General features: G+C 40.7%; 1 protein-coding gene across 1 annotated transcript; it reads left to right on the forward strand.

Annotated features, from left to right (window-relative positions):
* The first annotated feature begins 44,235 nt into the window (after nt 1-44,235).
* Nucleotides 44,236-45,360, forward strand: LOC149253097 (uncharacterized). The gene is made up of 3 exons (XM_089454366.1): nt 44,236-44,353; nt 44,437-44,578; nt 44,683-45,360. Exons 1-3 carry the CDS (start codon nt 44,236-44,238, stop codon nt 45,164-45,166), a joined length of 744 nt encoding a protein of 247 aa, XP_089310492.1. The 3' UTR covers nt 45,167-45,360.
* The last annotated feature ends 26,729 nt before the right edge of the window (nt 45,361-72,089 follow it).

Genomic DNA, 72,089 nt, shown 5'->3' on the forward strand with positions numbered 1-72,089 from the left:
AGCAATCCTTCCTTCAACGGAGGAAACTGGCTATCCTCTGGCAGATCCCATGCAACCAGCATGATGGAGAGCAGCAACCACGCATAGTGGAAGGGCTTGGTCTCATCCTAGACCTCGCAACAATTCGTAAGGAATTCACTGCATAAGTACCACGACTAGTTAAACTGCACGCCCTTCGCGCATTGTGCAGCTAATGATACCACAGGCGTCGGAACCTCGTCCGCGCGACACTTCCTCATAACCTTTCTAGCCAATATTTGGGTGGCAATCTTCACCACGGGATCGTTGATAGATGTGATGGAATAGCCGCACGGCTTTTTCACAAGCTCAAACTCCTTTTTCATTTTATCCACCAAGTCTTTTTCTCCTGCCTTTCTGCCAAAATCCTTGGCCGGATTCAAACCCTCGTGTGGTAGGTGTGTGATTCTATGGATTATCATGTCAGTGATGGGTATAGGCCCTCCAAGCCATATGCACCCATCATGCACCAGAGAGCAATTGTCGCACGCAGGGCGTGTTGATAGTTGTGCAGTGATAGTGGGGCACCCATAATAGGTTCAACAACCCGAAATTCTCCACTTTGCCTATCCATTCCACTGTCTCCAACTCGATGACACCTGAATCTGGGTAGTAAACAAGCTTCATGTAATTTGTTGTTGCAAGGTGAGGAAGCTGTTCATGGTCCAGCAAGTACCAGTCTTCTATCTTCAGCAGAGGGATCCGCGCGAGGCGCGAACCTTCAAAGGGGACCTGCTCTGGCAGCAAGGGCATAGAGATGACGAATTTGTTAGAATTCAGGTCCTTAGTGACCTTTGTCTTCCCTTTCCGCGGAGGAATATATTCAAACAACTTGGTGAGGGGCTCCATGCCCTCAACGTCTATGTCCTCTGTGCCTTTCTCGGCCTGCAAATCCACAACCTTCTCTGGTTGCTTGTCTTTCTTCTGCTTTTGATTCGCAATGTGTTTCTTGGGCGACTCGCGCACTGGTACTATCCTCCTCTGCTTATCTTTCTTTAGTTTCTGGGTCTCTTTACAGGGGTCAGCTTTGGCCTAGGCGACCTCGGCGCCGTAGGCACAGGAGCCGAAGCTTCCATGCACCAACCTCTTGAGTAGCTCCTTCAGACGCGACAGTTACGTTAGTGCTCATAGTCTCAACAGGGCTTGGTCCTAACATGGTGTCACGGATGAATTTTCGGAGTTAACTCTAGTAAATTATCAAATGCAGGGCTCGCGACCAAATCCTCAAAGAACGAGCGATTCATAAGCAATAGACAACACAACTCAAAAACTCTAAGGTTGCAAAGTGGTCTCTGCTGGATCGAGACACGTAATTTATAGGGGACTTTGAATTCAAATCTGACCTTTCCCCCCAAAATTCGTTCATTAATGTTGTTTTGGCAACAAATCTTCTTAGATTTTGGCCTTAAATTCCATCAGCCCGCTCCTCTTAACTGTCTTCTAGCTGTCCAATCATGAACAGTGACTCAAACGATCACTTTCCTTCTGTGCTATGCAGTACCTCCCTTCATAGCGCAACTCCCCTCGCGCAACTTCGTATACTGTAACTTCACCATTTTCCGTGCAGCCCGTCTGCCGTGCCCTGCCATCATATAGTCATTGAGCCAAATCCCCCGAGTATGATTTCAATCGGCTTCCATTCACCCTTCCCGGAAAAGGTTCTCCATTTAGCTTCGCGAGCTTAATTGCGTCTCCATCTGTAATCTCTTTGATGACATATGGCCCAAGCCAGTGCATCTGAACCTTCCCCGAAAACTTAGCGAACTTACTATCATATAATAAAACCAAATCATTTACCTTGAACATGCACAGCTTGATCTGTCGATCGTGCCATGCTTTTTCACGCTCCTTTTGTATTTGCTGATGGAATCCATCCAAGAATTTGTCTTCTTCTAGCGTCATCAGCTGCGCGAGCCGTTCTTCCAAGGCTTCGTGATCTTCCATACCTGTGAAGACTGCTATGCGTAGACTAGGCACGATATATTCCATAGGCATCACAGCTTCTACACCATAGACCAGTCTAAAAGGTGTCTGTCCTGTTAGCTTTTTGCAAGTAGTCCTGTATGCCCATAGCACTGCAGGTACGCACACATCCCAATCATTCCGCTGTGCGTTACAAATCTTCATTAGTGCGTTCTCCAAGATCTTATTAAAGGCCTCAACCGTTCCATTAGCCTGAGGATGATATGGTGTGCTCTTCTGATGATAGACCTGAAATTCCTCAGTCAACGCGCTGATTGTCTCATTCAAAAAATGCGTACCTCAATCGCTCATCAACACCTTAGGGCAGCCAAACCTGGTTAACACATACTCAAACAAAAACTTCGCTGTTGTAAACCCTGTACAATCCTTGACCGGTTGTGCCTCTGCGCATGGTTAAATACTTTGTCACGGTGATGATATAGTGCACACTTGTCTTCTTTCCTAGGGGCTGAATTGGCCCCACAAAGTCAATTGTCCATTTTTTGGATAGCTGCAATGATACTTGAGGATTCAGTGGCAGCTCGTCCCTCTGCGATGGTCTGCCCATTCGTTGACATGCATCGCATGTCCTGCAATACGCTTTAGAGTCTTTATGCAGCGTAGGCCACCATAAACCCGCACGCAAAATCTTTTGCGCGTCGTTTTTCCTGCATAATGTCCTCCCACAGCCCCTCCATGGGCTTCTGCGAGGACGCTAGTTCTTTCAGAATCAGGCACATACCTCCGCAAGATCTCATCAGCACCCATCTTATACAAGTGTCCAACAATCACCGAAAAATCTGTCGCGCGCACCACTAGTTCCTTATTTTGCTGACTGGTATACCCCTCTGGAGTTGTTCCTGTGGTAAAAAAATGGATAATATCTGCAAAATGATTATCCGCTAAGCACACCGCGAAGAGCTGCGCGTCGGGCAATCCCTCTTCCAAATGAGTTGGCTCCTCTCCTGTTTCGATTCACGATAGATGGTCAGGTCCTGCATTCAACCTTCCTGGCTTCACAATCACCTCAAAGTCATACTCTTGAAATAGCAACAACCATATGCATATCTTCCCCCCCAACACAGGCTTATTAACTAGGTACTTCAAGGCAGAATGGTCTGTGTACATCTTGAAATGTCTGCCCAACAGATAGTGCCTGAACTTTTGGAGTGCGTATACCATAGCCAACCCTTCGCGCTCTGTCGTTGAGTAATTCTTCTTAGCCTTTGATAATTTCCTGCTCGCAAAGGCTATAGGGTGGTCCATCTCTCCTTCTCCGGCTTGTGTCAGTTCTGCCCCCAACGCAATACACGAGGCATCAACATGCACATGGAATTCCTTTTTCCAATCTGGGAAGACCAAGATTGGCGCGATGACCATCTTCTCTTTCAATACATCCAAATTGCGCTGACATTCTTCATCCCAACAGAATGTAGCTTCCTTCTTCAACAGTCTCTCCATGGGTGCGGTAATCTGAGCATAAGCTTTGATGAACTTTTTGTAATATCTTGTATGTGCAAGCGTTGCGCGCAACTATTTGACACTTCTCGGGGCCTCCAAATTTACTATCACTACGATCTTGGCAGGGTCCACCATCAACCCTTTCTTGCACACCATATGCCCCAGCAAGATCCCAAAGGGGACGCAGAATAGACACTCCTTCAGGTTCAGCGCGATTTGGTATCTGCAGCATGTATCTAGCATTAGGCGTAGACTCGCGACGTGGCGCTTTACTAAACCGAACACCGTCTAGTCATCAAAATACATCTCCAAAAACTTATGAATAAACTCCTTGAACGTCGCGATGACTACGCAGGAGAATATCGTCGGCGCATTCTTGAGTCCGAATGGCATTACAGTACACTGGAAACAACCCCATTCTGTTGTGAAGGTTGTTTTGCTCCTGTCTTCTAGTCCGATCTTAATCTGATGGTACCCCGAGAATCCGTCAGTGAATGAGTAGGCTTCCTGCCCTCCAACGTTGTCCAATACTTCATCTGTAAATGGTGTTGGAAATGGATCATGGATGTAGGCATCATTAAGCCTCCTTAGATCTACGCAGATTCTTATTTCATCCTTCTGTTTCTTCTCCTGAACCACCATGGGGCTCACCTAATCAGATTCCTCCACTGGTTCTATGATGCTTGCTGCCAGCGTCTTATCCAACTCCAAACGAACCTTTTCCTTATACTTAGGATTCAAGCGATATGGCCTCTGCTTAACAGGCTTCGCGTCCAGTTTCAAAGTGATTTTCATCATTCCCAAGTCTCCTATGATGCCCTTCAGGTCCGAAAACTTGGTGGGAAAAAGATCCTGGTACTCGTGGAGTAGCTCAACAACTTTATCCACTGTTGCATCATCCCAATAATCTCCAATCTTTGCGAATTTTTGCTCTGCTTCGGTACGAATGTTTACTTTCTTAGTTTTCAATGGCACAGTGATGTTCGGGTTCTCTATTTGCGGAATTTCCACTTCGCGATGGCCTTCTGCCTCTAGAATATTGATATTTCTTGGATCTTCATCCTCCCCCTTAGCGGTCACATTATAGCATTCCAGCGCATGGCGCAGCTGGGTGCTCCAATCTGGCTGAACCAACTCCAAAGGATCCTACGGTATTTTAAAGATCACTGCCTTAACCTCCTACGGAGCTTCATCAATGCTTTGGAACCCATCTTCAAAACTGAAGGTCATTAGGAATCCTTCCCTTAATATATCCCACTCCGTGGTGCCATGGCAAAGCTCTGTTTCCAGGTACCAATTCATAGGGATTGTATCCAAAGTATGACAGAATAAGTGCACCCACTCTCGCTGCTGCTCCGTTCCATACACTTTTGTCCACTTTTCTAAATGATCGCGCAGATCATTTCTCCCATCATATTTTTCAGTTAGTCGAATTTTTGCACGACCAAAGCGCAGACTCATCATCCTCCTGTAATCTCGCTATTCATCAAAACTGTCCTTGTGCGTACCCCACCATCGTGCAGGCGTAGCACGCAACGCAAATCCAGTGCTTGGAAGCGATGATCCTCAAGGACTTCTCATTCATAAGCATTCAAAAACTTATCTATGTTAGTTAAACCATCATAATAGGGTGATTTCTTACCTCCCATGACACACAACGCAACGATTTAGTCATCATGTTGCAGTGCAACGTAGATTCTCCATGCAGATGTTGACCACTACGTGTCAACTACCCATAGCAGTACACCCCCTTTTTCGCAAAAGGGATAGCGCTTGATCGATATGTCCGTGCCATTCGACTGTCATCATCAGCGCGATCATGTTATGTTGTAAACCCAGTCTGCATGTGTAAATTGTAAATAATCTTAGCAGATCTGTGTCATGTATGTATTTGCCTAGGTAAACCTAATCTTCTAGTGATGATCTACGTTCCGGAAGGTTTTTTGTCTCACCGATCCATGATCGGCAGAGTTTTCCTTCAGCCTAACCCCAAAGCCAAAATGGATTTTGTCATTAGAATCTTAGGGGAATCCTAGTGTGCTAGGTTGAGTCTATGTAAAAGTAATTTGGAAATAATCCTAACTATTTGGTTAGGTTATTACAAATTGCTTGATCTGCTAGATTATATGTGTCGCAGAGCTGGGTGGTCTATGAGGGTCGATGTCAAATTGGTTTCCCCCCTTGAGATGTAAAATTGTAAAAGTCATGATGTAAAGTGTCTTGAGGGTTAGAAAATGTTTTATCCCCTGATAAGTCGAGGGTTTAATAAAAATAATAAAAAATAAAAATAATAAAAAAATAAAATTAAAAAATAATTAAAAATTAAAAAATAGTTAAAAAATAAAAAATAAAATAAAATAAAATAAATAAATAAATAAAAAAATTTAAAAAATAAAATAAAATAATAAAATAATAAGTCAAAGTTTTGAGGAAATAAATGCAAAATTTTAATTTTTAATATATTAAAATGCATTTAAAATTTCGACGGATGAGATTAAAAGAGATTTTGATCCTCATCGACGATCGAGATCACTTTGACATGGATCACTCGAACTAGCCGTTGGGAAATTTTCCTTTAAATAGGGTGTCAGGGGTCATTTGAGATCATTCGATCTGTGAGTCTTGTGCTAAAGAAAGCTCTCTTGTAGTCATTTTTCATATGCAATAAAGAAAGACTTTGGGGTTGAAATCTTGTTGGTGTTACTCTTCTGGAAATGCTGTAAGATGTTTCATTTCTGTGCATGATTTTAATTTCAGCCATTGATAATAGCTTTATCAAGAGTGATTTTAAACACAGGTATCTTGTTTAGTCGCTAGGGTTTGAATGGTAGTTAAATTTCTAAATATGATGGCAAGTATCTCCATTAGATCTGGATTTTAGTATCATCTCTCCCTCTTTGTTAATGGTTGAAGTAAGCTGTGCAAGAAAATCTAGATTTCGAAGATCAACGGGCGTTTGGGGAAGTTCTCGGTTGAACCAGCCAACGCTCGAGAAGCACTTTCTGAAGAGCCCAGCTAGTTTTCATCCTGGGTTTATCATTTGAAATTTTCTGGTGAATGCATTGAGAGATTTCTGAAGCACCTCATACTAAATCTAGAATTTTAAAAATATATATCTATATATATATATATTGTGGATTATTGACAAATCTGGCTGCTTAGAGTCGTTAGTTTGTGAATACTGTAATTATTTAGTTAAATTTTGGTTTGTTTTCTTGCATATTTTGCCTCTGGGTTCCCTGTTTTTGCAGGTTGCTGATTTGAGGAAGAGATTCTTGTTGGACGCCAAATCTAGGCCCTGGGGAGTAAGATCTGGCCTCACAACTAGTTTTTACAGGGGCACCGTTTTGCTGTTCGAGGGTTTCAACTTCAGTCACTTTCAAATTTGGAAGTCTTTGAGAGGGTTTCATCAACAAAGTTGAAGTTGAGTGGCCCAAATAATTTTATTAGGGTCTCTGGAAAGTATTTTCTTTAATTACTCATTGTCTTGTGGGATTTCGCTGTGCATTTCAAAAGATTTTTTTTACTGTCTGCTCCAATTTTCATAGACCCCGCAGCGCTGCCATTTGTTGTTGCCATCTGCGTTTCCCCTGCAGCAAATCGTCATCCATGCTGCTGCATCAAGTTACTTTGCCATCCGTTGCTCCCTCCTACCCGGTGGCCATATCTACGCAGCCCTTTTTCTTCACACAACCTGCAAACGAAGAGCCATTCTTCACGTCCATCCTCAACAATCTCCTCCGTCTGCCATTCTCTCATCCCTTGTCCGCTCTCCTTCTTGTCACTGTAGCCCGCAGCCCTCACGCGATCCCATATCCTCAGATTCACTACCACACCATCGCTGCCTCACACTTTCTCTCTGATAATACGCGCGCTGCATCAAACCCCTGCTCCACGCATTCTGTCAGCTCCACGCAGTCACGTTGCCCTTTTGTGTTTTCTTGCACAAGTAAACTCAAAGACATTGAAACCCTCTTGCTGTCCCCCTGCCCTTTCGTGGTTCCCTCCTGGCTGGTTTGATTTACTATTCAAAACCTGCAAAACCTGTGTGAGACCCTTCCTATTTGTTGTCGGTTTCTCCACGTGAGCTGCGGATCTCCTCTGCTGCCGTATTTGTTCTCCAACCTGCACATATGCACAACAACAAACTCATGATCGATTTCATTTTTATTAGCTTGTTTGCCTATGGTGTTTAGTTTAGGTTTAGTTGTATTTTATTTTTCTTTTATTTTCTAGTTGATTTAGTTTAGGATTTAAATAGATTTCAATATTTTTTTTTTTTTTTTTTTTGTTTATGGTGTATATATGTTAGTTCTTTTAGAATTAGATTTTATTTTATTTTATTTATTTATTTTTTATTTTTTTTATAATTTAGATTTAAATTTTGTTTATTTTGACCTTTTAAAAATAATATTAAAAAATCTATAAAATATAAAAAACCCATAAACAATAAAAAATAAAAATAAAGGTGCTATTTTTGGTTTTATTCAATTGATTTGTTTTAACTTAGGACTTCATAAAAAATAAAATTTTAGATTTGATTTAGTTTTTTGTTGTTGTTGTTTAACTTAGGTTTTAGTTTTAAATTAGATATATTCAATTTTCATTTTGCTTTAAAAATCAAATATAAAATATATAAAATATAAAAAAAAAGAACTAAAAAAGCATAAGAGTTAATCTCAAGGTTTAAAAAAAAAACTTTTGAAAAAAGACTAATAAAAAATTGAAAATTCCTTTTGAATGTCTTTTTTCTGTTGTGGGATTAATGTTTGTCATTTTTATATAGTCATATGCATTTAAGTTTTAACTAAAAATTAGCTATCTGAAAGTGATGAATCATTTTATGAACTGGTTAGCATTTGAATTTCATGGTTGAGTAATGAATTTTGATCTTTTGAAGTTTAATTGCTAAGGCATTGCGCATCTATTGAATATTTTGCATCTGGTGAAATTAATCATTGCTTGGATTATATAATGCTCGTGACATGTTTGATATTTTGTAAATACTTTCACGCAATTGTTAAATTACTTCATAAGCAACAGCAACTAATTAATTACTTGGTTTTCATTGACTCCATAAGGCACTGGCCTTAAGCATTTAAAGATTTAATCAAATTCTAAAATCGATCAAGTGCTGGTTTTCCCCTGCTTTGTCTCCCAAGCCAGCTGATTCTCAGTTGGTCTTCCTTTATCCCATAGGGTCTACCCCCCTTAACCTGCTTCACGGAGACGGCTTAAACGGAGAGATCAGGGATCAAGGTGACAGCCCCCGGTCTAAGCGTTGTCACGCTGTCTAGACAATCTGTGCGACAACACAACCTATTCTGCCAATGCTCCAGTTCTTCATCTGAATTTGAGGTACAGGAACTCTCCCGATCCCATGCAATCCTTCCGTCGACTGTTGGATTAATCCAGTCTTGGTCTCGCGCGGTTATTTTGTAGATCTGATCCAAGTCATCATCACTCTCCTCATAGTCGCGGATCGGTTCAGTATAGCGCGGTCCCTCTGCAGGGTCCAATGGTACTACTACCTGAAGCGATTTCCTCTCAAACGACATCGTCCTCTTCTTCAAGTTGGTCACTCCATTCATATCGATGAACCAGTCAATTCCAAGGAGCGCGAGGTATGGATTGCTGCCATCCACAATTTCTATTACTTCAAACTCAGTCAATGCGCTCGCACTTTCTATATCTACTGTGACTCCATTTAGTCGTCCCATAGGGATGATCTTCTTCTGGTTGCCATTCTCAGCTGGATCAGAGACCACTGCGGCGCAGGTCTTCCCATTTTCTCCCATGTCTGTTTAGGCAAAACTTTCGCGTCAGACCCCAGGTCCAGAATGACTTGGTCCATCTCATAATCTCCTATTTGTGCGGTGAGCCTCATCTTGCGCCCTGTTCTTGCCATATGTTTGCCAATTTTTCTTACCACATGGTGTCCATCAAGACTGTTTTCTTTGCCAGCGCACTTGTTTATCAACTCTTGTAACCCTTTCACGGCATTGCTATCGCGCAGCAGTTTCATACAAGTCTCTATGAATAAGAACAGAGGGATCGACCTCTATGGGCGCGCTGGTCTCTTGGACTTTGTTCTGGCTTCCTGAGGTAGATGCCTCAGCGAAGCTTTTCTTGGCCTCCATAAACGTTTCTTTTGCACGCTCTAGATAAAATCCAACCTCCTTTTCTGGGTCCTTGCGGACCTATCCATCCTTTTTAGGTTGCTTTCCCTTGTCATCCCCAGTTGTTACTCTGCTTGTCAGCATGATATTCACATTCAGATCTTCCTCGCGGGGCTCAATCCTCATCATCTGTAAGTTCTGTGTAGGTTGTTGAGGTTGCGCCTTCTTCTCTTGCATGTTAGCTATTAGCACAGGGCATTCTTCTATGGTGTGGTCAAACTGGTTGCAGTATTGAAATGACAGGCATGTCTGATTTTGACACTCCCACACTCCCACGCGTAGTGCCCTGGCATCCCACAATTGTAACAAATGACCTGCCCGCCACCTCTACCAAGTCCTCCTCCTCCACGGCCTTGTCCTCTTCCCTGATATCCTCCGCGCGCTCCTCCCGTGCCCTGATCTGGAAGCCGAGTTTCTGCTTGCATTTGGTAGGTAGGTGTTCTCTCCATCATCAACTCATAGCTACGACATTTGCACTCATCGTGGCCCACCGATTTGCAGAAATTGCAGAACAACTGTTGTGGTGTTTGAATGAATTTTTGCAGCAAGTGACAATTATCCGTTACGTGTTTTCCAGCCACCTGACAAATAACGCACTAGAGCATGGGTTCTGCACTTGGTCCTGCTGGAGATTTTGGCCTCGGGGGAATTGGCCCTCCTCCGATAATATAGTTCGCAAATACGAGGCGGTGATCCTTATTATGCCCTTGGCTTTTACACTTCAGGCACCAGACCTCCTCGCGCACCACTGGCTTAGTTTCCTTTTCCTTCTTCAAGCTTTGCAATTCCAAGCAGAGGTTCTGCAACTGCGAGTGAATTTGTTGGACTCCCAAAGTCGCGTCTTGAATAGGTGTCTCATGCAACCGCATTGCGATCTCTAGGGCTTCTCCCTGAGTTCCTATCTTCTGCTGTAACAAAGCAATCCTTAGGTGGGGCAGAAGCGAGGCTATAAACCATTCGCGGTGCTGACCATCTGTGAGCTGCATATTAGCTTCGCGGATCACACACTTCAAACTTTGAACCCAACTACAGACTGCGAGCCAGACTTAGGCTTACTGAATTCTTTGTTCAAAATAGCCTTAGTGTCTGCTAATGATGCCAAAGGATTATCAGTGCAGTACTTAATGTACCATGTCAGCGCACGATCCTGCAGAGCGGTAACCAACTGTGCCTTCTTTATATTATCATCTGTAATCTATTTCGCGGTCCACACAACATTCACAACAAACCAAAACTGATCCGTATCCTCACTTCCTATGACCTTGAAAACTGGCAACTTCATTGTATGCGACACGTTGAATGGTGGTGGTGGTGGTGGTGGTGGCGGAGGGGTGGGGGAAGGTGTATGCGGTGGAGGTGGAGGTGGAGGTGGAGGTGGAGTGGATGGCTGAGGTATCCGTGGAAAACCCTGTCTTATCAACTTGACAACACTCCTTGACGAAGCCTGTACCGCTCCTTCGCCATCACTCGAGGGAGGTCCTATCAATGGGCTATATTCAGGACCTGCTTTTTCCTTATCTCTAAAGAGCTTTCCACTTCGCATAGATCCAAACATCAAGGCAACAACATAACCCGTTTTTCACACAAGAGCATCTTAATCCAGGTATTCAGGGTTCTTAAGTACTTACTTCGCAGTCCCTTGAAAAAATGCCACTCTACTTCGCTGTTGCTGACTGAGGTATCAACTGTGAACTCTGTTACAAATCCTCCTACAATTCGATCGATTCAGTGGTCGACAATGCATGTGATCTTGTCTTCAGAGGCTTCCAACCTTCGCACTAGTTTTGGGGTCCACACTATTGGATCGTCAAGCCTCCACCTTCCTTGCTTGTCTGCCAACTTAGCTATCCACTCATATAGTTCGATCGAGAAGGTGTAGAAGAAAATTTCGTGTATTTCTGTGTACAAATATCTGTCCAATCACTGCTTCTTTGACAGGCGCAGATTCTTGTTCTCTTGCGCTGCGAATTCGTGAATCTTCTTATCCAACCATTTCTCAATTTCCTTCTTGGTCGGATTCCAATGATGCAACACCACACATCTCCTTAAGCAGATCTCGGTCTCGACAACCGAACCATTTGTTGGCTTAGTGGGTCCTAACTCAGGTTCAGAGTTAGTTGCGCCAAACAAAACCCTACACTATTGGCCCTTTCGGCATCAAGCCGCGTAGCGCAGGCTGAAGTTTCACCCGAAGCAGTATGGGGGAATGCTGGAACAAAGTTTCCGCATCCAGAGATCAGTGTGATGTCTTTTAATGCCCTAGATCTACCTTCGTGCATACCTATAAGCCCCTAAGGCTTGGTACTAGAACTTCACTTAAACGGCCCTTAGACCTTCGCAAAGGTCTACGATAGGATTTTGCGGACCCTTAACAGATAAAATATCCACTTATGCGCACCATAAAGCAACCCTAGATCTGAGTTCGCACAGATCTACTTAAGCATTCAATAAACACAACATAATGTATTATAAGCTTTGCATAAATACTTAACATACATTGTGTACAGTTAGCAAGATTTATCCAACAGAGTCGCGCATCAATACATTAATATTTCATAAAGACATGTATTCCATCACAACATATATCGCAACAATAAATAACATAAGTAAACAGATAAACACATGAATTTCTCCAACAAACTTCTTTATTGATCTTCAATATGAGGCTACAGACTCAAAACTTCCCTGCGCACTCAGCTGCGGACACTACTCTAGGCCTCTGCGCACTCAGCTGCGGACACTACTCTAGGCCTCTGCGCACTCAGCTATAGAGCCTTTTCTCCCTCTAAGACTCACTTCTCAGCGTTATCTTCCATTGACCTATTACATCCATCATCATCAGACTACTTATTACTGCCTTAGACTACTTATTACTTATTACTGCCTTAGACACGCCTATTTATAGTTTTTCTTCATACAATCCCATGGTTCGCGAACCATGGGTAGATCTCAAAATCAACCTGACTTTACATAAACAAGAGGCTAAACCCCTTTTGACTTCTAACTATCTACGCGCTCCGCATCCACAATTTGCGGAGACTTAACATCTTTTTACCAAAATTTACATCAAAACTTGGGTTTTTAACCCCAAAACTGACCTAGGGGACCCCATCCCAACAACTGGTTTTCCCTTCGGGGTTTTTCCGGGGAAGTTAGTCGAAAAATATTGATGTCAATTGTATTGTGTGCGTGTGTGAATCTATTTCTCAGTTTGCGGTTTATTTTCCATAGCATTATTTTATTCTGAAGAATTGCAGTGTGATTTATTCGTTATTCTGAAGAATTGCTGTGTGAGAAACCAAAGGAAAGAGAACTTGTGCAAATAGCACTAAATGGGTTTACCAAAGAGTGGGTTATGTTTGTTCAGGGAATTATTGAACGAGACATATTTCGTAATTGGGAATGCCTATGGAGTGATTTCACACAAGAGGAGCTTAGGCTCAGTCTTGTCCAGGGTACTACCAGCAACAGTAGCAAAGGGTCGAAGGTTGAGAAGGAGGAGGAGAATGTAGCCCTTGCTAGTAAATGAAAGGCAAAGAAGGGTCCTAGTTAGGGACAGAGCTCAAAGGGAGGAGAGAAGAAGAAGAAGGATCTGTCGAAGATCAAATGCTTTAGGTGTGGTGAGTTTGGTCACTACAACACCTAGTGTCCCAAGAAGAAGAAGGACAAGAAGGGGCTGCGACAGACCGCAACTTCGGTAGACATAGATGAGTTAACCTCCATGATATGGAGGAGTTTGCATTGATAAGCAGCTATACCTCCAAATGGAGGAGGATCGTGAAGCTTCAAAGCTGCAGGTTTGGGTAGGGTCTAAGGAGGACAACATCAGACAAGTGTTTCCTCATGGATCATTACCTTAGCTACGAGGGCCCACAATTTTCAGTAGCATGAGGATCAATGTTAGTAGGCACAGTCAAATCTTGAGAGATAGTTGTAGAGACTGGCAACAATCAGTTACTAAAGGGGCGTAGAGACAGTTGGGCCCAAATAGTTACTTAGTAGATAGTGTAGATACTAGTTGCAGTCAAAGACTCAGGAGATAGTTGCATGAGATCAAATGCAACGTAGGAAATGTTGGCAGCAGTACAGGGAGGCACAATGCAGAGTTAGCAACACCGCAGATGTAGGGTGATTCAATTTACAGGGTTAGCAGATGAATCAGAGTATGCATAGTGGCTTCATGGATAGTGACAGGGTGTTACAGATGTCAGACATCAGCAACGTGAGGGAAATTTTTATGGGAGAGCATCTTCCTCGCTAAGAGGGAGTGTTGGTTTTTGTAGCATCAGAGAGGGGTTCTGGGCTCGATTTATGTCTAAGAGACTAAGGAAGATGAGATCTTCAAACCCAGAAAAGGTTTCGTGAGATAAGATTGTGAAATGCCTTAATTAAATTAATCAACCATCATTTAAATTTTTCCTAAGTATAACTTAAGAAAACTAGATAATTAATAGGAGTTAATTAAGGAAAGGTGAGAAAGTGCTAGAAACTCACATTGATTGAGTTTGAGATGATCTTAGCCATTGATAACGATTTAATCATGGTCGTTGGTGATCCAACGAGAGATTATAAGAGCAAGTTGATTGGGATGAAGAAGATGCACTTGAGCATAGCAGTGAGACACAGGGAGAGCATGTTCCGTGGCAGATCAAGTTATCCAGTTGCAGAGTTTGAGCGGAAAGAAGCAGAAGCAAAAGGGAGCAATAACAGTGATTTTCAGTGGAGTTCAAGTGCCGGAGAGTCAGTGCGACTAGGGTTTGCGCTAAGCTTGCATAGATGCTCACATAGGGGGCTTTCGAGTGGCCCAAATAGAGCAGTTGTTGCAACAGGACTAGTTGTTGGGTGAGACAAATTGTCTCACAGGTATTTTGGCTAGCTATTTTTGCTGGAGGATTGCCAGCTTGGCATCTAGATTATTGTACTAAGATTTTGCTGCTGCATAATAAAAACAAACCGTTATCTGTTGCACTAGTTTTCTCTTCAGGTTTTCTCCGAGAACCTCAGTCGAAAAATATTGGTGTGATTTTTATTTTGTGTGTGTGCATCTATTTCTCAGTTTCCAGTTTATTTCCACAGTGTAATTTTATTTTGAAGAATTGCAGTGTGATTTATTCGTTATTTGCCATAAAAAATAAACTACATACTTAATCAATTAGAAGAATAAATTTCCATTTGTTACAATTTCAAGGAATTTTCACAGTGAGAAAGTATATGGTTGATGCAGGTAGTGGAGATAAAATGGCATGTCATCAACTAGCAGTGTTAGTCAGGGGTTGCACGGTTGCGACTAGATTTGAATAATAGGAGAAATATTTTCTCCTATATGGTCATCCAATTTGGTGGGTAACAAGACCCAAACCCTAGGATGGACATATTGATTGGGAGGTTGGTGCTAGAATTCTCTTGCCATGTACTTGTGGGTTGCGACATGGTTAAACTTTGTAAACGTTTGAAAAGACAACAATGCTACTTTAGATTGTGAAGAGCTTTTGTGATGCAAATTTGCTAGGGTTTGGAATCCTTCAGGTGGACAACATTGCTAGTTCAGAGGTGGAAAGTTTGTGTGATACAAACTTGGCATATTGGCCAAGGATAACTTGCTGATATTGATTCTATAATGTCTAGGATCTTTGGTGTAGTGACCATCTTTGGTTGGGAGTGATTCTTAACTAGGAGTTGTTAGTTAGGGCTTTCTTACGGTTTCCCTAGTGATGTTTTGGCCTTCGGAGAGCTTAACTTGTTTGCGCTTTGTGATAAAGCTATGGTATGTACATGTACTTGACAATGGACATTTATATATATGTAATTGTGTTTTGAAAGTTGAAATATGGTTAGGGTCTGTAAACCTTAAAAAGGATGATATTGGCAGTTGAAAATGTGGAGAGCTTGTGTGCTACAAGATTTCTAGGGTTTGTATACTTTATGGAAGACAATAGAGCTAGTTTGGACTGTGGAGAGCTTGTGTGATACATGCTTGGTCTATGTGCCAAGGAGGACTTGTTGGTGTTGATTTTACCATGTTGAGAATTTTTGGTGTAGTGACCAGCTTTAGATGCGAGTGATTCCTATCTAGGAGTTGGCGGTTAGGGTTTCCCTATGGTTTCTTGATCTATGGTTTGGGCTATGGAAAGCTTAACTTGTACAAAATTTGGAATACAGTTATACTTCATATTGTATATATCAGCTGTGTCCATATATTGTGTTCTTGCAATTTTCATTTTCAGCTTATGTTATTGTCATGATTGAGTAGTTTTCAACACTTGTTGTTCTAGCTTATTTGACATGTCATATAGCTAAATTTGTTAACTGATTTAACACCAATCTCAAAGATAAATGAACAGATTTGTTGCATTTATAATATGCTGTAATAAGACATTTCTTATAACATTTCTGTTATGCTTTCAAAAATGTGTACCTTAAGTGTTGTACCATTGTGTTATTAAAGTATCCTCATATGGTATTTATTCTCTTGCATGGTTGAGTGAAAATGGGGTTAACAAGAAGTAAAATTTTAGATGTAGAAGTTAATATTTCAGATCATCCCTAAGGTTGAAAATTCACCAGGATTATGGTACTTATTCTCTTGCACCGTTGAGTGAAATGGGTTAAGGGGAAGCAAAATATTGCATGTAGAAGTTAAGATTTCAGATCAGCCCTAGGGTTGAAAAGTCACCGGGATTAGATTTGGGAAACCTGAAGTAAATGAGGTGAAATTTTTGAATTGCAAAAATTGCCTGATTCTGAAAATTCTCAAGCCTTTTTGATATATCTTATTTTAACTCTTTCTTTCCATAGTTGACAAGTCCATTTTACAATGGAGTGACCTCTATTGTCCTTGTTGTAATGCTCACCCTTTTCTCATTACTGTTATATAGGCAGGTTCACATCATTTTTTCACTATTAATAGCTTGGAACTATGTACAACTTTGCTCGACTTCCTATGGCCGTTCTCTTCTTTTCACATTCCTTTATCTTTGTCTTTCTTATTTGTTCTTTGCATACTTTAATCAGTTCATCTAGAATAGAAACTTGGCACTCTTGTTCATACCCTCCTACAACGATTGCATACTCCCTTTGTGGAGGGGTAGTAGAGGAATCCTTGTTCCTCTTTGGTTGCTCGATGTCTTCCCTTAATTAATTTTTATTGCAGTGGTGCACCCTTCGTTCATCAATAATTTATTGAAGGTTTAGTATCCTCCTATTATTGTTTATAGCCTAGGATATTGTAAAAATTTTCTTTCCCAACATGCCATCGGCTCATTCTTTGCTTTTTGTCTTTCATTTACAATTTTTGATATCTTAAAATAGGTTGCTCAGTTTGCATACACTACAATCCATGCTATAGCCTCATCTGTCATTTCCCCACAACTTTTGAATGTGATACCTCTTTGTAGGGAAACTTTTCGGGGCCAAATTTTGCCTATGGGTTAATTTTCCATTTTTTTGGGGTTAAAAAAGCTATACCAATTACCATTTTCCCTAAAATGATTTGCCCAATTTCTCTATGATAAAATCGTAAAAGTGTTTTGCTCAAAAAAATTGCCAAATTTTTTAGAAACTATATAAAATCCTTAGAGATTTGAATATATTTACAAAATATCACCAAACATTTTTTTGCCACTTGATTTGTCACTGTATGCGTGCAAGGTTGTCAGAGATGATGAATCGGTGTTAAATCAAAAGATCCACCACTATCACCTAGGCTTCACTTTCCACTCTTCAAAGTGAATCTGAATCACAACTAGGGGGGCTTCCCTACAAAGAATTCCTGCTGAGGGTGCCCAATCATTGAATGGTTTATTTATTCTCTGCTTGCATTGTCTTTCAAGAAAGGGCACTCTGTTTTGTCAATCTGAAAATTATTTATGTGAAGGTCAAAGAGCATTTGATAATTAAAGTCTTGTTTTCTACTTTAAACAAATTTATCAACGATCATGTGTGAATTATCATCAAACTTAGAATCACTGTACCCAAGCAGAATCAGTCTTAAATCTCCTTTTTCAAATTTGATTTTAATAACAATTGACAAGAACTATTTACCGCAACAAAAAGGGATGCATGGATTCCAAACAATACCGCTGCACTCTTTTCCCGATTTCTATTTTAAGTGTAAAAGCAGATTTCATTTCAGCACATAGTAGATATGAATTTCCAGGCAGAGTTTAAGACTTGCAACTATGACCTTAATATTAGCATACAAAAAGACGGAAAGCCTGTTATAGAGTTAAAATGAAGCAAAAAATATATATTTATCAGAAAAATCAATATCATGCAGCCATGGCACCCAGGTTTGACAATCTTACGATGAGGGTGGCATGAGGTTATCAACTCTGTATTATATCTTTAAGAACTGCATACAATCATTGGAGTTGAAGACCGTTATGCAGACATGAAAATATGGATTCATACATCTCGTCAAATCGTTGTCATACAGCCCATAATTTTATGATTGCCTTTATTATACCAATGCTAGAGTATAACGTGGCAAATTAGGAGGTGTTTCTAGCAATAAAATATGCCATCCCTTTGCTTGTATGAGTTTATACAATGAATGAGAGGTGGGCATGAGTGTACAGATCACAAATGGGTTTTAACATGGTTGCCATATCTCTATATGGGAAAATGGGTCTTCAACATCTCAGATATAAATCATTGATAAGGTGCAAGCTGAGCTAATGGGATAACAGATATTTTAGGATGGAAAGCTAGGGTAAATCTGGATCTTTTGTCCCCAAATAGATTTGAGTTAAAAGAGAAAATCTTTGGCTGAGAAGAGGGTATCAGTGCCTTTCCCCTTCTTTGAGTTAGAAGGGACAATCTTTGGCTGAGGAGAGGGTAGTAGTGCCTTGTCTTTTTTTTTTTTGAGTTGAAAGGGAAAATATTTGGCTGAGAGGAGGGTATTAGTGCCTTCCCTCTCAGGCGAATGGGTTCAAGGGGGTTTGTGAAGGACGAAGTAGTCTCGCCCATTGGTGAGTTGAATCCCATGATGGAATTTGATCCAAAGAACTTCATGGAGTTGAGTGATGGCCATTAGCCACCATTTTGTGGGTGATATTCCTAGGATAATTTTTTTCTCCATGATGGTCCTCAGCCGACAACCAGCAGCCCCTCACAACCACCAACTAGCTCGATGTGTCATTTCTCCACCACTTGAGCCAGCGATGTGGTCCCTCACCCATCTGTCATGATCGTATGTTTGAAGGTAGACCTCCCAAACCTAAAGGTATGCCTTGTTATTTGGTAGTTGAGTATTCTAGTTTATTTATAATGGAAATTTTGGGCATGGATTAATGGGAGGATTCAGCAGAAAGAGTGGTCTAGGTATGTGCTCTTGTCCCCTAGATCTCCTTTGGGATGTTAACCTTGCACCCTAGTCCCGTGGGATCTCTTTTATTGACCTATTGGTTTTAGGGATGGTACTCCATGGAAAACCCTAATTTTAGTTGTGGTTCCGCTCCCCGATTCGCATATATTACTCCCCTTCCGTTCATTACTCCCCCAATCATCTCTCCTCCCACCTGGGTCCACATAGGGTCATCCACCCCCTCCCCTTGCCCCATATCTTGGGTTAGGCATAGAATGGTTCCTGGAGGTAGATGCAGCTAAAAGAAAAAGAAAAATCAAAATTGGCCACTTTCAACAAGAAATTGTACCACAAAATGCAAAATATGGCTAGGACAAAAGAATTTAGCACGTGGGAAAAAGCCATGACATGAGCTCTACCCTGGTTCCTAGATGACCCTTGATAAGCCTCCTTTATCATTCGGGAACCCATGATTGTCCCAACCCCCGGTGGGCGATGAATTGCCCCACCTTATAAGGGGGTATCCACTGCTATAATTTACGCATCATGCTCTCATTACTTAGAGCCCCGAGCTGTTAACCAAAGAAAACCATAAAAAGGCAAAAGGCATATGAAGGAAGCGTGGAAAAATCAAGGTCGGGGTAACTCATGCACCATGATTGCTCCCTCCTACACATTATTTACCCAAGTGTGGGCTTCCCTTTTATTAGCTACCCTTGTAACATGGCATGTGATTCAGGTTGCCCCCTTTCATTCCCTACTCCAATCATCATTATGCCACATGCCACCACCATTTGAGGATGTACCACGGACATACCAACCCCTTTAGAGGTAGTAACCACCTAATAGGATACCTGGTTAACCCTATTTGGAGCTGGGAGACATTAGCACATGCCAAAACCCACTATGGAAGGGAATGTCATTATGAAGTGCTCACTTGTTATCCATAGTTTATAAACACTTTTGCTTGATTTCTTTAATTACTTGGTGTGCTGGAAGGCACGGGGATGCATTTGATCTTATGCAGGATTGCAAGTGGTTTCCATTTGGGTTTGGTCTCCTTATATGGGGTCTTAGCCCCAGAGGGATACATTGGCACATGTAGGGTGTGTGTAGAGAGACATGGGCCTCCACAGCAGCAGACAACACTCCATGGATTCCCACAACAATTAAGAGATTGCTCGTGGTTCACTTATTGGAGGAGGAAGATGCACATGATCCATCATGCCTAATTGGCCCTAAAGTTGCACCATACACTAGGCAGAGGATCCAAAACTTGCACGATGATGTGGCATCACCTACACCATCATCCTAGCCCTTGCAGACAATCTACAGGCATCTTCGATTTGTTTGGAGACCCATGATGACACTTGTGTGGCCCCACATGTCATTTGGAGCACCACAGGTTATTACAAGGGGCCAACCCCTTGTCAACTGCTTTTGGGAGTTCAGCTGCACATTATGGCACATATGGACTCCATTAGGCCTCTTCCAAGGCCCAACGACATGCACTATTCATTATTGGACCTCTTGAGAGGCTTATTCTTTTGTTTATGATCTAGTTTGGTGGGCTTGTCACCAAAAATTAGTTATTTTGCACACTATTTTATTGTAGGGGCTAATGTAGGCCTAATTAGCTAAATCAATATCATTAAAAGTGTATAAATACAAGTGATGTGAATTCATTTTAGCATCATCACTTGGTTGAACTGGTATCTCTTTAGAGAACTTCGCTATCCTTCTTGGTGGACGAAATTTGGAGCATGGAATGAATTTTGATGTTTGGATCATTTTCTTTTGTCTTGGAGCTTCTTGTTTGGAAAATTTTGATGGTTGGATATACTCTAATTCATGTAGTGCAATTTTAATGCTATTCTTTGCTCTATTTTTGTCACATACATTGTTGCTGGGATTTCGCTATTCTAGGGCTAATTTGCTGTATCCATTATTGTGAAGTTGTGGAAATTTTGTTTCTAGATAGTGATGCTACTTCATGTATGGGCCATGTATGATGGCAATGGCTAACGAGCCTGCTATCGGGCATTAAATGCCCGCTTAGTTGCAAGCTCGATAGCCATATAACTCTCACGCGCACTGTGACTTTCCGAACACTCCGTCCCCACCGAGAGTTATATGGCTATCGAGCTTGCAGTTAAGCGGCCATTTAATGCCCGATAGCAGGCTCGTTAGCCCTTGCCCATGTATGATGAGTGAATGTTCCTAGAGATACTTGATGGTTGAAATTTATCTTGATAATCCATCTATTTAATAAAACAAAGTATAAAGTCTTTGAAGTTGCTCTCCTTTGCCCTAGTGCTAAGTGAAGCTCCCTTCAAGGCCTCCTTGACCAAGAAAATCAAATCTGAATTCATAATCATTCTTGATTCCAATCTTCCCAAAGGATTAAGCACTGGTCTACTATAGGTTATCACCCTAAAACTTATTTTTCTTCACCTTCTCCTCTTCTTTCTAGGTATAGCCCCATAGGTCGCCTAGGGCATCAAATATCTCACAATCTAGCCATCCAAATAATTCGATTTTTGTTTCACGACTGGGCTGGTGTGTCTTGAAGAAGCCCTCCAAATTTCATGAGATTTCGACGGTGGGATCTTGAGATATCGCAAGTCCTAGCTCAAAGACCAATTCCTGCCCTTGGTTTTCCTTAGGCTAGTTACCTCATATGGATCATTGTACCACCTTTCATTGAATTTTTTTTCTTTGATCCCCTTCTCTTCCTTGATTAGGTCAATCTCATCATTGGTTGTTAAATCCTCCCCCCTTGACCTAACCTAGGGTCCATTTGGTCCCGTTTCCTATCAAAGCTAACTTTTCAAGGATCACTTGGGAATCCTAATCCCAATCCATTGCTTGACATACTCCCTAAACCTAGCCCTCAAATCCTCATCAACCTTTCCTAGAAAAACCCTACACCTTGCTTACAAAGCAAGCAAGCCCTAATTTTGAGTTTCTCCTTGGAAATGGTGAGTCCTCATACTGGGTATCTTCCCATCGATGAAAGTCCGTAAAGAGTAGGGAGCCTTAGTTGAGGTGACAATGGGCTAAGTCTCCGTTGTTGCCCGTGTCCCAGCAGTTTCCCCTCCTTAGTTGAGGTGACAATGGGCTAAGTCTCCGTTGTTGCCCGTGTCCCAGCAGTTTCCCCTTTAGGATCCTTGCTAGTTTGAGCAGTAACATTATGGTGCTGTTGTCGGGGACACGAAACGTGTGTTTTGTTCCCCATACGACACATTGACATATCAGTATTGGCGACTCCATTGGAAGAATGAAACCCTGGGTCTTCATTGAACTTTAAGGTCGATGCTTGTAGGGCAAGCAAGAATTTTTCTAGGCATCTTTAAAATCACCATGGCGACTCCAACAAAATTTACACGTATATCTAAATTAGGGTGTCTTTCTTTGATGATTTTCCCGCTTCAGACATCGCTAGCATCCCTAGGCACCCCAATCATGTCACAGGAATGATGGTACATGGGGTACCCGTGTTTGATGGTTACCCAATCTCCGCAATTGACCATGTGGAAAGATTTAATGCACATACTTCAAAGGAGAAAGTGGTCCACCAAGATGTTTTTTTTTGTTATTTTTTAGTTCTCTCTATGGTCATTACTCATGGTTGGAAAATCACGAACCTAAGAGCATCTCATCCATTGAGGAGTTCGTTGATGGATTTCTTAGGCATTTTCAAGTATGCCCCGCATTGAGCATTCAAGAGGAAGGCTTCATCGAGCATCATCAAGACCTTGAGAATCTAAGTGATGAATGGGAAGATGAGTCCTCCTTGGGTCCACATGATGAAAAGAATGATTTTGAGAACACGTGTTGGGAAGGATGAGTCCATGGAAAGTGAAGTTGAGACTAACCTTACCTTTCTCAAGGATATTACTCTCGATGAATCTCCTTTTGAGAACCTTGAAGAAGGTGACCCCATTAGCCCCTTGGAAGATGACATTGAAGATTACTTCCACATTGAAAAGGAGAAATGGGAAATTGTTGGTCCTCAATTTGATTGTGCTCCCATTTATGACATCGACAAGGAAGATGAGGTTGAGAGTGGTCTCCCCTTTCTCTCAGGCATTATTTGTGATGACATATCCATCGATAACCTTGAGAAGAAGGGTCATTATTTTCCATTACATGAAAATGATGATTTTGAGGAAGAAAAACCGTTGAATATAATACTTCACCCTCCCCTTTGCCTTATCCTTTTGTTCATCACTTCAAGTCTTCCACAAGTGATTCCCTCAACCCTTTTCAAATGATCCTAAGTGACGATGATGCCTTTCCCCCTTATGAATATACTTTATCTCCTTTGACACTCCCTCAAGATCATGATCAATTTATAATCCCTCCTTTTTGGCATGATCATCATGGGCAACCTACTTGTGTTTTTCCATCTCATTAGTCTCCCTTGCCTACTAATCATAATCCTATAGAGGCCATAAAATATGACATAAATGATAAGGACCATAATGGAAATAATATGCCCGAGGTTGCCATCTATGAAAAGTTTATGAGCCTAATCATTGACGTATTTATACTTTCACTAGAAGAGAGGATCTCATGGACTAGATTACATCCTTTTCTTTCCTCTTCTCACGTGATCATCCATGTGTGGGCATTCTATTTTCCTACCTCCCACTGGCCTTATCATCCATGTGATTCTGTCCACATTCGCTTTGGCATTTGCTACATGAGTAATCATATAGGCCGACATATTTATATTGATTTGATAATATGGTGGTTGCATTGACTTTGTTATTACACTTAGTAGTAGTTTTGTACCATATGCATGTTAGGGTAGGATGCATTGCATGCTAATTTTCACATTAGAAATAATCACATATGATATTTCTCATGGTAGGTTAGCTACATTTAGAATAAATTTGCATAATTTATTTATTTTTATTTATTTTTGTTGATTTTACAGCCTAACACTAAGCATGGGTGATCATAAGACACCATAAAAACATGATGCCCTATGGGTTTAGTATTTTATATGTGCAGGTATTAGGTCTACGGTAACCAAAAGATTGTTGGTGTTCTCATGACCTCCCATTCAAGTAGCTTTGCCCACTTTTTTGAGAGATCATGTCCCAGTTGGAGCTAGATGTTACCCACCATTTTGTGGGTGATATCCTTAGGAGAATTCTTTTCTCCATGATGGTCCTAAGCTGGCAACCAACAACCCCTCGCAGCGACCAACTAGCTCGATGTGCCATTTCTCCGCCACTTGAGCCAACCATGTGGTCCCTCACGCATCTAAATGTATGCCTTGTTATTTGGTAATTTAGTATTCTAGTTTATTTATCATGGAAACTTTGGGCATGGATTAATGGGGCGATTCGGCAGAAAGAGTGGTCTAGGTTTGTGCTCTTGTCCTAGGTCTCCTTTGGGATGTTAAGCTTGCACCCTAGTCCTGTGGTATCTCTTTTACTGATCTATTGGTTTTAGGGATGGTACTACATGGGAAACCCTAATTTTGGTTACGTGGTCCCGCTCCCCAATTCACATATATTACTCCCCTTCTGCTCATTACACTCACAATCATCTCTCCTCCCACTTGGGTCCACATAGGATTAGCCATCCCCTCCCCTCCCCTTGTCCCACATATTGGGTTAGGCCTAGAATGATTGCTCGAAGGTTGATGTAGCTAAAAGAAAAAGAAAAAGCATAATTGTCCACATTCAACAGGAAATTGTACCACAAAATGCAAAAGATGGCCAGTACAAAAGCATTTAGCACGTGGGCAAAATCCATGACATGAGCTCTACCCCATTCCATGACCATCACCCTCGTTCCTACATGGCCCTTGATGAGCCTCCTTTATCATTTAGGAACCCATGATTGTCCCAACCCCCTATGGGCGATGAACTGCCCCACCTTATAATGGAGTATCCATTACCTAGAGCCCTGAGCAATTAACCAAAGAAAATCATAAAAAGGCAAAAGGCATATGAAGAAGCATGGAAAAAACAAGCGCGGGGTAACTCATGCACCACGATTGCTCCCTCCCTCCTAGACATTATTTACCCAAGTGTGGGCTTCCCTTTTATTAGCTACGCTTGTAAATGGCATGTGATCTAGGTTTCCCCATTTCATTTCCTACTCCATTTCATCATTATGCCACATGCCACCACCATTTGAAGGATGTACCACAAACATACCACCCCCTTTAGAGGTAGAAACCACCTAATAGGATGTCTGGTTAACCCTATTTGGAGCTGGGAGACATTAGCACATGCCAAAGCCCACTATGGAAGGGCATGTCATTATGAAGTGATCACTTGTTATCCATGGTTTATAAACTCTTTTACTTGATTTCTTTAATTACTTGGTGTGCTAGAAGGCACGAGGACGCATTGGATCTTATGTAGGATTGCAGGTGGTTTCCATTTGGGTTTGGTCTCCCTATATGGGGTCTTGACCCTAGAGGGCTACATTGGCACATGTAGGATGTGTGTAGAGAGCCATGGGCCTCCATAGCAATAGATAACACTCCATGGATCCCCACAACAATTAAGAGATTGCTCGTGGTGTGAAATTTTGGAGACCCAAATTTTCTACTGCAACAATCTGATGTTATTTCTCCTACTTGCTAATTCTCTTACAAGTTATTTATAGTATTAGACAGTAAACATCGAAATAAATACAATTGATGCCTTCACAACATAAATAATATGTGGAAACAAGAACTAAGCAAGAAGAAATAACACACACAAGTGACACTGTTGTTTTTGGACAAATGTCCCCGGAAAAACCCAATGCGGGAAAACTGGTGCAGCAACTGAGGGTTTGTATTATTATGCAATAGTTTCTGAATACAATCTTTGGATGCCTTACTGGCTATCTGATACAGAGAATCTGACTAGCAGAGAAATTAGTGAGAAATACCTCACACTATCACTGGCGAACCGACACTGATCTAGGCCCTGGATGGCTGGCCCCATGCTGGCTCTGTGCAGCCTCTGCGTCAGCCTCTCTGGGGTCTACGTTACCTCTTCAATAGATATTCCTCTGTCTGGAACTTCATTCCTCTGTCCCTCCGGTCTCACACCTCGACTTCTGGCTCTGGAACTCGACTTCCCAGCTGAATCTCAGACACCCTCTTAAGCTCTGCGTGGCACCGCCCTGCCTCTTTTGGATCTCTCTTTGCCTTCTATGCAATGTATCCCCAGATCAGGATACTCTCCAACCGAAAAACTATCCCTCCCCCTTACTGCAAGAAATATCCTCGATGACTTCTCTAGCAACTATTGCACTGCTCTCTTGAGAAACCGATCTATTGATCTCACTCGATGTGTTTTCCAAATGCCCATCAAGCCTCTTCTTATAATCCTCTCGTTGATCAATCAATGACCCAGATTGTCACAAGAGTCTGCAGGAGAGGAACTAAAAAGGGTAGAAACAAGAAAGTATTTTGATTGTGGTTTAGTTGCATTGTTGTCATACCTTGGTTCCTTGAAGAACGATAGTTTTCTTTACAAGTATAAGGAACTTCCCTTATTCTATAATCAAATTTGTTGGTATGATTGTTGTAGTTGGATCTCAGCGCTATTCTGCTTTCTGGACAGTCACGTGCATAGTGAGCATGCTTAAGGCAATTGTATCATTGGACTTTTGATAAGTCTTTGTTCCATTTGAAGGAACTATTAGATTCGGGAGCAAGATTTCTCGAACTATGATAGTAAAGGCAATAGGTTCTCCCTCCTCATGCTTGGGAATTCTTCCTCTGGAAATCATTCGTGTTGAAATTTGATGACTAAAAAAAAGTTTACTGCAATCCCAACCTGGTTTTAATTTCACCTTATCACTCCAATTTATTTAAATGCCCTTTCCCATAAACATACATTCAACATATAGAATTCTGGAAATGAAATTTTCAGATTAAAACACATGGGACTGTCAACACATGCTGAAAATAAATATGGACATAACTAGACTAGCAACACAAAAATACACACAGATTTTTGGTCAACTTAGACCCAGGCAAAACCCCTTCAATCTTCTCCTGGAAAAACCTGTTAGAGAGCTTTTCAAATTTATTTATCTTTTCAAGTTCAAGAAAAATACATTTGCAGACAAAACAAAACAACAAAATACAACTTATCTCTTCAGCCCAAAACTCCTTCAAAATCGTGCCCACTTTGCCTCGATTTTCATGCCCACTTGAAGTTGAAATATGTATTGTACGGATAAGACTGTACAGATTGTAATGTATGCATTGTATAGATTTTTGTACCGCTGTACGGACTGTACAATTTTTTTTTTCAAAAACTTCTCTCAAATGGCGTGCATCTCACAACATTCAATGTTGTTTGTACTGTATCTTCTGCTGTCTTCTATGCCTTGATTTCCATGCCCAACTTTGCCCAAAAATCACTCCTTCAGCTTGCTGTAGAAAATTTCTCCTTCAGAACTTTTCTCCAGCTCTTAGCCTCCTTTCTCCAATTTGCTCGTGAAGAATCAATGCAGTCTCTTTTCTATTCCCTCTTTTGTTTCCTTAAATGACCTTTGGGAAACCCTAAGATCTGATGGCTCAGATTCATTTAGATCAAGGGTTGAGAATAAATGTGCATTTAATTCTCACTTTCTATTTTTTAACTCACCCATTAAATAAAGTACCGACATTGTACTTTATGTCTAAAGTCACTTTTCACTTTATAATTTAACATTGACTTTACCACTTATAAAGTCACACTTAGGAAAAGAATTATTTTGGACACTTTTCCCTAGGTAGAGACTAACCCATGGGAAACCACTTGTCCAAGGTACATTAAAAATGAACACTCCCTCTTACTGAGGAAAGTGTTTCTCACCACACCCATTTTGTCCTTGAAATGGACATGCTTGCCTCTTGGCAAGGACTTCGTGAGAACATCGGCCACCTGCTCATCTGTTGATATATACTCCAGCTTCACTCCCCCTTTTGAACATAGTCCCTGATGAAATGATATCTGATGTCAATGTGTTTTGACCTGTCATGAAATACTAGATTCTCTGTGAGTTTAATGCAACTCTGATTATCACTGTGAATAACCGTCAGTCTCAACTCCTGATCAAATAGGCCATACAACAACTTCCGAAGCTAAATGGCCTCACAACTAGCCTGACTAGCAGCGATATACTTAGCCTCAAAAGAGCTCAAAGCAACTGGCTTTTTCTTTCGGCTGAACCACGACACAACTGCCGAACCCTATACGAAGCAACACCTTGAAGTGCTTTTCCTGTCAGAAGCACAGCCTGCCCAATTTGAATATGTGTAACCTTCCAACCTCACTGCATCTCCCCGCCTATGGTCCAGACCATAATCAACCGTCCCCTACACGTAGCGAAGAATGTGATTTGCAGCTACCCAGTGCACTCTCCTGGGCTGAACCATGAACTGGGTAAGTGTGTTCACTGCAAAGCATATATCTGGCCTGGTGTTGATGAGATACATCAAGGACCCAATAAGCTACCTATACAATGTGGGATCCACCAAACTAGAATTTGAAGCATGAAGCTTCTTCTAGTTGGTGATCACAGGTGTAAACATGGGTCTACAGTCTGCCATGTGAAATCTACTCAACACATCGACAACATACTGCCCCTGCCGCAGAAAGATATGCCCTTCCTCTTGCCACACCTCAAGCCCCAAAAAGTAATGCATCAACCCAATTTCCTTCATCTTGAACTCCATAGAAAGATCCTCCTTGCAACCAATAATCAATCTCTTTGCCCCAGTAATGAACAAGTCACCAACATACAACACAAGAATGAGAAGATCATCCCCTACAACAATGTAGTATAGGTTCGGATTTGCATCACTCTTCGTGAAACCCATCTGTTTCAAATAAGTATCAATCCTTGAATACCAAGCTCTCGGAGCTTGCTTAAGTCTGTAGAGTGCTCACCTCAACTAGCATACTTGGGTCTCCCGCCCAAGTACCTCAAAGCCCTGTGGCTGCTTAACATACACCTCCTCCTCTATGACTTCGTTCAGAAATGCGGTCTTCACATCCATTTGATGGATCTGTCAACCCATTTCTGCATCAATAGAAATAAGTGACCGGATAGAAGTGTATCGAGCCACTGGAGCGAAGGTCTCATCATAGTCAACTCGCTCTGTCTGTGAGAACCCTCTAGCCACAAACCTCGCCTTCAACTTCTCAATGCTGTCATTCGCATCATGCTTGATCTTGTAGAGCCACCTGAAAGTCACAACTAACTTGTCCTCAAGCCTAGGCACCACTTCCCAAACATTGTTCTTAATGATAGAGGCATACTCCTCCACCATAGCCTCTCTCCATACCTCCTGGGTGGCAGCCTCCTCATAGCTAGTAGGCTTAGAGTCAACAATGCTGGTAGCCTTGGCTACATAACTACAAAACCGCTCAGGTAGCACACTCTCTATGTTCACCCTCTTCAGAGGACCAACGAACTCCGCTTCCTTCAAGGTGTCTTGAAGCCACTTTCCTCCTCTTCCTTGAAGAAGCTTCCCCATAGGGAACCTCATCCTCTGCCCCCTAGTCTGGTGAACCTGAAGGTCTGCCAACTGACCCTAGTGTGCCTGTACCAGCACCTGTTCTCGAAGAACTTGTATTGGCACCAGTGCCTGTGTCAACTGAAGTGCCATGTGAACTCTGTACCAGTGGACTCCCTAAAGGAGTGCTTGGTGAACTCGCCACTGGTGCCCTAGATGTCACTGACACTGAAGTACCTCCTGTACCAGTCGATCCAGGACCCTAAGGTCCTGCCCCTATACTTGACCTCCCTGCTGAGGAGAAGTCTGTGACTCTCTCTCATCATACTCTCATGATCTCCGATAGGCCCTCTCCTCCTTGAACTTCACATTCCTCCTAATCACCGCTCTCCGTTTAGAAGGAATGAAGATTTGATAGGCCTTCGAAGTCTCGTTGTAACCCATAAATATATCCTTCTTTTCCATGGGTTCCAACTTCGTCTTCTGCTCGTTGGGGATATAAGAATATGTGAGACATCCAAATATATGAAGATGTCCCACTTGAGGCTTCTCTCCAGTGAAATCCTGCTCCGGAGTTGTATACCCCAATACTCTGTGAGGACTCCTGTTCTGAAGATAAACAACAATATTGCAGGCCTCAGCCCACAAAAACAAAGACAACCCCTGATCATGAATCATCGCTCTAATAGCCCCAACAATAGCTCTGTTCTTCCTTCTAGACACCCCATTCTGTTGGGGGTTGTAAGGAACCGTGAACTCTCTCCTAATGCCCTCCTGTGCACAGAAGTCAGAAAACCCACCATCAATGTACTCACCACCATTATCTAACCTCAAGACCCGAATCTTCCTACCTGTCTGCTTTTCCACAAGAGCTTTGAAATCTTTAAAGCGACTGAAGACCTCACCCTTGGTCTTCAGGAAATATATCCAAGTCCTCCTAGAGTAGTCATCAATTAATATAACATAATACCCATAACCGCCTAAAGACACATGAGACATACAACCACTAACATTAGTATGAAATTTGAATCAAGTCTAGTATACCTGTAGATCTGCCGTGGCTCGTTGGGAATGGTAACTTGGTGTACTTGCCCAAAGCACACCCTCTGCAGACCTCATAATGCTCGACACTGAAATCGAGAACTCTAGTAGTGATCTCCCTCAATACTCGCAAAGCTCCATGATGCATATGCGCTATCCTCCGGTGCCATAACTTGCACAAGTCTCTACTGCTGGTGGTACTAGTGTGAATGCTACCAAATGTGCTACACACCAATGCTCCTGTCGACTGAAAAATGAACTTGTATAGTTTTCAAGAGCGGACTCCAATCACTTTGGCCGAAGTGATGGAAGCTCCCCTGGGATGCATCAATACCTGCAGTCCTGAGAAAGTGGCGTCAAACCCCTTCTCCTCCATAGCAGACACTGAAATCAAGTTCTTCTTCATCCCCGGAACATACAAAACATCCATGACCTTCAAAGACAAAGACTCGCTCTCAAAGGTCACAGTCCCCACATCAACAACTCTCACAGTGCGGTCATCTCCTAGTACAATCTCAATATCAAGTGCCCTCTCTGCAAGCTTTGAAAAGAACTCTCGTTCACTTGTCATTTGGCGGGAAGCCCCGTTTTCTATGTACCACACATTGGATGATGTACACCTACTAGATGTAGAAGTAATAAATGCAAAGTCCTGGTCAAACTGTGAAGCAAACTGCTCCCTCTTTGCTGAAGCTGTAGTACCCTTCTTCCCCTTGTTCTCTCTCTTAGGACACGTAGCAACATAGTGTCCCATCTTCTGACATGCACAACATTTGACTTTGGATATATCCGTATCTTTCTTCTTCTTCTTCTCCTTTCCCTTAACCCCATATGATGAGGCCCCTTTCTTGGCCTTCCCTTTGTTCTTCCCCCTGGCTGTCAAGGTTACATCCTCCTCATCTTCTATCTTCACCCCACCACTGCCAATCTTCCATATCTCATGCTGCACACAATCATCCCAGAATCTATCCCAATTGGGAAGATTCTCCCTAGAGGTAACAACATCTCCAAAGACCTCCCAAGACTTAGGAAGTCCCGCTACAACTATCCTGACTAACTCTGTGGGTGCAACTGCCTCACCAATAGCAGTCAAATCATCACGTACCTGTTTGACCCTGCCAAGATAATGAACTACACTTTCAACCTTTGTCATCCTGATGTTCTTCAATTGTTCTTTGAGTACCATCTTCCTGCTCTCATTAGTACTCTGATAGAGAGTGGTTAGAGCTGCCCACATCTGATATGCATATGTGTTTCCTCTGACTTGAGGAACGACATGATCCTTCAAACTGCCCATCAAAATCCTTTTTGCCTTTGCACTAATTTTTGTGAATTCAGCAAGTTCATCTGCAATAGTAGGAGGTACAACCACTTGCGCACTATGTCCCAAACTACCGCCTCCTCAAACATTGTCTGAATTGTGTGTTTCCAAACAACATAGTTGGATATCCCATCCAGTCTGTCCTCTATCCTTAAGAACATGGCTATGACTGCTGTCCAAAATTTAAAAAACCAAGAAAATGAAGAAATGAACTTTCCAGTGCACCTTGTTGTCCCAAATGTTCAGTCTATGTGAATTTTCACCTTGCTGTCCCAAAATATCAGTTTGTTGTCCAAACTGAGTTTGCTGTCCAAAAATTCACTTTGTTGTCCAAACCAGTGTTTGCTGTCCCAAACTATTGTCTGTTGTTCAAACTGCAATTTTCAGCCTGTACCTCTGATACCATGTTGAATTTTGATGACTAAAAAAGAGTTTCCTACACTCCCAAACCCAGTGTTATTTTCACCTTATCACTACCATTTAGTTAAATGCCCTTTCCCCATAAACATACATTCAACATATATAATTCTGGAAATGAAATTTTCAGATTAAAACACATGGGACTGTCAAGACATGCTGAAAATAAATATGGAAATAATCAGACCAACAACACACATAAAAATACACACGGATTTTTGGTCAACTTAGACTCAGGCAAAACCCCTTCAATCTTTTCTGGGGAAAACCTATTAGAGAGCTCTTCAAATTTATTTATCTTTCAAGTTTAGGAAAAATACATTTGCAGACAAAACAAAACAACAAAATACAACTTATATCTTCAGCCCAAAACTCCTTGAAAATCGTGCCCACTTTGCCTCGATTTCTGTGCCCACTTGAAGCTAAAAATATGTACTGTACGGATACGACTGTACGGACTGTACAGATTTCCGTAACACTACAGACTTTTTTTTTCAAATATTTTTTTTTCAAAAACTTCTCTCGAACAGCGTGCAACTCACAACATTCAATGTTGTTCGTACTGTACCTTTTGTTGTCTTCTATGCCTTGATTTCCATGCCCAACTTTGCCTAGAAATCACTCCTTCAGCTTGCTGCAACAAATTTCTCCAAAACGTTTCTCTAGCTCTCAGCGTCCTTTCTCCAATCCGCTCATGAAGAATGAATGTAGTGTCTCTTTTCTTTTCCCCCTTTTGTTTCCCTAAATGACTTTTGGGCAACCCTAAGATCTAATGGCTCAGATTCATTTAGATCAAAGGATGAGAATAAATGTGCATTTAATTCTCACTTTCTATTTTTTAACTCACCCATTAAATAAAGCACTGACATTGTACTTTATGTCTAAAGTCACTTTTCACTTTATAATTTAACATTGACTTTACCACTTATAAAGTCACTTTCACTTTGTAAAGTCACACTTAGGAAAATAATTATTTTGGACACTTTTCCCTAGGTAGAGACTAACTCATGGGAAACCACTTGTCCAAGGTACATTAAAAATCAACAATTCGGACCTTCAGTGCTCATCAAATATAGGAAAATGGTCATTGTTGTTGATGGTGGTAAAAAACGTTTCCCAAGATGTATAAAGACCTCCAAGTGTAATTAACAAAAGCTTGTTATTAGATACAATTTCACCAACTGTAGACTGCTGATCTTTAATTTTAGAGATCCTCATGAAGTATGCTTGAATGGTCTCTCCCTCTGTTCATCTTAATATCCTTGAACTGATTCTTCAAAGCAAGAATTTGGCTCAATATATTCACTTTATACATTCCAATAAGTTTATCATACATTTCTTTGGATTTTTTCTAGTTGGAGACATAAGTGATGAGATGGTCTCCAAGAGAATCAAGGATAACCTTTTTAGCTTTGACTTCTCCTTTCTTAAATCTAACCTTGATAGTAGCATTAGAGTATATTGCTAGTTTTGCTACCTCTCCTTCAACATACTCAAGTACATCATGTTTCTCGAGAGTAATATCCAATTTGACCTTCCAAGGGAAGAAATTTGAAGCATCAACCAACTTCTCTTCATTCTTAAAGTAAGAAGAAAACATCTTGATCAAGTCAAACAAATTTCAACAACAAGTAGGAGTAGTAGGTAATATTTCAACAACAAATAGGAAGGGACAACAAGTGATATTTCAGCACAAAATGACTTGTACATAGAAGGGACAACAAGTGATATTTCAGTAGAAAATGAGCTACAAATAGAAGAGACAGTAAGATATATTTTTGTAAAAATGAGAAGGGAGAAGCTCTTGACTTCTTGGATTTGTCTTCACCAAAGCTCTGATACCATGTTGAAATTTTGATGTTTTATGCGGAAATAGTTACTTAAAAATGAAACTTCTTCTAACTACAATATCAATTAAGCAATTGTAGATAGAACATATATCAAATAAACCATATGAGAAATATAATACAACCAAGAACATAATGAGACACAGAGAATTTAGGTTCCATGACTAGGGAAAAACCCATAAGGGGAAAACCCAACCAGATTCTTATTCTATTAAAAATCAATTGTTTAGCAGAGAAACAAAATACAATGAGAGATCAAGAGAAAGAAGAATTTCACCCAAATTTGAAATAATTGTAGCAAGAAGATCTTTGATAGCAGCAACTGATGCAAACACTGAATCACTTTGGCTCACCAAGTTCTACTTTTACTCTCTAAGTATCTCTCTCTCTCTCTCTCTCTAGTATCTCCAACTCTCTCTTTCACAAGTTCGAATTCTCCTTTCACAATGCACACGTGAGTAAGCACTGAAGATGGGAGACACATATATATAGGAGGAGCAAGGAGTTCGAGCCATGAAGGGGGAGTAACTCACATTCCTTGAGGAGTTACATATGACATTTAGGGAGGTAGACATGCCTTTGTAACTCGTGCCATTAAGGAGGTATGCTTTCCTTTGTAACTCATGCGATAAAGAGGAGTACACATGCCTGGAAGGAGAGAGTGTAACATATGCATTGAAGAGTGCGTAAGAGGAATCTTTTATGACGAGACTTTAATGCACGTAAGAGACTGTAAGAGGAGTGCAACAAATCCATTAAGAGAGAAAGAGATTAGGAGAGAGAGAGACGGTGACACATCATTAAGTGTGAGAGAGAGGGGTAAGAGAGCCATCAAGGAGAGAGGGAGGTGTGAAGTGGCATGAATGAGTGCCAAGTAGGAAAGGTGACATGTATTTCCCTTTTAATAATAATATTATAGTATCATAAGGATAATAATAATAATAATACTAATGATAATATTGATGATTGAGTAAAAATTAAGCAATTAAGATTAAGTGATATTCCATCATCTATACTTGATTACCAATTGAAACAAGGTGATTTACTATATCTGGAAAGTCATTCTTGAAATGATAGACATGACTTTCTATTTTTAGAAATTCACTTTAGAATAGTCAGAAATGAGATTTTATTCAAGTAAATTCATCCCCCAAGTGCCAATTTTCAACAAGTTTCCCAAAGACTCATCAAATCTATCAAACCCTAGGTCTTGTGTCATTGTTTCTTGGTCTCTTCATAGAAAGTGAATTGCTTCTTTGTGGAGCCTTGAACCTAAATTGTTGTAATGTTCCCATTTTTAGTTTTCCTTATGATGCAGTTAGGATGGACTTCTGAAGGGATTTAGAGGAGCTTTATGGGGTCTTATGGAGTTCGTTGCTTGTATTTCACTCTCGGACGCAATATCACATAGTTCATTCTTGATTCCACTGCATTTTGGAGAAACACCTTAGTGCAATAGCTCGTTGGAACCTGAATGAAGAGATCTGCAAGATGGAATGGTGAAAAGTGGTTTCTAGTGGTCGGAGAAAGTATGGTGGCCAATTAACCATTTTTCAAGATTAAAAGTGACTTTAAGTCAATTAATTAATTAATTAAATGCCATAAAGGGAAAAGTGACTTAATATAATAATTCAAAAGTCACTTAAATAAAGTAAAGGGGAAAATCTTCTAGAATGGAAATAAAATAATAAAATAATGTGCTTCTAGAAGGTTGAAGAGAGATCCATTAGATATTTAAAAGGAGGGGAAGCAAAGCATTTGGGACATCTTGATTTGGTGATATTCTTTGTTGGTGAGGTTTGGAGAACCTAGTTCTCGACTTCAGTAAGCCCCAAGACAAAAACCCTTGGGTTTCCATTTCTTGTGAGGTGAACGAAAACCCAACCCACTATTGAAGAGATTTCATGTAGAAATCTCACGGATCTTCAACGATATCAATTCGTGAGTAGATCTGCAGCAGATTTGTACTTTGGAGTGGGAATCACACTGATCCAGATCCGAGGGGGAACCAATACCAAACTTGATCTGGTTAAAAGCCCCTTGAACATGACCTCGATTCTTAATGTTGATCTTCTGACTTGATTGCATTAACATGATTGAATCCAATTTGAATATTAAACTTGCGATTGTGCTAATAGTCTCTTAATTCATTACTTAATGCATTTAATGATCATAATTGTAGAAATAACATGCATAAGAAAACATGAGACAAGATATCAATCACATAAGAAAAGAGATCATCGAGTTGGTAACGGAGTTCACATTCACCTGACAAACAAATGGTCAATATCTCTACATTCACCTGGGCTAAGATGAATCTCCCTAATAAACCTGGTAAATATAGCTGCATTCACCCCAGTGTGGGCTATGTCTCTAGGCTTCGCTCAGCTGTGTAGCCGCTTCATTAGTTGCTCTCCTTCAATAATGCACTTCTTTTTCAATACAAAATAACTCTCACTTCAAGTGGCAATGTGGCCCTTTTAGTGCCACACCATCTCGATTTGCATGCACAAACTCAAACAAAGAGATCCCTTTCAGTGCCTCACTATCTCGGGTTGCATGCATGGGCTCAAACAAAGAGTTCTCTGCAATGATTCAGATATTTCAACATTGTTGTAGTATACAAAGACCATACAAAATATGCAAGTACATATTCTCTTGCATGAGGAAGAATCAAATGTGAGAATTCCTAATCCTCAAGGAAACCCTACTACAACAAATCTGAATCTACTTCACCTACTTGATTTTAATTACATTCATCAAGTTATTCTTCTGAATACTGAAGCAAATTACTTCTGCAGCCTACACTACTTAAATTTGATTTGCATGAAACAAGGAAACTGAGCAAAGAACAAGATACATAGGACACAGTTATTTTTGGACAAAATAGTCCCCAGAAAAACCTAATGCGGGAAAACCGATGCAGCAGCTCTAAGGGTTTATTATTATGAAAGAGAAAATTCCGAATACAAATCTAGGATTCTCAAGGAGCAATCCTTTACAGACAAAATACTGGAGAAAAGACTGGTGAAATAATCTAACCCTGTCACTGGAGAATCAGTGACTGATCCTCAACTTTGGGAGGCTCTCTGTCACCTTCTGATGGCCTCTGCGTCAAACTACGTCACCCTAGGCAGCTTCTGCGTCAAACTACGTCACCCTAGGCAGCTTCTGCGTCACCCCTCCTGAGTATTACATTGCCTCTCTGCTCTGGATCTTATGCTGGCTGAGAAATCGACTTTCCTACCTCCAGTCTCACACCCTGGCTTCCAGCAATTGAAATTTGAATTCTCTCTACAGAAAATCAACTTCCCCTCACTGACCGCACTGCCTCTACGTCAGCACTGCATAGGCCCCTCTGCTACAAGATCTCCCTAATTGATTTTACTCTTTAGAACTTCTCACCTCAAAAAATCGATTTCCTCAATCTCTCTGTGTGTTTCTAAATGAACCCCAAGCCTCCTTATACTTTTCCCCCATCTCCCTCCTGGAGATGCGTGGGCACTCATCGCATACTCATCCTCATCAATCTTTGCTGAAGCAACCTTAGCATCGTGTTTCTCATCCTTGTCCTTTTCCTTCAAAGTACACTGGGATGCATAGTGGCCCATCTCGCCACAATTGAAACATTTCACTTTCAAAATGTCCTCCTTTCATTTAAGCTTCTGTTGTCCCTTCAATACCAAAGCTGCTTTTTCCTCCTCCTCCTTCGTCTTTGAGCTACTCTCATTGCTGCCACTAAGGTTGACCTTCACTAGGTCCCTCCTTAACTCCTCATGTTGAAGAGCAGCCCGCGCCTCCTCCCCCATCTCCCTCCTAGAGATGCGTGGGCACTCATCGCATACTCATCCTCATCAATCTTTGCTGAAGCAACCTTAGCATCATGTTTCTCATCCTTGTCCTTTTCCTTCAAAGTACACTGGGATGCATAGTGGCCCATCTCGCCACAATTGAAACATTTCACCTTCAAAATGTCCTCCTTTCATTTAAGCTTCTGTTGTCCCTTCAATGCCAAAGCTGCTTTTTCCTCCTCCTCCTTCGTCTTTGAGCTACTCTCATTGCTGCCACTGAGGTTGACCTTCACTAGGTCCCTCCTTAACTCCTCCTGTTGAAGAGCAGCCTGCGTCTCCTCCCATGAAGGTAGTTTTTTTCTATCTTATATGCTCTGGATGAAAACTTGCCATTCATCCAAGACTCCATTCAGGGCTATCCTCATGATCGTGGTTGGCTGAGGAGTGGACCCCACTACAGCAAGCTGGTCTATAGTGTCCCGAAGACGCTGAAGATAGAGGTTCACCCCTTCTCCTTTTTGCATCAAATCTGTTGCAACTTCTAATCTAAAGAAGAGCCTTCATACAAAGAAGACAAGGCTTCCCACATCTCTCGGGCTATATCCTTGCCCTGCAAGTGTGAGACCACATGACCTCGAACTCCATCAAGAATGAGCCTCTTTGCCTTCTCCTGCTCGGCTTTGTACTTCTTCTTTTGATCGTTTCAGCATGAACAACTACAACACTATTGACGTAGGTCTCGAGATCATGTTCCTCCCGAACATCTATGATTCTGGACTTCCATATGACATAGTTGGAGGCTCCAGCCAACCTGCCCTGATCTCTGAGCCCATGCAATGCCATTTCAGCCAACTGTCGAACTGACTCCTCTAGTCATTGCTTAACATTGCTCAGTTGCTCAGCAAGTGAGAAATTCGAACTTTCTGGTGGAAAGTTCTCTGAGGAGAAAATTCCCCTTCTACGTGTCTTCGTTCTTTTCCAGTGGATTTCTGCCTCGACAGAAACTGCACCCTTCAAGCACTGCACTAAGGCTCTGCGTCACTCCCTTAGCCTCTGTGTTAATTTTGATATGTTCTATGCTTAAGAGCAATTTACTTCAAATTTTTATAGCCCAATATTAATTTCCAGAATAGAAATCACATCAGCATGATAGTAAAATGCAGATAGAACATAAATATAAACACTAGAAGACAAGCCAAGACACGAGGACACAAGATGTGGCACTAGCCAGGGACAAACCCCAATGCGGGGAAACCCTTGATCAATTCTTCTTATATTCTTCAATAATTCACAGAGAGAGAGATAGTACAATTATACAAATCTGTAATTTTATGACAGTTACAGAAAACCCTAACCAACAAAGTCAAAGCTGGTCAAACAGGTCAGATATGACCCCTAGTCAACCCCAGTCAATGCTCAGTCACCTCAGCCTCCAACATCAAGAAGAGGCAGCCCAAAACAGTTTGAAATATCTAGTCAACCTTCAGTCAATTCTGGTCAAACTTGTGGTCAGCCTTTGACAGTCAACGTTGGTCAAAGTATGGTCAAACAGAGGTCCAAACTGCTGTTCAGAAATGCGGCCTGCCTAGGAGAGGCAACCCAACCCAATCCGTAGTCAAATTGGAGACTACGCTGGTCAACACTGGCCAAAGAGACACCTGCAGATTTCAGTGAACATAGGTCAATGCTTCCCTATTCAGAATCTGCGTCCTCCTTCACACGTGTGAGAGATTTGCTCCTCCAACGCATACCCAATAAAGCTAGGAGAGATAATAATGTGAGATGAGATGAGTGAGTTTATGCCACAAGGTCTCGCCCTTTTATATGTAACGTTGAGGATAAGCTGGGGTGAAAATGATTGTTTTGCTTGCTGGCCGACCTTGACAAATTGTCAAGAATATAAATAAATACATATCTCCATAAATACATGTCGGAATCGGATGATCATTAGATCAAATCCTATACCTCTTGATGAGAGGAATCCAAAAAAAATATCAGCTGCCATAAATAAGGTGACCCATATGGAGTTTGGCCCTAGTTGCCAATTTTAACACTCCCTCTCAACTAGGGAGAACTCCATTTGCTAATCCATTTGTCTGTCGGTACTATCTTTGTCATCAATGCACTGCTCTGCTCTGCTGAACTATGAAGAAGAAGAATTGATCGAGAATTTATCATACCATTCTCTACTGACCCGAAGTCAGTCCCAGATAAAAGAGAGTGTTTCATACCACTCTTGTTGACCCAAAGTCAGTCCCAATGAAGAGAGTGTGTCATACCACTCTTACTGATCCGAAATCAGTTCCAAATAAAGAGAGTGTCTCATACCACTCTTACTGACCCAAAGTCAGTTCCAATTGATCCCAGATCAATATCATCCTAGCATAGGGAGTACGGTAGTATTATGGTCCCTATCCTTATTTCCCTACTCATTGGCCAGATTAGAGGTACTTCCCATGAGTTCCAGATTGCATGGGTAGTATGTCTTAGTAGGAGAAGGATGAACCACTCATCCTGCCTACATGTCGCCACGGGGTATCACAGGGGAAGGCTGAACCACTCACCCTGTACACAACAAACCACTAGGGGAAGGCTGAAGCACTCACCCTATGGTTGCTCATCGCTCCATGAAGTACCCCAAGCCCCCCGGATCTCCTAGAGCTCAATGTAGATATCATATAGGACCCTCATAAGAGGGTCTCACCACGACTCTTAGTCGTTCTTGGAAAGTCAAGAATTTGACCTTTCCTAGGGGCTTCGTCAGAATGTCAGTGACCTGCTCATCAATCCCAATATGATGGAGCCTTATTGATCCTCGTTGTATCATATCCCAGATAAAGTCATACCTAATATCGATGTGCTTGGAGCGACCATAAAATATAGGATTCTCTAATAAACGAATCTCACTCTGGTTGTCGTAGAGGATCACGGTAGTATCCAGATTCCAACGTATGTCCAAACAACTCACTAAAGAGCTTCCTCAACCAGACAGCTTCACATGAGGCCATACTTGCAACAATGTATTCAGCCTTAGCGGTGCTCAAATCCACCGACTTCTGCTTCCTACTCATCTAGGATATTGACGCAGAACCCAAACAGTAACAACACCTGGAAGTGATCTTGTGATCCACCACACTACTTGCCCAATCAACATCGAAATAACCATGCAACCTCACATCTTCGGAACTGTATCTCAGTCCATGAGTGATTGTGCCCCGAAGATATCTCAGAAGATTCTTGGCACCAATCCAATGTGAGTGATGAGGCTCAACCATATATTGGCTCAACGTGTTGACCAGTGTGGAAAAAGTCGCGATAAAGTCGGGATTTATTCCCCAAAATGCGATTTTTTCAAAAAAAGGATTAAATCGGCCGACTTTTTGCCGACTTTTTAAAAAATGAAAAAATCGGGAATAAATCGAATTAATCGGGAATAAATCGGGAGTCGATGGGAAAAGGTCGGCTAACTTAAAAAAATTCCGTCCGCGGGCATAAAAACCAGAATTCGTCGTTTAATTTTTTCATTGTGTTTTGGGCCTTGGCTTGTTCGCTGTGGAGGAGAAACGACTACGAGGGTTTCCAGTTCGAAGTGGGTGTGCACACTGCATTTGCTAGCCGCTGCCGTCAAGCTGACAAGGTAAGTGGGTCACGGGTGTGCATTTGCTAGCTGCTGCCGTCAAGCTGATTGTTTATACTATATAGTATATAGCTGTTACGTATGTAAAGTTTAAACTTTAAAGTTAGGATCATTGTTGAGGGTGATACGCATTTCATTTTGACACAATGCCTGAAGCCATCAAATGTGCTAACCATTGGGGGGACTGAAAGTCTGAAACAGAGGCAAAGCACCAAATTTTGGAGGCACAGCCGCACAACAACATTTTCTATAGCAGGCTCTTTTAAGTTTTATTCCAGCCTTCGTTTGAAGTTTGAACCATACTACAGGCCTGCTTGGCATAACCTGACCTTTTATTCCATAATGTTAATGGCAAAATGATGTTATTGCTAGACCTGAGATGATTGAAGTTCAGCTGAAGTGAAAATAATTTGCTAAGCCCCAACTCACGTGTAACAAACATGACTCTTATATGCAGCAGAATATTTAGAATACCTGGAATATTGTAATATCGGATGGTCTAACTTCACACTTCATGAACAATTAACTTGCTATTGATATGCTATTATGCATGTCCCCCCATATTCTATCTTGGCATTTGTAATGTAATTGCTGGAAATCAACACATTTATGGTAGCTTGTCACCATTTCTAGAATCTAGACTGCAGAATAGGTCACTCTGACTATACATCACATGACCAATTTAAATGTGAACAAGCGGAGCCCTTGTTGGATTTTTCTGGGCAGTCATGCTCAGGATCATTGTTGAAACTTGAGGGTGATACGCATTTCATTTTGACACAATGCCTGAAGCCATCAAATCAAAATGTGCTAACCATTGGGGGGACTGAAACAGAGGCAAAGCACCAAATTTTTAGGCACAACAACATTTTCTATAGCAGGCTCTTTTATTCCAGCCTTCGTTTAATATTTATGACTGTAATAAATTATTGTATAAATTATGACTGTAATAAATTATGACTGTAATAAATTATTTCACTGTACATACTACATACATTTATGATTTATTATTTAATATTTATTATTTTAATATTTACTAATTTGTTTCTAAATTCTGAGTGCAATACAAATTAGTAAATTACTAATTATAATTTTGCTGATTTGAATTTCTTTCCATTCTTTTTGTGCCCAGGTTTAAACTTTAAATTCCAGCTCAAAGTTTAAAACAAAATGCCGAGGGTTTTGGATTCTATGTGGGAGTTTGGTGAGCCTGATGTTATACCTGAAACTGGGACGGTCAATAGAATGTATTTGACTTGCAAATTGTGTGGAAAGCATATGTCAGGAGGCATCAACAGATTAAAATTCCATTTGGGGCAAATTCCAGGCCAAAATATTGAACTTTGCAAAGAGACAACTCCAGAAATCATCCGACGGGCCATTCAATCATTGATGGATAAAGAGGAAGGAAAAGACACCAGGGCAACACTAAGAAACCAAATTGCAGGGGGCTCAAGAGTGGGGGGAATTGAGAGTGGCAATGTTTCTACAGCAGCATCACCTTCCTCACCCATGGGTACATTGGGTAGTGGTACTCATCCTCCTATCTCATCTTTTTTTGTTCCTAGAACAGCAGCTGGTTCACAACCTGGGATTAGATCATCATTGAAAAAAAAGGAAAAGGCAGAAGCTGACAAGTTGGTCAGTAGGTGTCTTCTATGGAGCGATGTTCCCTTCAACATTGCCAAGACAAACCCATTCTACCAGCCTATGTTTGATGCTGTTGCTGTCGTTGGCCCGGGGTACAAAGCCCCCACCTTTGCAGAGTTGAGAGGGCCTCTTCTTCAAGATGAAAAGACTGAGTGCACTACTAGATTGGCAGAGTTTAGGGCATCATGGGAGCACACTGGATGCACAGTCATGTCAGATGGTTGGACTGATCAGAAGGGTAGGACCCTTCTTAACTTCTTGGTTAGTTGTCCCAAGGGGACAATGTTTATGAAATCTGTTGATGCATCTGACCACATTAAAGATGCACGTTTATTATGTGAGTTGTTGGACATCTTCATTCAGGAAGTAGGCCCAAGCAATGTTGTCCAAGTCATAACGGACAACGCTGCAAATTATGTTGCAGCTGGCAAGATGCTTATGGAGAGGTATCCTAACTTGTTTTGGACACCTTGCGCTGCTCATTGCATTGACTTGATGTTGGAGGATATAGGTAAAATTCCTACTGTGAGGGATATTGTTGAATCATCCAAGAGCATAACAAAATTTATTTATAATCATTCATCTGTGCTTAGCTTGATGAGAAAATGCACCAACAAAAAAGAGTTGGTGCGACCTGCCATTACACGATTTGCCACTACTTTCATATCTCTTCAGTCTCTGTTGAATTCTATGTGGGAGGTGAAGAGCATGTTTCTCTCAGCGGAATGGCGTTCTTTATCTATTAGCCGCAAACCGGAGGGAGAGGGCATATGCAGACTAGTTTCATATGATCAGAGCTTTTGGGCAGGAGTAGAGGAGGTGTGTGCCATTTCAGAACCTTTGGTAAAGGTTCTTCGGTTGGTTGATGGAGAGAAGCCCGCAATGGGCTACTTGTATGAGGCCATGGATAGGGCCAAAGAAGCCATCCGTGCTTATTATGCAGATAAGGGAGACGAGGGGTTGGAGAAACAACAGGTCATATGGGGAGTGATTGATCAGCGATGGAACAATACCCTCCATCGCCCCATTCATGCTGCAGGTGTCTACCTCAACCCTGCATTTTCTTATGCTTGTGTTTCAGATTTGATGCCGAGGTGATGGATGGATTCTTCACTTGTGTCGAGAGGATGGTGTCATCTAGGCGAGAACGTGAGGAGATTTCTAAAGAAATGGAGGTCTATAGGATGGCCACTGGCACATTTTGTTTTGACATGGCTATTCAGAATAGGACGATCAAAATGCCAGGTAAGTTTCAGTTTGTTTCAAATTTTCAAGTTTAGAATTTCAATGTTTTTTTTTATGTTTCTCATTTTTTTTTTAACTTGTAGATGCTTGGTGGACAAGCTATGGTGCCAGAGTACCAAATCTCCAAAAGCTTGCCATTCGAGTGCTCAGCCAAACATGCAGTTCCTCTGGGTGTGAGCGCAACTGGAGTGTATTTGACAAAATACACTCCAAAAAGCGCAACAGGTAAAAACTAAAAAGATTTCAAATTAAATTTTTTGAATTCATTTGATTAATTTTAATATTTAAATTTTCTAAGTACTAATTTACAATCTATGACCCTAATACAGATTGGAATCCAAACGCCTCAATGACATGGTATACGTCTACTACAATCTTCGATTGTGGGTGAGACAGCTTCAGAAACCTACTGATGTGGAAGCCATCTCATTGGACAATATTGATACCACCGCTGCATGGAGAGTCGAGACTGAGAGGCCAATCTTGGACACGATCCCGGATTGGTTAGGTGTGGATCTAGAGGATGTAGCAGTTGCAGAGGAGGGAGAGCTAGAGATAGAGGAGGAGGAGGTGGAGCAACATCAGGGTCAGGAGGCAGTAGCAGAGCTGGATGAGGATGCTGAGGAGGAGGTGACACCATCTAGGGTGGGCAGCAGCAGCGGCAGCGTAGCACAGAGGCCACCTCTTCCATCAGCTTCTAGAGGACGATTGAGTCCATTTCCTTTTGTATCCTCAGGGGCAGGGTCTTCTTCCTCTAGAGGAAAAGGCAAAGCCATTCCCTATTCCCGTAAAAGGGGAAGAGGATCTCAGTGACTGATTAGTGATTACTTGATGACTTTTAGATGACTCATGATGTACATTTATTATATTTTTTGTTGATATTTTGACTCTTGAGAGTTGAAACTCAGACAGGACTCAAAATTCAGGAGTGGATTCACTATTTTGATATGTGATGCAGCACTAGACTTCATATACATATTATATATTAGCTTTCTTTACATGTTTATGTGGAAATGCATTTATTTGATGTTGTGGATACTCTAGATGTTAAAAAAAATTAAAAAAAATGAATAATTTTGTGTTTTTTTAATTTTGCCGACTTTTTGCCGACTTTTTCAAAAAACTCCCGACTTTGCCGACTTTTTCAACTTTTGGACCCTTGCCGAATTAATCCCGACAGCGACTTTTTCCACATTGGTGTTGACTGCAAAACATATATCCGAATGGGAGTTCACCAAGAACGTGAGTGCTCCTATGCGATGATACTTAGAAGCATTTCCCAATACAGGTCCGACAGTACTACCACATAACTTCTTGAAGTTAAGCTCCATCGGGGTAGTCACGGGCTTGCAGTCCACCATCCCAAATCTCTCCAACATCTTCACGACGTATTTTCCTTGAGATAGGAAATTTCTCCTGGCTTTTGCAGACCTCCAACCCTAGGAAGTAGTGCATCAATCCTAGGTCCTTCATCTCAAATTCGGAAGCCAACTCCGTCTTACATTTGTGAATGAGAGGGTCTGCACCAGTCAGAAGGGGGTCATCAACATACATCACCAGTATGAGAGGCTTATCATCTTCAACCTTAAAGTAAAGGTTCCGATCGACTTCACTCTTAGTGAATCCCAACTTCATCAAATAGCTATCAATCATCTCATACCAAGCTTGGGGTGCTTGCTTCAGCCCATAGAGAGCTTTCTTCAACCTGCATACATGAGATTCCTGATTATGATTCTCAAACCCATCGGGTTGTTCCACATAGACTTCCTTTTTAATCGAACCATGCAAGAAAGCGACCTTGACATCCATCTGATGTAGGTTCCATCCTTGTGAAGCAGCAAGGGCTATGATCAAGCGGATGGTGGTGTATCGGGCAACTAGTGAAAATATCTCATCGTAATCCACACCTTCCTTTTGAGAGAAGCCTCGAGCAACAAAGCGAGCCTTGTACTTTTCAGCACTCCCATCAGCTCCATGCTTGATTTTGTAAAGCCATTTCGAGGTGACAACTGATTTGTCTTGGGGTCTGGGGACCACATCCTAGACATCATTCTTCATGATGGACTCGTATTCTTCATTCATAGCATCCTTCCATACTTTATGCTTCACGGCTTCTTCGAATGATGAAGGCTTGTTTTGAATGATGGTGCTCATAACGATCAAGTATCCCTGATACTTGGTTGGCCTCTTGCTTTCACAGAAAGTCCCTTTGGGTGCAATATGTGTCTCGGCATCTTCAAGAGTCCCCCTAAGCCATGATGGCCTCTTTCTAGAGAAGGAGGGCTCTTGAGGAGGAGGATTAGTAGGATCCATAGGTTCTTCAACATCCGACATTATTTCATCTTCCTTTTCATCCGGCTTCCTGGTGTCAGCTTCTTTATCCTTCCTTGGAATAGGAAGATTGTCAACCTTGCTAAGAGCCATATCTTCGTCAAAGGTGACATCATGACTTATCTCAACTTCCCTTTGACCAGCCACATAAATTCTATAGCCCTTAGTATTTTCACTATAGCCCACAAAGATTCCTTTCTTTCCAGATGCACCCAATTTTCTTCTTTTCTCTTTCGGCACATGAAAGTATATGGGACTTCCAAAAATTCTAAAATGAGAGACATCGGGTTTCTTACCAGTGAACATTTCTTTGGGAGTCTTGGAGTCCAATGCTTGATGAGGGCATCGGTTTTGAACATATACGGCGGTATTCGCAGCTTTGGCCCATAGAAACTTCAAAAGCCTTTGATCATGGAGCATGGCACAAACAACTTCCACAATCATACGATTCTTCCTTTCAGCCACACCATTCTGCTCAGGAGTGTATGGTGTTGTGGTCTCCCTCTTAATGCCAACTTCTTTGCAAAAGTCATGGAACTCATTGGATTCATACTCGGTCCCATTATCAGTCCTTAATATCTTGATTCTCTTCTCGGTTTGATTTTTGATCAAGGCTTTGAAGTGACAGAACCAGGTGAACACTTCATCCTTCTTTTTCAAGAAGTAGATCCAAGTCTTGCGAGAATAATCATCTGTAAAAGTGAGATAATATAGATATCTTCCTAAAGAGTTTACGGGAATCATACCAGATATGTCGGAGTGAACCAATTGCAAAATATTGGAGGTCTTGCTATTACTTGCGGGTAGTGGTCCCCTTTTAAGCTTTCCTTCAGCACATCTCGGACGTAGACCTTCATGCTCTACTTTGAACTCGGGCATCCCTGACATGATCTGTCTTACATTGGGTAGAGACTTATAATGAAGGTGGGCAAACCTCCTGTGCCATAGTTTAGATTGAAGAGATGTGTCGCAAGACATGGCCCCCAATGGACTTCCTCCAACTTGATATAAAGAGTCAACCCGGAACTTAAGAGTAAAAGCATCTTTAAAATTCTTTTTCCAAACACGTACCTTTCCATCGATGAATGCCACCTTATAGCCTTTGTCTTCCAATGCCAAAATGGACACCAGGTCCTTCTTGAGATCAGGTACATATAAGACTTCTTGCAAGTGGATTGTGTTACCCTGATTTAATTGAAGGCTAACATTCCCTACACCCTTTACGGGATAGGTGGCATTGTCTCCAAGAATAATCTCCATGTTTGTCTCATTCTCTATCAAATTAGAGAGAGCTTCCTTGTAACTAGTGAAGTTCCTTGAGGCACCACTATCAATAAGCCAATTTTCGAACAAGTCCAGAGGAGAGGTAGTGGAGAGGGCCAATATAAGATAATACTCATCTTGCTTATTTTTAACAACATTTGATTCATACCTAGAGTTCCTTGCTTTCTTGGAGCGTTGACCATTTCCTTGATTTCCCGCATTCCTCTTTCTTTTGCCATTGAACCTTCCATTCCTTTGATTGTTGTTGTTGAAGTTGCCCCTGGAGTGATTGTGATCATCATAATGTGATGTGTCCTTTCTATTTGGACACTCCCTCGCATAGTGGCCAAATTTATTGCAAACAAAGCATCTTCCCTTCCTTCCGCCCTTCGATCCAGGATTTCCTTTGAAATGACCTTTAGACCCATAATTATTTCTCCTTTTGGCATGAGAGGAGAAAGCAATAGGGTTACCTCTATTTGAAGGCATTTCTTGCTCCACCATTCTTGTCTCTTCTTGAATGCATCTCGACATCAATTCTTCAAACCCTGGAATTCAGTCATTATTGAGAAGAGTGGTTCTAAATATATACCACTCAGATGGGAGCCCTCCAAGGGTAGTGATAGTTAGTTCCCTGTCAGGAATGACTTCTCCAATTGATAGAAGATCATTCTTGATCTCAGTGATCCTTAAGAAGTAGGATTGAATATCCTCGTCCTTGCCCTTCTTAATATCCTTCAACTTATTTTTGAGGAACAAAACTTGATTTGCATCACTAACCTTAAACATGCTTACCAATCTGTCGTAGATCTCCTTGGAGGTGTTCAAATCAGAGATGTAGGCCACCAGACGCTTGTCAATGGAATCTCTGATAATCTTCTTCGCTTTGACTTCACCCTTAGTGTACTTGTTCTTTGTAGCAACCGATGCATTTGATGGAGGCTCCGAGATTTTACCCTTCACATAGTCCAACACTTCTTGTTCTTCCAATGTCAGATCAAGAGACATCTTCCATCCGTGATAGTCAGACTTCTCATGGAGCTTGTCTTCAGCCGGGAAGTGGGATGAGGAACCCATTGAGCCTTTTGTCCTTTCCAACTGTCTTTGGTGATTGCTCTTTCACTCTTGCTTGGGCTTTGTCTTCACCTCACCTCTAATACCATGTTAATTTTGGTATGTTCTATGCTTAAGAGCAATTTACTTCAAATTTTCTTATTAGCCCAATATCAATTTCCATAATAGCAATCACATCAGCATGATAGTAAAATGCAGATAGAACATAAATATAAACAGTAGAAGACAAGCCAAGACAAGAGGATACAAGATGTGGCACCAGCCAGGGACAAACCCTAATGCGGGGAAACCCTTGATCAATTCTTCTTATATTCTTCAATAATCTAGCAGAGAGAGAGAGAGATAGTACAATTATATAAATCTGTAATTTTATGACAGCAGCAACAAAACCCTAACCAATAAAGTCAAAGTTGGTCAAACAACTTAGATATGACCCCTAGTCAACCCCGGTCAATGCTCAGTCAACTCGGCCTCTAACAGCAGGAAGAGGCAGCCCAAAACAGTCTGAAATATCCAGTCAGCGGTTAGTCAATTCTGGTCAAACCTGCGGTCAGCCTTTGACAGTCAATGGTGGTCAAAGAATGGTCAAACAGAGGTCCAAACTGTTGTTCAGAAAGGCAGCCTACCTAGGAGAGGCAACCCAACCCAATCCGCAGTCAAAGTGGAGACTACGCTAGTCAACACTGGTCAAAGAGACGCCTTGCAGATTTAAGTCAATCTAGGTCAATGCTGCCCCAATCAGAATCTGTGTCCTCCTTCTTCACACATGTGAGAGATTTTCTCCTCCAACGCATACCCAATCAAGCTAGGAGAGAGAAGAATGTGAGATGAGATGAGATGAGTGAGTTTATGCCACAAGGTCTCCTCCTTTTATATGCAACGTTGAGGATAAGCTGGGGGTGAAAATGATTGTTTTGCTTGCTGGCCGACCTTAACAAATTGTCAAGAATATAAATAAATTCATATCTCCATGAATACTTGTCGGAATTGGATGATCGTTAGATCAATCCTACACCTCTCGATGAGATTAATCCAAGAAAAATATCAACTGCCATAAATAAAGTGACCCATATGGATTTTGGCCCTAGTTTCCAATTTTAACACTCTGCAAACGCACGAACTGGAAATCGTACCTCTTTGTCGTCTCACTCAGAGAGAGATTTCCTCGGATCTACTTCTTGACAAGCACTGCGCAATCCCTTCAAGGGGATTCGAATTGTTGCCAAGTGTAGCTTTCAGCCTCACTGGTTAGCACTTGATCTGCTCTTCCTATTTCAAAATCAACCCTTTGATACCATGTGAAAATTCCTAGACTCAAAGGAACCCCTACTGCAGCAAATATGAATCTACTTCAGCTACTTGATTTTTAAATTACATTCATCAAGTTATTCTTCTGAATACTGAAGCAAATTACTTCTGCAGCCTACACTTATTAAATTTTTGATCTCCTAAAACAGAAAAGAGAGCAAAGAACAAGATACATAGGATACACTTAGTTTTGGACACAATAGTCCTCGGAAAAACCCAATGCGGGAAAACCGGTGCAGTAGTTCTGAGGGTTTGTTATTATGCAGGAGAAATATCGGAATACAAATCTATGATGCTCATCTAGCAATCCATTACAGAGAAAATACTGGCGGAAAATCTAAGTGACTTTTACCTCACTTCACCCAGCAGAATTCCGGCTAATCCAGCACAAGACTGGCTAACCCCAACTATTTCTGCACTGGCTTTGTGTCAGCTTCTCTGCCCTCTACATCAGCTCTCCCGACTTTTTTGGCAGTTCCGATAGTTCTGGATCCTGCGTGACAGGCAACTTTTCTGTGTTATCTCTCTCGGCTTTTCTGGAAGTTCCGACAATTCTGGACTTTGCGTGATAGACAACTTTTCTATGTTAGCTCTCCCGGCTACTACGCTGCCTCTGCGTCAGCCCTCCCGAATGTTCCGACAGTTCCTGGTAGTTCCGACAATTCTCAGCAGTTCCGATAGTTCCCGACGATTTCGGTTGTTCTCGACAATTTTGGATTCTGCGTGACAGACATCCTTTCTGTGTCAGCTCTCTTGGCTACTACGCTGTCTCTCTACAAGCTCTCCCCGCCTCTCTATTCTGTATTTTCTGAAAATTCCTTCTCCCGGATTCTCTCTGCCCCTCAGCGGCAAGATCTCGCCAATCCATTTTCCTCCTGAGAACTTCTCTCCTCAGAAAATTGATTTCCTCAATCTCTGTGTGTGATTCCAAATGAACCCCAAACCTCCATTTTATACTTTTCCTATTGAGCCTTCAATGACCGAGATTAAGTCTCTAATCAACGGTTAAAATTAAAACATGATTTGATCCGCCTTCTAGATCATTCTCACCCATATTTTGATTAATACCCATTAATATTTTAATTTCCCTAAGTTTAGACTTAGGAACTCCATTAAAAATATTAATTATTTTAATAAAATACAATTCGGGTGGAATTTCACCAAACGGTTTCAGGGTTCTTTAGAACTCACGTGCCTTAGCCTCTCCACCAATTTTTAAGGCTAGAGCACTTTCGTGCTACCAAAAACTAACATTTAGTCTCCTCCACACCAAGTCGGCCTCAAGACATGTAATTCGACCACCCTGGAAAGTTATATATACAAGGCAATTCTAATTCATTTGGACCACCTCACTCTCTCACACATAGTTTGATCTCTGAAGCTAGAAGTTGGGAAGTGCGAAGTTCGTAAAGTGCTAGAAAAAGAGGTGGAAAGAAGTGTGAGTTTCTGGAGGAAGATAAATGTTAAGTTTAGGTATGTTCTATGCTTAGAGCAATTTATTTCAATTTTCACAGTCAGCTCAATATCTTTTCTAGATTAGCAATCACATCAGCATTAAAGTAAACCGCAGATAGAACATAAACATAAATCGCAAAAGACAAGCCAAGACAAGAGGACACAAGATGTGGCGCTAGCTAGGGACAAACCCCAATGTGGGGAAACCCTTGATCAATTCTTCTTCTATGTTCAATAGTTCAGCAGAGAGAGAGAGAGAGAGATAGTACATTTACAACAGAGGTCAACACTTTGACTTTCTAGATAAGAGAATAGATCATCTCTACATGAGATCAATTGAAGACATGTTGCTTCAACTGATTCTCCAAGGTGACTCCTTCACCTATCATTGTGCTGCATCTCGTTCATGTGTTGCACCTCACCATGCTGCCCCATGCTGCACTCATCATCACAGTGCTGGACCTAATGACCATGCTATGCACAACACGCTGCTGCTTTTGTCAGTGTGCTTCTCCAGTCATTAGGTTGCTCTCATCACAGATCTGCACTCTATGTTGCACTCATCATTACTGCACCCAATCATGTAGCCGCATCATACATAGTGTTGTACTATGCATCATGTCATGCTGCACCTTTTTTACATTACGCTGCATTGCTACCCATCACTGTATGCTGATAGCACTAGGATGTACTAGCTGCTGTCCCATAATATGTCCAACTACACCAACATGCGCAAATAGTCCAATTAGGCCATGCTATCATTTGTTTGCACAACTGTTTGCTGCACACCTGGTTAGGGAACTTGTAGCAGCCCTAGTTTCATCCCACAAACTAACCCTTTAAGGGCTGCGGCATACCCTCATAGGTCTCCTCCTCACCCACGCTGCTTGCTTAGGGTGCTGTCCACCCTTGACAACCCTCACACAGCCTCTAGTTGTGTGCTATGGCCTGCGGCCTAGCACAACAAATTGCTGTAGCAATAGACCTCCAAAAATGTGCCAAAATAACTTCCAAAGAGCAACGTGTTTGACCCTTAGGAACTCGGCCTAACAGTCAGCCTTCTCGGCCCTCTTCACAACAAACTTGGATCCTGATTATATCACTGTTTCAACCCTAAGACTATTCGCACTTACCTCAGCCACTCGACCTCCTGTAGCAGACTTCGGATCCCTGTTTTCCCATGCTGTCCAACTCTAGGTTGTTGCGGCTAGGGTATATCCATATCACTCTTAAGTAGGGCAGCGTAGGGCCTCGTCTAGTTGCTGGTTAAGGCCTTCCCTTTGCTGTGGTTTTGGGCTCCCTTTAGTTGCAGATTAGGACTCCCTTTAGCTGCAGATTAGGGCTCTTCTAGCTGCAGATTAGGGCCTCTTAGATCTGTGGCCAAATCTCCTACAAGTCTGCGGCTAGGGCTCTCCTAGATGACCCTTCTTTAGGGCTGCGTAGAAGGCATCTCCTTTAGACCTCCTCTTCCACTAAAAACCCAAACAAGTGGAGAGTGAGATCACAAGAGATGATATCAAATGACTTGAAGTCCTCCTTTATTTATACTAAAACGTTGAGCACAAGTGGGGTATATTTGGTTGTTGGCCGACCTTGACGAATTGCCCATAATACAAATAAATTCATATCTCCATGAATACTTATCGGAATTAGATGATCTTTAAATCAATCCTACACCTCTCGATTAGAGGGATCCAAGAAAAATATCAGCTGCCATTAATAAGATGACCCACATGGAGTTTGGCCGTAGTTGCCAATTTTAACGATAGAAGACCTTAAGATCAAAAGTTTGGGACAACTCTCACTTACTTTTGAGGTGTATCAAGGGAGATCAAAGTTTTCCAAGTTTGGTGGAAGTTGTTGCTGCTATTGCTACTGGTTCAAAGTTTCTTTTGAAGAGTTATCAACTACAAGAAGGATTGAGGGCTGACTTGGTGTGGAGGAAGTCTTTGTTTGGGTCTAAAGTCTTGGATTATCTCGAGAATCTATTGAAGGAAGAATTGTTGACTTGGTTTTTTCCCTAGATAGGGGTTTTGTCCTCGCTGTCTTCCTACATCTGTTGTCCTTGTGACATTGTTTTGGTAATTGCTTGATGAACTAAAAGATAAAATAAGAACATAAAGATAAAAGAATCACAAGTAATTATCTATATAATAAAACTTTTTTGCCTTTTTGATTTTCTTACATGGTATCAGAGCTAAGGTGAAAGAGGAAAAAGGCAGTTTGAGTATCTACTAGTAGGAATCTAAAGGATTGATCTAGGGATCATATAAGGAGCTCTTATAAGAGAAGAAGTTCACTATCTTCAAGGACAATGTCTAACACAATAAAGAGTGAGAACAAATTTGAAGGAGCATCAAATTACATATCCTGGAAGTAGAGAATTAACCTCATTCTTGAAAAAAACAAGGTCTTAGATTTGTTCAAAGGAAAGGTGAAGAAACTTGCTGAAGAATCTTGTGATGCTGACAAGGTGAAGTATAGAGAATTGGAGATATTGGCTATGACATTGATGGCAGAAAGCATAAAGGACAATCTTGTCCCATACATTTCCAATATAGTCCATGCTCAAGAAATGTATGAATCCTTGTCAAAATTATTCACTATCAAGAACATCGGTCAACTAGCAAGTTTGAAGAATGAGTTAAGGACTACAAAGATGACAAAGGATGATATTGTGGCTTCCTTCTTTCTGAGGACAAAGGATGATATTGTGGCTCCCTTCTTTCTGAGGATATCTATAATTAGAGATGAATTTCAAGCCATAGATGAAATTGTACCAAAAAAGGAGCTGGTAATGATTGCACTATTGGGATTACCACCTACTTGAAGTTCTTTTGCTTCAGGTCTCAATAGTTGGAAAGAAGCTCCTACCTTTGAACAATTGCGGAATGCTTGCAGCCAAGAAGATAAGAATTGAATTAGTATCCAACAATGAAGAAGAAAAGCTTTCAAATGCATACTCTACTTCTCACAAGAAAGGACGCTCCAACATGTCAAGGGGGCCAAGAAGGAAGGTTGACATGTCCAAGATAGAATGCTACCAATGCTAGAAGATGGGTCACTATAAAAGTGACTGTCCTGACAATCCGAATATCAAGTAAAGAAGTAGAGACCAAGCCAATGTTGTTGAGGAAGGATCTACAAAGAAGACTAAGCCCAAAGAACTGGATATAAGGGACTTACACTACTAAGTCCTTTGATCTAAGCTTTAGTTATTTCATTTTTTATTTCTAGTTTTTGTAGGTCTAACATATTTTGGAAAAGCATTTTTATTTGTTCTTAAAGTTATAGGTATTCCTCAAGCTTGGAGGGAGCCCTCACCAACCTCCAACAATAAGTATCTTATTAGCTTTTTCATTTTTAGTCCTCCTTACCTATCTAGTTTTGTTTGCATTAAATACTAATCACATTTCTACTATTATTTTTCTTGTTTTGGAAAAACTTGTTGAAGACTCAAGGAAGAAGGCTGTTGATTTGTGATAACATCGGATGTGCTCTAGCCATGAAAATTGGTGGAGAGGCTAAGGCACATAAGATCTCCAAGACCCAGAAATGGTTTGGGGAAATTCCACCCGGTTGGAGAGATACTAAAATAATTAATATTTTTAATGGGGTTCCTAAGTCTAAACTTAGGAAAATTAAAATATTAATGGGTATTAATATAAAACTAGGTAAGAATGTTCTAAAAGACATGGATCAAGCCAAATCTAATCTTAGTCGTTGATTAGAGACTTAAGCTCCGCTGTTGAAGACTCAATAAGAAAAGTATAAGAGAAGGCTTGAGGGTCGGTTGGAGACACATCAAAACTAATTAGTCAGTTCGATTTTCTGGAGCGGGACTTGCTGAGAAAATTCGATCTAGTGGTCTGTTGTAGCGAGGGGCAGTGAGTACACAACAAAGAGGCAAGGATAGTGCCAGAGGGTTAGCGCAGAGACCGAAGAGGCTGACGTAGAGGCAACTAGAGCTACGCAGAGGCAGCATGAGCTACATAGAGGCGACTGGGGATTGCGCAGAGGCGGAGAGGTCTGCGTGGGTAACGTAGAGGAGCCAAGAGCTGACACAAAGAGCCAAGAGGCCGACGCAGAGGCTTCAGGAGCTATGCTAAAGCTAGCAGGGCTGATGGGGGGCCAAGTGGAAGTGCCAGAAGGATTTTCGTGGGGAAGACTAGAGCTAAGACGCTGAATTTTTGTCTCCGAGAAGAGGTATTACTACCGTGTAACAATCTCTGTTGGGTGAGCCATTTCGACACCTTAGTTGTACTCAAGAATCTACATAATAATAAAACCCTCAGAACTGTTGCACCCGTTTTCTTGCATTGGGTTTTTCCGTGGACGATTGTCCAAAAATAACGGTGTCCCTTGTGTGTTTGTGTCAGTATTTCAGTTGCTGATCTGTATATGAGTTAAGGTTGCATTTGTGTTTATTTCAGTATTTATATTTATAAATAACTTGTTAATGTAATGAACAAGTAGGAGAAATTAAACCAAATAATGCAGTAGGGAATTCTAACGTGTCAAACTTAGAAATTTCAACAAAGGCCTCACAAGACAAAGCATTGGGATTACAAGGTTTGTTAAGAAACAAAGGTATGCCTTAGACCATAAGCTTTGTTGTCTTCATGATAAAGTGATATTCATTATTTTTGGTAATCTATTCTACGTTACTAACATTGTTGTGTCTAACACTCTTGAATCATAAAGATTCTTGATTGGGTAATTCATCATTAGATAAACCTACCATCCTCACATATTTGATTATTCTTGTGAACCCTAAAGAGGTTTTCTGTAAAACCCTAACTTAAGGGTATGTCGATGATAATGTGTGAAACCCTAGCCTACTTAGCATTATTGATGAAGTCTAAATAAAATGTTTGATTCTTTGATGATGTCATGTTTGAGGTTTTTGGTATGGTTATGAAAACCCTAACTTGTTAGGGTTGAAAGGTGATATCTGAAATCCCAAACCTTTGAAGTTTTGGTAATTTAGGTTTGTTATGTTTTTGTATTGAAACCATGTATCATTAGGGTTTAGTAGGGTGTATAAGCAAGTCCCTTATAATGTCCTAGAAGTGAAATCCTTGGTATATGTGTGTTTGTGTGATGGAAACCCTAGTCTAATCATGTTTGTTATATGTCTAACTTTTATTGATATTTGTTTGACTAACACATGTTAGGATATGCTTGTGCATGATGATGGAATCCTAGATATATGAGTTTACCTAATTGTTGATGGTCATGAGTCCTAGGGTTTGGAATTAAGCCCTAGTCAAAGTTTGACTCTCTAAGATGTTAGTATTTGTGAATTCTAGGGTTTTGTAATCAAACCTTGGAAGAAGTCCAAATATCTGATATATGATGACAATGTGATAATTTGATATTTGTGTAAGATTGTTGAAATCTGAGTTTGAGTTATGATTGTTGGGAATAAGTAAAATCTAGGATTTACAACAAATCCTACTGGAGGCTAGTCATGTTGTTGATTGAGCTGTGATTGGTTTTGATTGTTGAATCTCATGTATCAAATCTAGGGTTTGTATGAAATCCTAGTAGGAAGTCTAACATATGAATTTTGAAAGTTGTTAGATACATTGTAGATCTATATTTGTTGTTTCTAGGATTTCCAATATGATGTAGTAAGGTATTTCATACCTATGGAAGAAACATTGAAACCCTAGATGTAATGAAAGTTATTATGCTCAAAGCCTTGATGAAGTAGTCTAGGGTTTATGACAAAAACCCTAGCAAGAAAGTTGAAGAGTATGTGTCTCTTGTTTGTAACTAAGTTTGGGTATTTGATGTCTAAAGATGAATGCTTCCATTATATGATTTTGATATGGTTAACTTCATGCTTCTATAGTTTTGGTTGTACTTGCTATCTAAGTTGTGCAGGTACATAATCTTCAAAATGGTGAAGATGTTTGTTGACAAGCATGAAGAAGAAAGTTATGATGGTCATGATAACTTTGATGAGAAGGATGGAGGCCATGAAAGATTCTCCGATGTCGTAGAAAATAAGTTGAGCCCCCTATGTTAAGAGGGAGCTTGAATGAAAGAAATCTTTCAAAGTTGAGAGGGATCTTGGATGAAAGGAATCTCCCTAGTTGAGAGGGAGGTCATATCATAGTCATGATGGACACCTTGATAGAAGAAATCAGAGAATGTATTTTGAAGGGTTGCTGAGATAAGAAGCGCCGAATCTATTTGTAGAATATGTTGCTACATGAAAAGTATGAAAGAAAGTTGTATGGTTGAGGAATCTTTTGTCAAGATTCATTGGGAAGGCTCTAAGTCCTATTGTACAAAGTTGACAAGCAACATCAAGTTGTCTGGAAGACCCTAAAGGTTTGTATCTATTTATGTACATTTGAAGGTTTGTTACTGATTGGGGTTGTGTTTGTATAGGTAAATCTCTCGAAGGTTTGATAACATGCTTAGGGTTGTCGATCAGTTTGATTGGGAGATATTTGTTGCCGATTTGTTTGATCAAGGAAGATTTGTTACTGATTGGAATAATTGAGAAGTTGAGGCTTTGTGTGTGAGACATTGTCTGGGAGGACATCTGGCCAACACATTGTGTTGATGTATAGTTCCCGAAGTAGGTAGGGTGGCGTTGGTCATGGAGCTTTGACCTCAGATGCACACCTAGATCCCTGGGTTGATGGGTAGCAAGCCTGATGGTACCTAGAAAGGTTGAAATCTTTAGTCCATCAAGCTTTAGCCCTTGTCAAGAATCTAGTCCATGGCATTGTGATGCCTAAGTTCTTCATGGTTCATGTGTTCCGAGATCTTCCTTGTAGTGATGAATACCTTCCTATTTAAGAGGGAGTGTTGACATTTGTAACTAGGTTCGGTCTTCATAAATGTATTTGAGATGTATGTATCATAAAATGAAGAAAATATTTTTATTATTGTTTCTATGACTTATTAAAGCATGAGTTTCATGCTTGGGTCATCATGTTTTAGGTCAAAGTCCCAATTGAGGAATTCTAAGATTTATTCTGAGTCATTGTACATTTAAAGAGACCCTTCTTTGGTTTTCGAATTATGTAAAAAGAATTTTTTTTTAGTCAAAAATGAATTTAGTCTCCTCCACACCAAGTTGGCCTCAAGATAGTTAATTCGACCTCCCTAGAAGGCTATATATAGAAAGCCGTTCGAATTCATTCGGAGCATCTCACCCTCTCACACATAGTTCGATCTCTGAAGCTGGAAGCCGGGAAGTGCAAAGTTGGTAAAAGGATAGAAAAAGAGCTGGAAAGAAGTGCGAGTTTCTAGAGGAAGATAGAAGACCTCAAGATTGAAATTTTGGAACAACTCTCACTCACTTCTGAGGTGTATCAAGGGAGATCGAAGTTTTCCAAGTCTGGTCGAAGTTGTTGCTGCTATTGCTACTGGGTCGAAGCTGTTGTTGATGCTGCTAGGTCGAAGTTGCTTTTGAAGAGTTATCATCTGCAAGAAGGATTGAGGGCTGACTTGGTGTCGAGGAAGCCTTTGTCAAGGTCTAGAGTCTTGTATTATCTCGAGAATCTATTGAAGGAAGAATTGTTGAATGGGTTTTCCCCTAGATAGGGGTTTTTCCCTGGCTATCCACCTACTTCTGTTATCCTTGTGTCATTGTTTTGGTAATTACTCGATGAACTAAAGAAAAAAGAAGAACATAAAGATAAAAGAATCACAAGTAATTATCTATATAAGAAAATATTTCTGCCTTTCTGATTTTCTAACAACAAGAACACCTTCTAAAGAGGGCAACCCTACCTTGTGAAGCATGCCAAATAGTGAATGCCAAATGTGAGCTTCAACTACGAGCTCTGAAATCCACTACTCAAACTACAACATACTCCCTACCAGTAGCTCTACCTTAGAATTTTGCAACTTGAGAGTATAAACATGACCACCTTCTGCCATGTGCAAGGCTGCCTCTAAGTTTGTGCCAAGCATTTAATGACAAATGTGGGCTTCTGCCATGAGCCTTCAAATTTGTTGTTCATATCCCAATTTTTACTGCACCAATGGATTCCACATGAAATTTTGAGAAAAATGAGTATAAACTTCATAAGATTTCGGAACTGTCACCTCTGTCCACTCCTAAGAATCTCCACCTCGAATTTCATGCCACAATGATCATAATATACTAGAATATTAAGCTAAAATATTCCCTGCAATATTCTCTAGGAATATTCCTCGAGAACTGTACCCACCTGGGTGCGAGTCCTTTGGCTCGTGTGTCACTATTTCGCCTTGGCTCTCTCTCCGTGGTCGGGCCTGCTCTCCTCCATACGAATGACAATGGGTTTAAATCATTTGTTGCAGGCAAACATTCCAACAAAGCCATTGACAGTCTTGGCTAACGAACTTATGTTAAGTCGTGGTAGTTAGGGGAGGTTCCAGGGTTAAACCCACGGACCTCCCCTTTTTGGCTATAATACAATGCAAGTGGCTCGTTATAACAATATATATGTGCGTGGGTGTGTCAGTGTGTTTATTCATTGGTTTTAAAATTTCTGCCAAAATGATAAACTCCAACACTAAATTTGACAACACTGCCAACTTTAACAATGTCGCTAGTGTTGTCTAGAACCTTTCCCAAGTTTATACGAACTACTACTAAGTTTAGCCAACATGCCACTTTGAACCTGTTATAAATTTATATGGAGGTTCGCCAAGTTTAGCCAACCGTTTAGAAAAATTGCTAAATTTGACTCATGCCACCAACTTTGGCCATGGTCCAAATTTATTTGGAGCCCAACTAACATTTTCCTATCCCAGGTTTGACTGGCCAACCACGGGGTGCCACGTGGTGCCTGGTGATCAAGCCACATGGTGACCATGGGTTGGTCCATGTCAATCATCACTGGGTACCACATTGGCGTCCAAAAGCCTACATATGGCACTTCCCTATTGGTCCATCTAGGTGCCAAATGTGCTAAATCTGGCTAACACGTGGCATATCCTAGTGTTGCCACATCATCTTGTTGATGTCATGCTGTAGTATGGATTGTCCTGCTTGACTTTTGCCCAAATTGACCAAAACTTTGACTAGCCATAACTTTTTCATACGAGCTCTGTTTTGAGGTGTGATTCACACTGTTGGAATCAGCTCGTCGAGCTCTTTGACATGGCACTATTTCCATCAAATTTTGAGCACTTTGATTTTTAAGGTTTCTTGGAGTCTCTTGGATCACACATAGATGTCCAACTTGTGCTACATCTTCAGTGATATGAGGAGCTATTGTCAGCCATTGCTATTGTTGTGACCAACTATTATATTAGTATAATAAAGTTGAATCTAACAAAGTTTGTGGCTATCTATTTTGTGTATTTTGTGATTGAAGAATTTACGAATTATTTTTTGCTAGTGATTTGTGCTATTCCTGTTAAGAAAATTTTTATGGCAATTTATTTTTTCTAGAAAATGATAATTAAAATAATATGGGATATTACAGTGGTATCATAGTTGTGCATCTTGCTACCCTGAGGGTTTATTGCATATGATTCTTGGGTTATTCTTGGAAGGCCAAGCTCGAGGATTGTAGAGTATTATTGTGGCCAAATTCATCTTTATGGAAGGGCCGAATTTTTATTATCTTCAGATATCAAATCGGTATTAGGCAAGCTTATCATCTTGCTACCCTGAGGGTTTATTGCATATGATTCTTGGGTTATTATTGGAAGGCCAAGCTCGAGGATTATAGAGTATTATTGTGGCCAAATTCATCTTTATGGAAGGGCCGAATTTTTATTGTCTTCAGATATCAAATCGGTATTAGGCAAGCTTATCATCTTTATTGGGATGTGTCTATTTGTTGGGCACGAATGCTTATCTATTACTAAGGCTGAGTTCATCTCCACTATCAGATTTGTATTCAGGTTCTTGAGCGATGTTTTGTATTATTGAACTACGGTTAGACTGTGCGCAAGATGAATTGGTCCACAAATAGTATGAATGCATTGATGATGGTGGGATCATTCGCTAGTGGGTTTGATTTGGTCTTGCATAACGCGCTTTGATCTAGTCATTTGATCAATCTAATCTATAGTGAAAGTGTTGCGTGTTATTTGCAAATGGTTATTTCCTTGTTTGCTCCTAAGTTTAGATGTGGGAGATTGCATGACTTGTACAAATGATGCCAACATTGGTATTCATTGGACATTGTAAAGCTAGAGACCGTGATGCTGGCGGTGAGTTAGTGTTGGTGTAATTCTTGTGACTTGTGCGCACCTGAGGATCAAGTATAGAAACCAAATGAAGTTAGTGAGAGTTGTGTGTTGCACTGTGCAGATTGGTGTTGGTAAGTGTGGTTGATGTTTTGGATCGAGTTGGTGTCAGGAGACTAGATGACACGAGCTTGCGGAGGCACTGCACTCATTTCTAGTATGAAGATAGCTTAACCTCATCACCATTGAGCGTGAAGTCAAATTGAAGGGCCGCATTGATCGAGTACAGATATTTTGAGCCACCTTATACGAGAAAAAGCGACAAATGTTGAGTTTCTTTCCTCAAATCTGTAATGACTACTGTTAAGATTCAACTAGATGGACAAATTTGTTGATTAAAATTTTGTCAAATTAAATGCAATTGTGTCGGTCCATGTTGCTTTGAGTTTTCTGGTTCTGTTACCAAACCAACTGATTCCTCCTTGCCTATCTGGGATCAACCTCTGCGGTTCCCAGATCCAGAGGACTTCGAAATGGAAGTCCACTGGCCCCCGTGCCCAAAACTCCAAGAACAGCTCAAGTTTCCCAATTTTCAGTTCAAAATCGAGCCCTTGGCTCATCCCTCAAACAGATTTATTTTCCTTTCACCATTCTCTGTATTTCCTCCTCCCTGCACTATATTCCAAAGGTGAAGGCAATCCTCTGTTTTCCCAAAACTCATTTTTCCCCCCTTTTTCATGCTCCCCTTTCGTCTTTATGTATCATTTCTTGGCGGTCACTGCTCCCTACATGGTGACACCTTCCTTTGTAACGTGTAACTCTATTTGTCCAAAGCTACAGGGATATTGACGTGTGTATTAGGTTTACCTTTAGGATTTTTATTAGTTTTCTTTAAATGCCCTTAGTTTATAATATTTATTTTATTTTGATTTAAATTTCACATTTTAATAATTTATTAATATTATGGGATATATAAATATATAACCATATTTATAATTAACTTAAATTTTACATTTATTTCTTTATGACCATATTTACTTTATACTTTTAAATTTATTATTGAAATTATTTAGGGTATTTTCTCCTTAATTATGATGCATTAAGCAATATGCTTGGTGATGGGTGAGGGTGTAACTTCTATCTGAAGCAGTGTCGTGATATTCAACATTTATAGTTAATTTAGAATATATATATATATATATATATATATATATATATATATATATATATAATAGTGCAGTACATGCAATACATGCATATGTAGCTATCATATGCATGCATTGTATGCATGCTAATATTCTTGTGCTCTCTATATTAAAGATGGGTCATTACATACACCCCTCCTTCAGAAAACTTCATCCCGAAGTTAGAGTTTTTATCGTATATCAATACTTATTTTAGCGATTAGTACATTCTTGTTAGGGTTGTGTATCGAGGTTAAATTCTTATTTAATGTGAGGACACTATAAAATTGGTGTTTTTGAATACTTCTAGGTTTATAACTTTAATGGTCATGCCTTGCCCCAACTAGGTTCCCAAGCTATCATAAAATCATCCTATCCTTCCTAATCTCTTCCGCTCCCATCCTATCCGTCCTCTACTGGAGTATGCCATGGCGTCAGTTATACTGACCTAACCATTCATAAACTCTAAGGATGGCAGCGTCGACTATATCGACCTGATTTCCCAGTAGGCATCCGACAGTCATCATCACACGTCTAGGGGAGCGTGACTCGCACAGTCCTCCCATGACTCCAGGTTTTGGAGGATAAACGGTGGGCAACACCTCCACCCCTCCTAGTAGAATTAGGGTCAATACCCTATCATGGAATCTCATTGAGCCTCAATTGTTCTTGGAGTTTTGTCATCATGTAGTCGGTTTGGTAATAATACTATCTGCAATGTAAAACACTTGCCACAAATTATAACATATGCATCGATATATTCAAAATCAATTGTATTCAGATAACGATTTTCTATGCATTTTAATAAACTCTCATCTATGATACTAATCTTTGAGTTTATCTAACATACCTGGTTATGTCTAACCAATATATTTGTAAATTCATTTTCACATCAAATAGTCAAGTGTATTCATTATTTTATTTCCATCTCATCATTCATGTTGATATGTAAAATAAAAATAAAATTATAGATATCACATTCATAACATAAGTCATGATTTATATAGGTATCCATGTACCAGCAATGTTAAGCATAATAATTTGAAATCATTCTTTTGTGTATTGATTGTGCATGAAACTTATGACTTTGGATTGCTATCACATTCTTACCAACACATATCGTTATGTCCCAAACATTCATTGATCTATATGTTTTCGCTCCAGTAACAACTAGCTGGGTTATTATCTTACTTGGTAACAAAATGCATCATATGGATAGTCATTAGCAAAGACAAACCTCAGTTCATTCCTTTTAACAATAACTTTATATTTATATTGTTTGAAATACCTAGATCAAAGTATGGTATGCAACAACATTTGGGGACATATCTTGTACTCAACATTTCCTCTAACAATAATACACCATACATTGCTCTATGTTTAAATGGTAGTACTCTTTCAATACCTCGGCCCTATAGGTTGTATTTATGCTCATGGAACCTGTGCTCAGGTTGTATTCATCAATTATAAGGATTGCTAAATTAGGTCTGAATGTTGTCCCAACAATCATTCCTTGAAAAGTTAGTGCAAAATGTCATGCCAAAGTGATAAGCATTGCTCATAAATTTCCTTTCTCTGTCCTGAAGCCCATGTCTTGTATTGAGTTCCAATGCTTTTGTTTACAACAGAAAATATGTAGCTTTATGACCTTTTCTTGCTTCTTATTTTTCCATAATTTCACTTATGACTACTTGTACTAGCTTTAATATTTGTTCTACAAATTCACTAGTCCATAGGTATTATTGTGGTATTTGGACCCTGCCATGATCTCTAAAGAGTCCAATTCGCTAGATCCTTTGTACCTTTCCATTGTACTTTCATTCTATTATTACTAATATAACATTCAACATGTATTTCCATGGTTGTTTTGGATTTATGCCTCACTTTGCTATAGAAGCACCTTTGCCTCCCCTGTCCGTATACTTTTGTTTGCCCATCATTTTCATCAAGTCAATGCTCTCAGACTTTACCATAACAGAAGATAAGGCACATAACCTACTAATTGGAACCAATTGCATTGCTATGTCAACATTATTTTATATTTCAAACAAATTATCCATTAAGTCCCAATCTTTATCTTTTATTCAAGATATGGGAATCTTTTGAAGAATCTGAATTCAACTTTTACCTGTGAATTCAATTATTCTCTTCATAATGTTAAATTCTACATATTCATGAATTAATTCGCCACTTAGTTTAATTGGAAGTGTTCTTTTAAGGAAACCTCTCTCTATGTCCTGAGATTCATGGTAAAAAGCTTCAACATATCGGTTCTGCAAATCCAAGTGTGTTTCTTCATTTGCCAAAGTGTTGCCTTCAAACACTGAGGAATCATTAATGTCTTCTCTAACTGTTTCTACAGAAGGGCTGAGAGATTCTCCAGCATCAGAATGTACATTCTGAAATTCTTTCCCCAAAATACTATTTTGTAAAATCTCAATTCTATGAGTGTTAACAGGAGACAATAACCTGCTCTCCCCAGAAATGTCAGGAGCACTATCTTCATCTCTCCAACTACCACGCATTGAATCAAAATCACTAGAATTATCCAACTCAGAGTACCACTCTTGCTTTAATTAATGTGCTGCCTATGTAGATAACTATGTCTTGCACACCAGCTCGGCCATTTCCTGTTCATGAAATTTAAGATTCCTTGAATGCTTGGTCAAAGAGTTTAGAGGTACAATATTATCCTTTGTTCTTTCCTTCCTCTCCATGAAATATAATATAATAAGAAACACCTCCCCTCATGCAAATTTTAAATTCTACATAGTTCTATTAACTTTCACATTAGAAGAGTCCAAATCAACCATTTTTGTCTTTTCCTGATTTTAGTGCTCACAGGGTACAAGGAATGCAATAGTTACTGTTTGACAGTGTATATTTTACTTGTTGAGGGTGTTATTTCTACACCCAATCTGTTCCACGAAAGTCCTCCCACCACTGCCTCTTGGCCTTGCATCAGCTCTGCTAGCCTCTGCGCAGCTACTGAAGCTTCTGTGTCAGCCCTCAGACCCTCTGCGTCACACATGCTGACCTCTCCTGGCTTTGCGCTGCTCCCAGCTGCCTCTGTGTAGCACCCAGCTGCCTCTGCGTCAACCTCTCTGAGCTCTGCGCTGTCTCTCTGGTACTAACTCTACCTCTCTGTTATGTATTCACTGCCCCTCGCTACTGATCACTGATTCGATTTCTCTTAGCAAACCTCGCTCTAGAAAATCAAATGACTAATCACTCTAGGGTATTCTCCAACTGACCCTCAAGCCTCCTCTTATACTTTTTTTATTGCTCCATCAACGGCCGAGATTAAATCTATAATCAACGGCTAAGATTAGATTTGGCTTGATCCATGACTTTTGGAACATTCTAACCCAGTTTTATATTAATACCCATTAATATTTTATGTTTCCTAAGTTTAGACTTAGGAACTCCATTAAAAATATGAATTATTTTAATATCTCCCAAACCGGTTAGAATCTTCCCAAACCATTTCTGGGTCTTGGAGATCTCATGTGCTTTAGTCTCTCCACCAATTTGCATGGCTAGAGCACATCCGACGATACCCCAAATCAACAGAAGAAAGTTTAAAATCTTGAAGCAGCAATTGTTTCTACAGGAAATCTTCTAGACTACCATATGGGTAAAGGAGAAGGGAAGGATACGCATGGTGAAAAGAAGAAATTCGACAAGGGAAAAGAGAAGTCTTTGAAGGAGGACGAATCAAAGAAAGGTGGCCTTTCAAAAGGAAATAAATTGATGGTGTGTTGGTTATAATATGGAGATCAATGGCTAAGCAGTGTCCTTTGAGGGAGAAGGCCATGACATTGATGCAAATGAAAGTGAGGGAGAAGGCCTTAACATTGATGCAAGCAGAAGAGAAGGAAAGAGAAAAAAAAATTCATTTGTTAGTTGGTGTTATGTAGGTTTTAGGAACTTCTACCATGAAGGAAGCTACCTCGAAACACGATTCAAAAAGGAATAAGCTGAACTTCATAGAGATGGATGTTGGTGGGAAATCGTTGATGGCTATGTTGGATAGTGAAGCTTCTCACAACTTTATGAAGGAATATGTTGTAGATTTTTGGCAGAATCAGATGTGCTCTAGCCTTCAAATTTAGAGGAAAGGCTAAGGTACTTGAGATCTCCAAGACCCAGAAATGATTTTGAGAAATTCCATCTGGATGAGGACTTATTAAAATACTTAATATTTTTAATGGGTTCCTAATTCTAAACTTAGGAAAATAAAAATATTAATGGGTATTAATAAAGATAAGGATGAGAAGCTTCTAAGAGACGAGGATCAAGTCTGTTTAAATCTTAGTCGTTGATTAGGGACTTAATCTCGACCGTTGATTCATCGACAAGAAAAGTACAAGACAAGACTTGAGGGTCATTTGGAGACACACCATTAGATACTGAGTATTCCAAGGAAAATTGATTCTTAGAGAGAAGGAGATCGATTTCAGAGGGAGAGTTGCAGGGTGGAGAAAGAGGAGGGATTAGCAGCAGTCAAGGAGCTCAGAAGAAATGATGCAGGGACTCTGAGAGAGTGCAGAGGGAGACGCAAATTAGAGAGACGCAGGGATGAAGCAGAGAGGGACCAGAGCTGTGCAGAGCCACACAGAATGATGCAGGGATGACGCATTAGAGAAAGGAAGTTCTCAAGGGTGTCAAAAAATCTCGGAGAAAAGTCTCAGGTGTTTTGTCCCAGTGTCTGTTTTTCTGTGAAAGCGATTGTTGCTGAAGATTAATAAAACCCTCCTCTGTTGCATCAATTTTCTCGCATTGGGTTTTTCTGGGGTCAATTGTCCAAAAATAACTGTGTTGACGTCATTGATTCTTGTGCATATATTTGTTTCTGTATAATGATGTGATATCTGCAATAGAATTTATTTTAATATTTACTTGAGGGATTTCATAAATATCTTATTGGGAATAATAAGTAGGTGAAATAAATTAGTTGGTGTAGTAATAGAATTTCTATTTAGAAATTTTCACAGATGTTGCAAGGAAGTTGGGATTGAATTTTACCCCAACACATGCATCATTCAAAGTTGTGAACTTGGAGGGAAGCAAAGTCCTTGGAATAGCAAAAATTGTGTCAGTGAAGATTGGAGGTTGGAAAGGGAAGATTGACTTCACAATCACCAAGATGGATGATTATGAGATCGTACTTGGCATTGAATTTATGATTGGGCAAGAAGTTGTGCCAGTATCGCATTTGGGGAAATTGCTCATTCATGTGGGGATGGAAGAGCCTATGATTGTTCCTACTGTTGAAGGATTAGTAGGATAATGCAGGGTGACAGCCATATGTGCTGAGGAAGGGCAGCATTGTGAGGATGTGGTTCATGAGAGGTTGGATCATGCAGATTCCAAGCTCATTGGACACACGAAGTTGATCAAAACATTGTTAGATGGTCTTCGACATTTTTCAAATAGACATAGACTTGCACGAAGGAATGCTAGGTTGTTACTAAAGTTGAGAGGATTAAGGCCCAGACATCTACTAGCATTGAGCGGATAAGAGACGAGGATCATGACTCATGCATGAGGAGACTAGAAGAAGAAGACGTTGATCGATGGAGTGAGATCTTGAGTTAAGAAGATGTGGGTTAGGTCGAGGTTGTGGAAACAGTCATAACAACCCATGATGATCGTATCTTGATAACATTGTTTGACGAGAGTGGTGGCAGGTTTTCCTATCCGCCCTTGATGAAGAATGTTGTTGACAAGTATGGAGGATTCATTACAGACCAGGTGGAGTCTTCCTAACGATGACACTCCTTTGCACCAATTGACACTGGTCCATCCTGCTACTTCTGATCTGGGCTTCCGTAGCAAGGAATTGATCCGAGAGGTGGGCTCCTCAAGGATCCTGCCGGTTTGTAGCTTTTTCGAACTACAACTCTAAATCAGCCCAACTCCCTCCTGGAGGTATCTCGATTGTCATGGAAAACTCCTCCTCCTCAATCTTCGTGGGTGCAACCTTCCGATTGTGCTTCTCATCCTTGCCCTTCTTCATGAGAGGACACTGTGTTGCGTAGTGACCCATTTCACCACACCTGAAGCATTTGATATTCAAGACGCCCTTCTTCCGCCTCCAATGCTCTTGCTGCCCCTTGGATGCAAGGGTTGCATTCTCTTCCTTCTCCTTGGGCTTCGACCCACTACTGATGTTTCCATCAAGCTTACACTTCACTAGATCTCTCCTCAGCTCTTCCTGCTTGAGAGTTTCCCACATAGTATCCCAGTCTGACAAAGCTGCCCTGCCCAGGGTGCTCTGGACAAAGAATTGCCACTCTTCTGAGACTGAGTTTAGGGCCAGTCTCACCATCTCGGAACCTTGAGGTGTAGAACCCATAGCTGCTAACTCGTCCCAGATCTCTTGAAGCTTTGTGAGGAACGGATTTATGCGCTCCCCCTTCTGCATCTGTGCAGATCTCATTTTCTGCTCTAAGTACATCTTCCGCTGCTCAGAAGGCCCTTGATACAACGTCGCCAAGGCATTCCACATCTCTTTAGAAATCCTTCTGTCAGCGATGTGACAAACATGATCCTTTACTCCATCAAGGATCATCCTCTTGGCCTTTGCTATTTCTCCCTTGTACTTCTTCAGCTGATCTGGATCTGTGGGCTCAACCACCACGCTATCGACATAGACCTTGAGAAAATGCTCATCTAGAAGGCACGACATCCTTGCCTTCCAGATCACATAGTTGGATGCCCCATCCAACCTGTCCTGATCTCTTAGTCCACTGGCTGCCATCTTTGCCATGAAAATGTCGAACTGCTCCTCTCTGTTTCTTACTGTTGCTGCTCAAGCAATAAGAAAACGGACTTCTTGGTGGGAAGTCTACTGAGGAAAAATTCCCTCACTGTGCTTCTTCTCTCTTTTCTGACGTCTTTCAGCCCAACAATCTGCGTGCTAAAAAAACAACATCCCACCAACTCTTACCTCATACTAAGGCTCTGCGCTGCTTCATCTGGCACGACAAAATTTCAGTCTGGAAGCCCTTCCTCTTTGTCGACTCACTCAGAGAGAGACTTTCCTTGAAAATTCATCCCTCTTGGCTTGGACTGCACAATCCCTCTAGGGATTCGAACTGCTGCCTCCTGCAGCTATTCAATCTCCTTCCTTGCTCAGTGTTGGTTTTTCTATATCTTCTCTTCTTGTTAGACCTACACTGCTCTGATACCATGTGAAAATTCCTTAAACCCATAATCCTTACTTCAGCAACTAGTGATATTTCTCCTACTTGTTAGATTTACATGAACAAGTTATTTGCAGTTTCCTACGTCAAATATTGAAATACATACACTGCAGCCTACAACATTTAAAATAATATGCCGAAACAAGAAACTGAACAATAGAAAGATACAACACAAGTGACATAGTTATTTTTGGACAAATTTACCTGGAAAAACCCAATGCGGGAAAATTGTTGCCACAGATCTGAGGGCTTTTCTTATTAAGCAGAAATTATCTATGAATACAACCTCTAGATGCCTTACTAGCAATCCAGTATAGAGAATATCACTTGGCAGGAGAAATTAGTGAGATTACCTCACTCTACACTACAAGTCTAGGTTGATCTAACATATGAACCAGCAATTCCCTGGCTACTTTTGCGTTGCCCCCGCATGGGCCTGCGTAAACGTCTAAGGCACTGCATCACCTCCTTGCTGGATCGATTTTCTCTCAGGAGCTGACTCCAGCCCTCCCGACTCAAAATGTCAATCTCCTTAGCAAATTTTGGACTTCTGCATGGAAGGCCTCTGTGCTGCTCTGCGTGGGCCCTGCGTGAGCCCTTCTTGGCTCTACGTCACTCTCTCTGGGCACTGCATTGCCTCCTCTGTGTCTCTCTGCCCCTTTGTTGAGTATTTTTGGCTCCAGAGAAGATCTTCCATCCAAAACTCTCTCTGCCCCTCTCTACGTGATCACTATGAAATCACTGCGCTACCTCTAGCTTCAACAATTCGATCTTACTGATCAACTCTATGTGTGTCCTTCAAATGACCCTCAAGTCTCTTTAAATAATCTTCTCATTGACATTCAACGACCCAGATTAGAAGTTAATCAATGGCTAAGATTATTTATGCTTGATCCTCATCTTTTTCTGGAAGTTACACCCACAGTTAGATTAATACCCATTAATTATTTTAATTTCCTAAATTTAGACTTAGGGTCCCATTAAAAATAATTAATTATTTCAATAAAACTATCTCCAAGTGGAATTTCCCAAAATGCTTTTTGGGTTCTTTGGAATACATGTGCCCAAGCCTCCCTACAAAATTTGAGACTAAGAGCACATTTGATGCTACCATAGATCAACAGAGAAATGATGTGCAGAACAAACAGAGAGTTTCAATGGTGAAGGGAAGGACGACGCACGAAGGCGTTGTACAAAGGGTGTTCTACTTGCACGATAAGGTTGGCCATGCCCAAACCAAAGTTGAGTGGCAAAGAAGTAAATTCAGTTGAATGGTCCCTTTGTAAACTGTTGTAAAAATCCTTGTGTTGAAGTAATAAAAGAAGGGGAATTTGTTGTTGGAAGTTCCCCCTCCCATATTGTAAAATTTGTGCACTTGTACATTGAAGCTTATATTGTTGAACTATTTACATTGAATATTGTTCTATTGTCAAGTTAAGCAAAGTAAATGTGAATGAATGAAGTAACTAAGAATTGACTAAGTGTTGAAGCTAAACGAAGGGCTATTGCATTGCGTTTGGGTAAAATATTAATTCTGCAAGTATATTTATCAAGTTCGCTAATGGTGCATAGGCTAGAGGCATTGTCCAGGTGTTAGTAAACCTAAGTTGGTCACATCCATTAGGAACAATGCACGTTGGTGTTGCATGCCCAGTGCATGTGAAAATTTCTAAATCTAACACATCAAAAAGCCCTACTGCAATATCTGGTTTACTATCTCGTACTTGTTCTTTACATTAACAATTCTTT

The sequence above is a fragment of the Pinus tabuliformis genome, chromosome 7 (genome assembly GCF_031772625.1).
Source record: "Pinus tabuliformis cultivar Carrire ecotype Pingquan chromosome 7, CPIR1, whole genome shotgun sequence".
NCBI lineage: Eukaryota > Viridiplantae > Streptophyta > Pinopsida > Pinales > Pinaceae > Pinus > Pinus tabuliformis.

Bases quoted from the DNA above. Each gene is read 5' to 3' on its own strand.
- LOC149253097 (XM_089454366.1), top strand. From the start codon at position 44,236: ATGGTGTCATCTAGGCGAGAACGTGAGGAGATTTCTAAAGAAATGGAG. The intron at 44,354-44,436 runs GTAAGTTTCAGT...TTTAACTTGTAG, and splicing joins TAGGACGATCAAAATGCCAG to ATGCTTGGTGGACAAGCTAT. The intron at 44,579-44,682 runs GTAAAAACTAAA...ACCCTAATACAG, and splicing joins CACTCCAAAAAGCGCAACAG to ATTGGAATCCAAACGCCTCA.